This window comes from Oncorhynchus nerka, linkage group LG8 (genome assembly GCF_034236695.1).
Source record: "Oncorhynchus nerka isolate Pitt River linkage group LG8, Oner_Uvic_2.0, whole genome shotgun sequence".
Classification (NCBI taxonomy): Eukaryota; Metazoa; Chordata; class Actinopteri; order Salmoniformes; family Salmonidae; genus Oncorhynchus; species Oncorhynchus nerka.
Window position 1 is genome coordinate 43,805,899 of NC_088403.1, and position 72,089 is coordinate 43,877,987.

General features: G+C 42.5%; 1 protein-coding gene and 2 long non-coding RNA genes across 4 annotated transcripts; 2 read left to right on the forward strand and 1 right to left on the reverse strand.

The window, feature by feature from the left end:
• Nucleotides 1-4,728: 4,728 nt before the first annotated feature.
• Nucleotides 4,729-54,677, reverse strand: LOC115133356 (astrocytic phosphoprotein PEA-15). Its single transcript, XM_029666500.2, has 4 exons — nucleotides 54,255-54,677; nucleotides 6,117-6,291; nucleotides 4,973-5,128; nucleotides 4,729-4,852 (listed from the first exon to the last, which is right to left on the reverse strand). The coding sequence occupies exons 2-4, from the start codon at nucleotides 6,286-6,288 to the stop codon at nucleotides 4,788-4,790; spliced, it is 393 nt and encodes a 130-aa protein (XP_029522360.1). The 5' UTR covers nucleotides 6,289-6,291; nucleotides 54,255-54,677; the 3' UTR covers nucleotides 4,729-4,787.
• On the forward strand, nucleotides 14,445-19,854 carry LOC115133357 (uncharacterized). The gene is made up of 4 exons (XR_003864192.2): nucleotides 14,445-18,818; nucleotides 18,924-19,005; nucleotides 19,119-19,225; nucleotides 19,315-19,854. It is a non-coding gene; the product is annotated as an uncharacterized LOC115133357 (long non-coding RNA).
• On the forward strand, nucleotides 30,043-33,505 carry LOC135572928 (uncharacterized). Of its 2 annotated transcripts, XR_010464556.1 has the most exons (3): nucleotides 30,072-31,956; nucleotides 32,350-32,659; nucleotides 32,839-33,505. It is a non-coding gene; the product is annotated as an uncharacterized LOC135572928 (long non-coding RNA). The 2 variants fall into 2 exon arrangements; XR_010464555.1 differs by having other exon boundaries at nucleotides 30,043-32,659.
• Nucleotides 54,678-72,089: the final 17,412 nt, after the last annotated feature.

Consider the following 72,089-nt stretch of genomic DNA (forward strand, 5'->3'; position numbering starts at 1 on the left):
TTATTATTTTTCTAATACACATTTTTTTGCAGCATTCTTTTGTAACTTGATATGTAATTGGTACACGGGATTCCAAATTGACATCATTTGTGAGTGATATGTTGTTATTATTTGTGCCAATGGCCACATAAAAAGCACAGCGATGTCATACACGTGATTTCTAACCAATAAGAAATATATCAAATCCACACCGAGCGCCATGGGTTCGACCCTATTGAGAGTTTTACCATAGATATAGAACACTTGATAGGTAGGCTGATTCATGGGGGGGGAGTCTGAGGGAAGAGAGAAAAAGGGTATGGTGGAATGAAAAGGGGTTTTCATTCCACCTCTTCACAGGAAAAGGGGTTTGCATTCTTAGTAACGAATATGGCAACTTCCTCGTCGCTTGAATGATTTTTCTGGGTGTGAGTTGGAATATAGAAATATGTATATACAGTAGCTGCAACCAAACAAACATGGATAACCAAATACATATGTGTTTAGACATGAGAATCATTTGAATGTTGTAAAGTGAAGGTTGATCCTTATTGGTATCTGGCCATTGATTTGTATTATGAGTGTTTGTGTGTGTATGTGTGTAAGGTTTATCCATTTCTCTACTGATATTCTACCACACAAATGCTAACATGACACAGTCCATGACCTATAATGGAATTCTGACTTGAAAAAATTGTCACTTGTACACAAACACCGAGATTCACAATTCCCTACATACTGTAAGCATGAAAAAACAACAACAACACGCAAAACAAAAACAAGACAAAAACAAACAAGAAAACACCTCCCTTGTGATCCTCATAAGAATCTACACCAAATAATTGATTAAAAAAACAAAAACATTTCCCCCCCAAAGTTTTACAGTAAGTACAATTCCTATGTTTATCTCCAGAACTCTGTAAGTGGTTAGTGCGATAGTAGGCCTAAGAGGATCTACAATGGTCGTCTGACGCAAACTCCCCAGCAAGACGAGCACCTACCTACCCTGTCGACCAGCACCCACAGATCATAGCGGTTAAGTACAACTGAGTGCCGTTGCCTGCAATACTGTACTCCTTCTCCCTAGCAACAGATCCAGGATCAGGTTAACCGAACCCTGATTATAACCATACTTTAATGCTGCCCCTAGCAACATATCTCAGATCAAATAACACATTTCAGCACAGGGTTTGTTAGCAGCAGCCACCGCTTCACTATAAAGGGGTGCTGGCTTTGAAAGGGTGACTTGCTTGGCTGTTCACCTTAATACAAATGCTCTGAACATACTTACAATACTCTTTTTGACTTAGTTCGGTATGCATGAAGAGTCTTTGACTCGGAGTGCTGATCTAGGATCAGTTTTGCCTTTTAGATCATAATGAATACAATTATATAAACAGGGGGGCGACGACGACCTGACCTTAGATCAGGGCTCCTTCTCTGAGACGCTTTGTGAATACAGGTCCTGGTCTACATAATGCGGAGGCGTATATAACAAATAAAGTTAAATGCATAGGATAGAAATCAGTTCCAACACTACGATAAACAGCGAGCAATACAAAAACAGATCACAAAATCTGCGATCTAAATAAAAGGCTTGGTCATTGGCACTGGGGGGAGGGAAAGAGGGAATGGGGGGAGAGGTGAGGGTAGGGGTTATAGGAGAGAAAAGTGTTTTTTTGTTGTTGTTTTTTTTCAGAGAAAGTGGTGGCCATTTTGCTGTGACTATACAATGATAGAAAGGTCTGTGTGTAAGTCTTTCTGAGCTCTTAGGACATCAGAAAAGGTTCCATTCGGCTCAGGAAACCTCGGGAGCCTTAAGCTCACACACAGGTGATCACTGTCCCTGCCTAGACCCTTTAGTTTAGCAAGACATCTACACGGACCACTCGCGAAGTGCTCAGCAAACTTACAATATAGTCCCCTTCTTTACGCGTGAGACTGAACTTGATGTGTGCGCCAGTGGAGGTTGCTGAGGGGAATACGGCTCATGATGATGTCTGGAACGGAGTATAATGGAGTCAACGTCTTTGATGCCATTCCATTTACTCCAATCTGGCCATTTTTATGAGTCGTCCTCCCCTCAGCAAATCTCCACTCGTGTGCGGGTGCAACCACACTTCAACACATACATTTTCACATTTGACATTAGTTGTCCCATTAGTTGTCCCATACACCAATTCTGCTAAGGCTTCTTCGTAGGGATTGAAACACAGTGTAAATATACGTAAATGAGTAATTATTTCATTTGAATCAACAGTCTTGTTTTTTTTATTTTATTGATGTACAATGGCTGAGACAGCTCAAAATGCGTTAGGGATTTAGGGATGAGATTATTCGGAGTGTAGTTGACTGTTGTGTGTTTATTGATGACTCATGCAGTACTTGGGCATTTCACAAAGGAGATGAATGAACAATTGACTGTATATCATTGATTTATATATTCTACTTTGTTTTCATGATATTGAGCCTGTTTTTTTTCTTTCTGCCATTTTGTTCTTTCCTTACATTTCCTTTCAGAAGTAGTCGTCTTCCCTGCTCTGTGATTGGTCAGTTGTTTTACGCCCTGAAAAACTATTCGGCTGGAATTCCCGAGTGGCATTGTCTGAGCAGAAAGACAAATGTTTATATATTTTGAAGATTGGGACGACAAAACCGAAAGTTGCCCACGCCGACATTGCTTTCCTCTTACCGAAACATTTTGACTTACGTCGGTCCTTTTCTGTGATTTTGATACAGAACGTTCATGTAGATTGTTCTAAAACCATTATTGTGTCAACTGTAATAGCCTATACATTATGTTGATTCCTACTTAGGAAAGTATTTGTCCTGTCCCTGTTTCGTTTTCGGCTGCTGACTCTCACTCCATCTCCCCACTGTTTGCGCACAGAGGAGGAAGAAATGCATTCGGAGAAGCACAAGCATATGACTGTTGCTCAAAAGGCTATTGCGAGAAAAAACAAGCAACTACTGTTATTTTAGTTACAGAGAGGAGAGTCACAGCTTTCTGTGAGTATATCATGTACCTCTTAATATTGAGTTCACGGGCCCTACTTTACAACCGCAGTAGGCTGTAGTAAGTACGGTTTTGATGCACCCGCGTAGCGGAGCCGAGTGCGCCATTTGCAGTGAATAGGCTTTACATCAAGTAGCCTAGTCTAGCGCTGGAAAGGTTTTTGTAGAACATTAGCCTGCATTTATTGATATATTAATCAATTAGACTCCATGGTTAAGTGTTTTGAGTTCCCACTTCCTCAGGTGGTGAATAATAGTTTTATACGCCAATATGCACATAGATATCGGCAAATTCTCTGAAGAGCCAATACTCTATCGGATAATTCTGGATCCTATTTTGACAGGTTGCACATCAAAATATCCATCCTGCATTTCCTTGATATGTTAGATGAAATAGCTTGCTTTTTTAATCATAGGCTACCATCTCAGGTGTCTGACTTGGTACTGGAGAAAATTGTTTAGAGGCCCTGCCACTAAAGTAAAGTAACTGTCCAATAAACATTTTTGTTGCTGTTGTTGTCGAGTAAAATAGTTACATTTATAGGTAAACCTTATTGTAAAAATGAAATTGATCAACACCACATGAAGCACTATATTAGCTATATAAAAAAACATTTAAATATATTTTATAAGGATATAAAATATATTGTTGACTTTTTTTTATTTTTTATACTGCTTCATAAAGTGTTTTAAGTTGATCAATATAATAATTTTGTATACGTTTTTACAATAAGGTGTCTTTTTATAATAAGATTTCGCAGCAAAGGAGCATTGAATCTCTGTGTAAAATCACAATTAGGGTAAATACGCGTGACTGTTTAAGCGATAACATTTGATTAACGTTGAATTACCGAATACATAAACTTAATATCATAACATCTTCTTCTTCGATAATTCCATGCTATGGCTGGTCTAAAGGCAAATATTGGCTTCTTTTTTTTGAGACTATCTAACAAAATACTTTTAAAAATCCAATGATCTGATGTCATCTGAGTTTTGAATAAAGGGAACATGACACCTGTATTATAGGTGTCTTCTTGCTCAACTCTGATAAAGCGATGCATAATGCTAAGTTAAGTTAAGTGGAATTCTAACTTCCACTTAAGTCACATTTTCACTTAGTATTCCAATGCATGACTAAGTGAACATTGGACTGAAGTTAGGATTTGCCCCTTAGTGATATAGCAATTCAAGTGCACTGCAAGATTGACTGAATAATATGGTTGCACATCTACAGTATGTAACTAATGACAACAGGTTCATCCTAATGACCCAACACAGGAGATGTAACTACTGGATCTGATATAATGGTGCTTTTCCGGCAACATCTAGGTCGAACTGGAACGGTTCTCACTCACTCACTCACTCACTCACTCACTCACTCACTCACTCACTCACTCACACACACACACACACACACACACACACACACACACACACACACACACACACACGTCAAAACAGTGTTACAGGAACACAAACTAACCCAAACTAACCCACACTTCTTTTAACAAAGAGGGATAGGATTTTAGCTTTGGCTCTGTCTTTCTTTCTTTGTCTTTTTTGTTCTCTCCATCTTTCTCTCATCTTGAGCTCGTCTTCTCCTCCTCCTTCAGTCAGGGAAGAGGCGATCGCGGCAGACGTGGCAGCGAAGCATCGTGGCGATCTGATTGGTTAATTGGAGAGGGGCTGCTAGTCTCTGTGTCATGTGGTGTCTGTTAGTGGAACGGGGTGGGGGGGTCGAGATGGTTGGAGTGCCAGGGGCCAAAGTGCAAAGGTCAGGGGTGATGACCTCACACTTTTTTAGGGGGAGGGGCCAACTTGATGATCTCGTCTTCGGAGGGTTGGCGAATGATATCTGAGGAGAGAGAAAGAGAAAGAAAAAAGGGTCTCAGTAAAAGTTGAATGTTTTTTGGCAGAGGGAATGTGGTGTCACACACACGCGCACGCACGCACACACACACACACACACACACACCTTTGTATTTCTTGGCAGAGGGGATGCGTGTGAGCTTGGTGTCGATCTCGTCGTCCTCAGAGATCTTGAGTACGGTGGTGCGATACTCAATGACCCGGGTCAGCAGGTCTGGTCGTCGGGAGATCTCAAAGATGTGCTCGATGTACGACAGGTTATCTATAAGAAGGGCAACATCGGGTGATGTTTTTGAGGTGCAAAACAACAAAGACCTGTGCAAGAATACTAATTGTAATATGAAAGGGATTCAATTTGAAGCGTTATAAGATCTTCGCTCGTTTGCGCCATGAAACAACCCTCCATCCCTCCCTCTCCTCCGTCCCCTTCCTCTCTCTCTGCGTCTCTCACACTGTGCCAGTTTGTCATTCTTCTCCTGGTCACTCTCCACTCCTAGAGCCCTATGAAAATCGGTGTTGTAGAGAACGTTGACGGAATCCCATTGAAACGGAATTCAACCATGTTCCAAAATGTATTGACCTTAGTAGGAAATCAACTACATGTATTGAACTTGTTTGAAAATGTATGAATTCACCCAAGTAAATCATAAGACATGAACAAAATGCATCAGTGGTTCGTACTTTCCTGCAACTTCCTGAAAGGGCACAGGAACTCCGAAGTCTGTGTGCATGTGTGCGGTGCACTCATATACTTTGTGTAGCCGCTAGCGATGATGATGCTAATGATAACATCCTCTGGTAGAGATGAAAAGGTTTCCCAAAAAACCTTCTCAATTAAACTACAATTTAGCCTTATGCCTATCTGGCAGAATGATATCAGGATTATTTGCATCAATCCTGTGGCCATTTGTTTAGCAAACTCTGCAATCATGTGAACACTACAGAAGCTTTACGAACAAAACAACGGTCTCTGGCTGGCGTGCACATGAATTAAAGGGTAACTACACCCCAAAATCTAAATTCCTTCAATTTTTTCCCCCAGACCTCAAAAGTGGTCTCCTGGTGTGGTTTAAGCATTGTTGTGGAGTTAGGTAAAATGTTGGGGAAAAACTAAATGGAATCAGGCAAAAAATACAACAGATTTTATAGGGCCCTACACTCCCCTCCATTTCTCCCCCCCTCCCTTCCTCCTCCTCCCTTCCTTTCCCAAATGTTGATCTGGGAAACCTGGAAAATTCTCCCTCTCTCACCCTGTGCCAGCTTTTCGTTTTTCTCCAGGTAGTTGAACCACTCCTTGGAGGAGGTGATTGTGTTGCTCTGGTCCTCTGTGATGTCCTCCTTGCAGGCTGACTTGAGTTGGTCCAAGTCCTCGTTGGTGATGTTCTCAGACAGGTCACTGAGCAAAGAGCTGTACTCCGACATGGTCTGAGGGAGAGAAGAGAAGGGAGGGCAGGAAGGGAAAGAGAGAAGAGAGAGAGCTGTTAGCTAATTTTGAAACGGTGAACCTTAAACACATACTTTGCATCAAAGTATGAGTGTGTGGCTACATTTCTTTAGTGTGTAAATCTTCTTTTCTCTAGACATTACCATTAACCACTGTCCTACAGCCAGTTCTATTTCCAACTCCCTAATGGTTAAGGTTTGGTTTGTGTAATCTGATCCTACATCTGTGGTTCGGGGAAACATCTCTCTAGAGAGGGAGTGAGAGAGAAAAAGAGAGAAAGAGAGTGAGATAGATAGAGAGAGAGAGAAAGAGAGAGAGGGAAAGAGAGAGCGAGATAGATATGTAGATAGAGAGAGAGAGAGAAATAGAAATATGAGAGTGTATTTGATGTGGGTGATCGAGTTTTGAGTAACAGTAACTGAGTGTTTTTCAAGTGTTTCCTGTGTGTGTGTGTGAGTGTGTGTACTGTATGTGTGTGTGTGTGCTCTTGTACAATGGCATCTACCTACAATAAAAATGAATGCACACTGCACACACATACAGCTGTCTTGCCTTGAAAAGGAGAATAATAATTATTGGTGGATCTCTCTGAACACGACTTGTGTGTGTGTGTGTGCATGTGTGTATCAGAGGAGGCTGGTGAGCGGAGCTATAGGAGGACGGGCCCATTGTAATGGCTGGACTGGAATTGATGGAACGATATCAAACATATGGAAACCAGAGGTTTGATTCCGTTCCATCAATTCCATTCCAGCCATTACAATGAGCCCTTCCTCCTACTGCTCCTCCCACCAGCTCCACTGATGTGTATGTATGATTAACAAGGCTCAGGCATGACCTAAATACTAGAAGTGCCATACTCTCTTCTACCAGGAGAGGGCAGTGATCCATATACAGACCCAATGGTGTGTGTGTGCGCGCATCAGCGTCCTGACAGACACTGTTATGCGGTCAGTTTGTGTCATTTTCCCTTAAATGATGAAGGTTATGATAGGGTGTGGGTGAAATGAACCTAGATCTGTGACTAAGGGAGAGCAATATAACAACAGTGTGTTTTACTGGTCCTGCCCCCCCGCACCCCATCCCTCCAGCCACACATAGTCATTACCTTAAATGTCACGTTCATCTCCCCTCAATTCAAAGCAGTTTTTAGTCAATAAAGCGAGAGTGTTGCGTGGGAGAATACACTCCTAGCCCCGGGTGAATGGAAAATGGAATGCAGTGCAGGTGTGTGTGTGTTTGTTCAGATGAGTGTGAGTGCGTGCGTCAATCTGTCTGTCTGTCTGTCTGTCTGTCTGTCTGTCCTCTCTGCCTTTCCCTGTAACCCTAAAGGGTCTCTCTATTGCAACACAATAAACCAGCCCTGCTTTTGTGTGTGTGGAGAAATACAACACAAGACAGATTATCTATTCTATTACTTTCTAGTCTATTTCTCTCCCCCTTATCTCTCTCTTTTCTCCCCATCTCACTCGCTGTCTCTACTCTCCATCTCTCTTTCGCTCCATGCCTCCTACCTCCCTCTCCCTCTTTCTTAACCCCCCCTCCTCGTTCTCTAGGACGAGGCTGACACTGCTTCCACACATAGTAGGGCCACTGTCTCCCCTCACATTCTCATGAACACAAACATGCTTTTGTCTGCTGCTCTCTGTCTCTCTCCCCCCACCCCTCCCTCCCTCCCTCCCTCTATCCCAGTGTGTGGAGGGTGAAGGTGGGAGAGAACGTCTGCTGGTATCTTCTGTCTCTCTACCTCCCTCTCTCTCTCTCACTCCCTCCACCCCTCTATCCCAGTGTAAGGAGCGGGGACAAGAACGCCAGCCTAGCCCAGGCAGCCCCTCTCCCCCGTGAGTAAACTCCTAAATCTACCCCCTGGCAGCCATCTGGCCTAGCCCCAAGCAAAATGGGTTCCAACAGTATTCAAAGTAATTTCAAATACTTTATATGTGCTTCATTGAGCTTCACTGGCTTCATGGACCAAGAGAATAGTCTCAAATCTGTAATCCCCACCCATCTGACACTAGGCAGGCAAGAGCAAAGTTATTGGAGTTTTGGAAAATATTCTAAATAGTATTTGAACCCAGTTCTGGCTGCTCTAGAGCCGAGCACACCATATGGACTGTTCATTTGACGAGAGAGCAATGCCACTGTGCTATTATCCACCTCGCCAACAAGACCTACTGTTCTCACACATACAGTTGAAGTCGGATGTTTACATACACATTTAAACTCAGTTTTTCACAATTCCTGACATTTAATCCGAGTAACAATTCCCTGTCTTAGGTCAGTTAGGATCACCACTTTATTTTAAGAATGTGAAATGTCAGAATAATAGTAGAGAGAATGATTTATTTCAGCTTTTATTTCTTTCATTCACATTCTCAGTGGGTCAGATGTTTACATACACTCAATTAGTATTTGGTAGCATTGCCTTTAAATTGTTTAACTTTGGTCAAACGTTTCAGGTAGCCTTCCACCAGCTTCCCACAATAAATTGGGTGAATTTTGGCCCATTCCTCCTGACAGAGCTGGTGTAACTGTCAGGTTTGTAGGCCTCCTTGCTCGCACACACTTTTTCCAGTTCTGCCCACAAATTTTCTATAGGATTGAGGTCAGGGCTTTGTGACGGCCACTCCAATACCTTGACTTTGTTGTCCTTAAGCCACTTTGCCACAACTTTGGAAGTATGCTTGGGGTCATTGTCCATTTGGAAGACCCATTTGCGACCAAGCTTTAACTTCCTGACTGATGTCTTGAGATGTTGCTTCAATATATCCACATAATTTTTGTTCCTCATGATGGCATCTATTTTGTGAAGTGCACCAGTCCCTCCTGCAGCAAAGCACCCCCACAACATGATGCTGCCACCCCCGTGCTTCACGGTTGGGATGGTGTTCTTCGGCTTGCAAGCATCCCCCTTTTTCCTCCAAACATAACAATGGTCATTATGGCCGAACAGTTCTATTTTTGTTTCATCAGACCAGAGGACATTTCTCCAAAAAGTATGATCTTTGTCCCCATGTGCAGTTGCAAACCGTAGTCTGGCTTTTTTTATGGCGGTTTTGGAGCAGTGGCTTCTTCCTTGCGGCCTTTCAGATTATGTCGATATAGGACTCGTTTTACTGTGGATATAGATACGTTTGTACTGGTTTCCTCCAGCATCTTCACAAGGTCCTTTGCTGTTGTTCTGGGATTGATTTGCACATTTCGCACCAAAGTGTGGTTCACCTCTAGGAGACAGAACACGTCTCCTTCCTGAGCGGTATGACGGCTGCGTGGTCTCATGGTGTTTATACTTGCGTACTATTGTTTGTGCGTGGTACCTTCAGGCGTTTGGAAATTGCTCCCAAGGATGAACCAGACGTGTGGAGGTCTAGAATTTTTTTTCTGAGGTCTTGGCTGATTTCTTTTGATTTTCCCACCATGTCAAGCAAAGAGGCATTGAGTTTGAAGGTAGGCCTTGAAATACATCCACAGGTACACCTCCAATTGACTCAAATGATTAGCCTATCAGAAGCTTCTAAAGCCATGATATCATTTTCTGGAATTTTCCAAGCTGTTTAAAGGCACAATCAACTTAGTGTATGTAAACTTCTGATCCACTGGAATTGTGATACAGTGAATTATAAGTGAAATAATATGTCTGTAAACAGTTGTTGGAAAAATTACTTGTGTCATGTACAAAGTAGATGTCCTAACCGACTTGCCAAAACTATAGTTTGTTAACAAGACATTTTTGGAGTTGTTGAAAACTATTTTTAATGACTACAACCTAAGTGTATGTAAACTTCCGACTTCAACTGTACATGTGTGCAAACACACAGGCAGGCACGCAGACACACGCTGTCAAGCACGCACGCATGCATGCACATACACACACACACGCACACACACAGGCACACATACAATTGTCATCGAGCTGAAGGATGCAGCGGCCAAACTATAAGGGTAAAAACATGCCTCACACACCTGTTGAGCCATATTTCTCACTGTGAGCCATGCAAGAGGGGGTAAAGTGAGAGCCATTGAGTATTCTCCTCTCTCTCTCTCCCTCTCACGGTCCCCCGTTCTCTTTCTCTCTGACTCCCCTGCCCCCTCTCTCTCGCTTTCCCTTTCTTTCTCTCTCTCTCTCTCTCTCTCTAGCGCCATCACTCTATTCCAATAGCTACTCGACCTTTGGATGCCTATTCTCTATTGCTGGGTGAGTGAGGGGTGTGCTCGTCAAATAGAACTAAGGGACCTGTATGGTTCATTTGTGTGTGTGAATGTGTGTGTGTGTGTGTCTGAGTGGGGGGCCCGTCACTGTCTGGCTAAACAGGCGGCACCATACACACAGACACAGACACTACACTGTTGTAAGAATAATCACCAACCTCCCCTTTATTGCCCACACACACACCACTACTACTACCACCACTACCCAAACTCCATTCACTCTTCACACTGCTGAAGTTGCCATGGAGACCAGGCCCTGCTTTGTCTTCCAGCCCGGAGACTGTTACCTAGCGACCAGGGAAAGTTCCACTCTACCCCAGAAGCTCCTGGTGCGAGAGAAGGAAAAAGAGAGAGAAAGGGCTAGCGGGATAGAGAGACAGAGAAGGAGAGGGAGAGAAAGAGTAGAGTTTTTGAATGTGACAACATGGTGCCAATGTGACTATGGTGACAATGTCTGACTAATGTCAACACAGACTAACACACAGGCTCACTGTTTGACAGCTCCATGACGAATATATTTTTTTACTTAAACCGCACCTGCCAGGACCCGGTTACGAACCCGGGTCTCCGGTGTGAGAAACAGTCACTTGGCAAACTGAGCCACGAATAGGCGGCAGAGCCCAGAAGATGAGGCAGACACAGCAGTACTTGAGACGGTGTTTTAATAAAGTAAAAGGAATGTCCAGGCAAAAATAAAATCCACAACGTCAAAAGTAATTCCAAGAGAACGAAGGTAATCCTCCAAGTCAAAAAGGTAAATCCACAAGGTGGTAGGTACAGCAGAAAAAAGCCTCAAAAGCTAATCAAAAATAAATAAACAAGAACAAAAACAGAGTACCACAAGAGAGTCCAACTGGAGCAACAAATGTTCACAGCATCACTGGGGCTGGGTGCCAACATTCAAACACAGAGCAAAGAACTGAGGAAAACTAAGGGTTTAAATACAATCAAGGGAAACGAGGCACAGGTGCAAATAATAACTGGAACAAGGGAAAACAAAAGGGTCAAAAAGCACAATGGGGGCATCTAGTGACCAAAACAACCCTGGCCAAATCCTGACACCACCATTAAACTATCTCTGCTTTAACCATGGTGTGTGTGTGTGGGGGAGGGGCTTTGAACCATGTGCTTCAAAGCTTGACCAGGCTAAAATGCGATCTTTACATGTAACCATGACAACCACGTTACAGTGAGCTGCAAAAATCACAAATATGACAGGGATTTAGGAAGGGAATAAAATACCTCCATTTCTCTCTCTCGCTCTCTCTACCGCTATCTCTCCCTCTCAATCGACCTGTGTTATCTCCTTTTGTCTAATCTGCCTCTCTCTCTCACGCTCTCTTTACCCCTGCTTCCTCTGTTATGTGTTGCTCTCTGTCTGCCTCTCTCTCCCCCTTACACTATTTTGCCCCTATTTTGTTTCACAGGGCATGATGACATGGCTCCCTCCCTCCCTCCCTCGTCCCCTCTCACTTTCAGTATCTCTATGCCTGCTTTGTTGTCTCTCTATCAGTCGTTCTCTTGAATCTCTCACTCACTATTAAACCTCACTTCTCCGGTAACTTTTCGAAACTCAATCCCTCCATGCCAGCCCCACTTTTCCTCTCGACTACAGTGTTACAGTCACCTCGTAAAAATGATTGGCACCCTTGATAAAGATGAGTAAAAAATACTGTCTCAAATAGATAATATAAATTCTGAGCTATATTGTATGCTCAAAAAACCTGGACAGTTCTATTATGTTATACTAATCAAATTCTGTTGAACAAGTAATCCTTATCTCAAAATGACAGGTGTCAAAATGATTGGCACCGCTGGTTTCAATGCTTTGTGCAACCTCCCTTTGCTAGGATAATGGCACTTAGACTTTTGACAGTGTATAATGTTTTTGAGATTGGAGAACACACTGGGAGGAATCTTAGACCATTCCACCATACAGAATATTTCCAGATCCTTGATATCCTTCCGTGTACACATACGGACTGCCCTCTTCAATTCAAACCACAGGTTTTCAATGGGTTCAAGTCCGAAGACTGGCATGGCCATTTTCAAAATGTTGTTTTTGTTGTCAAATCACCATTTCTTTGTGGATTTTGATGTGTGCTTGGGGTCATTGTCTTGCTGGAAGATCCACTTGAGGCCAAGTTTCAGCCTTCCAAGCAGAGGCAACCAGGTTTTCGGCTGGTAATGTCCTGGTAATGGGTAAAGTTCATGATGCCATTGACCTTCAACAAGTGCCCCAGGACCAATGCAAGCAAAACAGCCCCATAACATCAATGATTCATCACCATATGTTATAGTAGTTATGAGGTCCTTTTCTGCATATGCATTGTTCTTTAAATGCCAAAACCCATCGCTGGTTTGTTTGGCCATAGAGCCCTATTTTTTGTCTCATCTGACCATAGCACCGATTCCAATCCAAGTGCCAATGCCGCTTCGCAAACTCCAGGTGTTTACATTTGTTGTTGTGCTTAACAGGCTTTTTTCCCCTAGCAACTCTTCCAAAGAGCCTATTGGCATGGGGGTGGCGTCTAATTGTAGTTTCGGAATCTTGGTGACCCCAAGATGCCACCAAGTTCTCTTATTCTCCAACTGTGGCCCTTGAATTTCTACTTGCCTCCCGATCCATCTTCCTCAGTATATGTGGGACAAGATACAAGTGCGTCCTTTACCAGGCAAGTGGTTTTAAACATCTTAATTACTGCCCTAATTGCGGTATTTTTGTTGTTGTTGACGTTTAAAAATATATTTTTTTTACCCATTGCCTGATTTATGAAAATCCACAACTATTTCTCTTTTCGTTTCCTTGCCTTTCACAATGGTGATGGTAGACAAATGGATTTTTACATGCGTATTACCTCATTTTATATCCCAGTGAAACAGGAAGCCATGGAAGGCAACAATACAGTTCCTTAAAGCGGCAATCAGAAATAGAAACAATAATTAAGCATCCTTCCCCACACGTTTCAGTAAAAAGCTGAGGGATGGGGCTGGAAAAATGTAACCACTCTCAAATAAATTTTACAGAGCTATGGGTGCAAAGGACTGACCATCCAGGATATTACAATTGTAGGTTTAACCATGTATATATATATTTATTTTTTATACACTTACTTTGTTTACAGACATTTTAGTAAAACAATCTTATACAGTGCATTTGGAAAGTATTCAGACCACTTGACTTTTTCCACATTTTGTTACGTTACAGCCTTATTCTAAAATGGATGAAATCCTTTTTCCCCCCTCAACAAATCTACACACAATATCCCAGAATGACAAAGCAAAAACAGTTTTGACATTTTGGCACATTTATTAAATATAGAAAACAGAAATACTTTATTTACAGACCCTTTGCTATGAGACTCGAAATTGAGCTGAGGTGCATCCTGTTTCTATTGATCATGTTGAGATGTTTCTACACATTTTTTGCAAATTTATAAAAAATTAAAAATGGAAATATCACATTTACATAAGTATTCAGATCCTTTACTCTGTCTTCTTGGGTAAAGACGCTACAAGCTTGGCACACCTGTATTTGGGGATTTTCTCCAATTCTTCTCTGTAGATCCTCTGCCAGGTTAGATTGGGATCGTCGCTGCACAGCTTTTTTCTAGGTCTCTCCTGAGATGTTCAAGTCCGGGCTCTGGCTGGGCCCCTCAAGGACATTCAGAGACCTGTTCCGAAGCCACTCCTGCGTTGTCTAGGATGTGTGCTTAGGGTCGTTGTCCTGTTGGAAGATGAAGCACTCTGGAGCAGGTTTCAATCAAGATTCTCTCTGTACTTTGCTCCGTTCAACTTCACTTTGATCCTGACTACTCTCCCATCCCCACAGCATGATGCTTGCCACCACCATGCTTCACCGTAGGGATGGTAATTGGCCAGATGATGAGCGGTGCCTTTTTTCCTCCAGACGTGACGCTTGGCATTCAGGCCAAATAGTTCAATCTTGGTTTCATCAGACCAGAAAATCTTGTGGTCTGAGAATCCTTTAGCTGCCTTTTGGCAAACTCCAAGCGAGCTGCCAAGCGGACTACAGGTGCCTTTTACTGATGAGTGGCTTCCGTCTGGCCAATCTACCATGAAGACCTGATTGGTGGAGTCCTGCAGAGATGGTTGTCTTCTGGAAGGTTCTACCACCTCCACAGAGGAACACTTGAGCTCTGTCAGAGTGATCATCAGGTTCTTGGTCGCCTCCCTGACCAAGGCCCTTCTCCCTCGATTGCTCAGTTTGGCCAGGTGGCCAGCTCAAGGAAGAGTCTTGGTGGTTCCAGATGTCTTCCATTTAAGAATGATGGAGGCCACTGTGTTCTTGGGGACCTTCAATGCTGCAGAAATGTACCCTTCCCCAGATCTGTGCCTCGACACAATCTTGTCTAGGAGCTCTACGGACAATTCCTTCAACCTCATGGCTTGGTTTTTGCTCTGACATGCACTGTCAACTGTCGGACCTTATATAGACAGGTGTGTTCCTTTCCAAATCATGTCCAATCAATTTAATTTACCACAGGTGGACTCCAATCAAGTTGTAGAAACAGCTCAAGGATGATCAATGGAAACAGGATGCACCTGAGCTCAATTTCGAGTCTCATAGCAAAGGGTCTGAATACTAAAAATCTGTTTTAGTTTTGCCATTATTCGGGTATTGTGTGTAGATTTATGAGGAAAAAACATGTATTTAATCAATTTTAGAATAAGGTTGTAATGTAACAAAATGTCGAAAAAGTCCAGGGCTTAATACTTTCCAAATGCTCTGTATTTTGGGTTCTGATGGGGTACGACAGTTGAACTAAACTCATGAGGAATTTATAAGTTATATTCTTCAAGAATCATTGGGTACATATAATCAATTTATACGTCCAAAGATCGATGTAGCAACTGCTGATTGCCCCTTTAAGCTGAGATGAAAAAGTTAACCGTTAATGCAGATTGGATTTTGTTTGATTTTATCGATAAGAATCTTTAGAGGTTCCAATCATTTTGACACCTATCTTTTTAAGATACAAAATGATGACTTGTTAAACAAAATCTCTTTCTCTGGCCAATTATATTTGTATAAAATGATATCATTTTCTATATTGTCTGAGCATACAATATAGCTCAGTATTTGTATGATTTATTTTATACAGTCATGTTCGCTGATCCTTATCAAGGGTGTCAATCATTTTGTAGGTGACTGTAAACTGTCCCATCTTGTGACGCTACCCAAAACAAACATAAACAAACACCCACCCCAAAACAATGACAGGACACAGGAAATGACAGGGGACATCAAGCCTCTCTGCACGGTGTCACAGCACATATCTGTTCTGTGTTGATGCACCCTGGTGATCCCTGCTGGGCTAACGTCTAAAAACAGACCTACTCCGTCCAAACTACTATGCACCGGACTTGTGGTCAGCTTAAATGAAAATAAGACTATTATTTGGTTACACTACTGTATATTTGGTGTTGGTTTCTGTCAAATCTGATGAATGATTCTTGATTCATTTTTATTTTTATTCATGAGCAATTCCTAACTTAAGCTCGGTGTCTAATTCAAATTCATCAGCGGTTTGAGTTGACTTGGGAATCAATTGGGCCATTGCATCCAACTTGGAATTTAAAAAATAACAATACTTTATGTCTGAAACTAACAGCGATGCACTATTTCAATGGCTAAGTCTGTCTGCTCTCTGTTCTACAACAATACGGTGTAGCTCTTTCATGCAGTCAAAATACCTAGTGGCCTCATGGGTGGAATGTTATTCATATTTTTCATCATTTCATAATTATTTATTTGTTTACGCTGTTTTTTTTTATGTCAAAACAGTTTTGTTATACTGGTAGTGTTATACCCAAGAAGGTTTGAGGCTGTAATCGCTGCCAAAGGTGCTTCAACAAAGTACTGAGTAAAGGGTCTGAATACTTATGTAAATGTGATATCAGTTTGTGTGTAGATTGATGAGGTGGGAAAAAACAAGTTAATCCATTTTAGAATAAGCATGTAACGTAACAAATTGTGGAAAATATCATGTGGTCTAAATACTTTCCGAAAGCACTGTACACAGTCATGTAACACTGGTCATTTTAATAATGTTTACATACCTTTTAACACTTTATTGGTTACTACATGATTCCATATGTGTTATTTCATAGTTTTGATGTATTCACTATTATCCTACAAGGTAGAAAATAGTAAAAATAAAGAAAAACCCTGGAATGAGTAGGTGTCCAAACTTTTGACAAGTACTTTATTTAGTGTAGTACATAGGATAGAATGGTATATGTACAGCAATAGTTAAATAGGATAGGCCTTGACTAGAATACATTATATACATATAAAGTGGGTTAAGAAAATCTAAATATAATTTATATTTGAGATTCTTCAAAGTAGCCACCCTTTGCCTTGAGGACAGCATTGCACACTATTGGCATTCTCTCAGCTTCACCTGGAAAGCTTCTGATGAAGGTGATGCTAAGCTACAGGACTGTTTCGCTAGCACAGACTGAAATGTTCAGGGATTCATTGGATAACATTGAGGAGTTTACCACATCAGTCACCGGCTTCATTAATAAGTGCATCAATGATGTTGTCCCCACAGTGACCGTACGTACATATCCCAACCAGAAGGCATGGATTGCAATATCCGCACTGAGTTAAAGGGTCGTGTCATACTGCGGCACACCTTGCGTGCTGCCGCAGCATTCTGTGGCACGTCATTTAATTGTCAGCTATTTTTTCTGTTACTTCAAGTTATTACTAGTTTGACCACCAGAGGGCATCCTTGAGAAGCATTTGATAGTATTCCGTATTGGCATTACCAGAGAATTTAAAACCTTTTTTGTAATAACATAGTATTTGGGAGTGATTTTAAGAAATTTGGCTTAATTCATTTGATTAATATTATGGTGTTTCTATTCAGAGAAAAACTCAACCCTCTGGGTTTCCGTTACGATGGAATGGAAAATATGGCGCTGTACAACGTGACGTTGGGAGTAGGCTACAGGATTGGAGGATTCTAAATGGTTTGCCTTCATTAGACAACTTTGTTACAATATTTCTGTAAATCAGTGATATTTCTTCCCACAGTAATTCGTTATGGATCCATAACTAAATCAACATCTGCATTTTGAGTATTTTTATCATTATTTTATCAACAAAATGTTTTTATTTGTTTTATTAGGCTACTGTGCAGTCTACAATACATACTGTAGTAAAACAGGTGGCGGTGGAGTTCCAGAGCTCACAGGTGTGCCTGCCATGGATTGGGACTCCATCTCGTTCCTCGCCCTTTTCAATGCGTCATTCTACACTTGACTCTCCGCCAATGCCGCCTGACTCTCCGCTAATGAGTAGTGACTCTTCGCCAAAACCGCCTGGCTCTGGACCAATGCATCAGCTGTCGCCCGTATCTTTGCCCTCAGAGAATGTTTCTCTTCCTGATGGTTTGCCTTCAAATGACTCGATCTCGGTCTTCAAAGTTTGAATCTCACCCATGAGCACCTTCATCAGATGAGCAGAATGGTACCGCCCTGAGCCCTCTTCGATTACAGTGGCCTACGACGAAAACGGTAGACCAATTAAGAATTAAAAGTGACTCCAACACACAAATGCTGTGTATACATTTTAAGAATTTAGCTTAACTAATCGCTTTCATGGCAACCATCCATTTTTTTTTTCCGGTGTGGCCCGTTGTCCAGCCCTTTGTCCACTGAACTCCACGTATGGTTTTCAAGTCCTCTGGTGGTTACAGTCCTAACCCTGGAATGGGTAGCACCATAGAAAGAAGCTGGCTTGATGAAAACGATGTCCATTTCGTCTCTTTGGTCGCAATGTCATTTCTTTTAGAATAATAGCTCGTTTGTGAATGGTAACTGGTTTAAGGGTTTTGGGCGGGGTGAAGAAAGGAGGAAACATCACTCTAATTACAGTCAGAAGACAGTTGAAGAAACTTGCGTGGACTTATGGAAAGGCAAGGTAAGACATGTTTTATATATTTATCTCTTTTTTTTTTAATGATCAGAACATTAACCATGTGTGTTCGCTTTTTTTGTACTGTTCTGTAGTTTCGACCCAATGATTTGTCTGACAAAACAAAGAACTTTGCGTCCTGCAAGCCAGGGCATGGATCAAAGCTGGCGAGACATTCGATAATGTCATCTTCACAGACTAATCAACCGTGGCCGTTGAGCAATTTGCTCCAAATTGCTACTGAAAAAAAAGGAAGATCAAGGAAGCCGAGTCCCAGGCATCAGCTCAAACTCAATGTGTGGGTGGCAATTTCTCGCCAGGGACCAGGCCCATATTTGATTTTTGATGGTACGTTTGGCTATTTACAAAGCAAAAGGTACATCAAATATTGTAGCCTACACCTCACGGACTGTTATGTGTTCCACAATAATTCACTCTTGCCTCCTTTTTCAGGTATCATGGGTCGAGATTTCTTTGTAATCAACAAGAGATATGCTGGACCCTATGTCAGAGAGGTGTTTCTGGGTACATATCGGTAGGATTTTAGCAATATTTTGTTAGGTTTAGGCCTATTTACATGTATATTTATATTATTTTACCTAATTTTGGTTGTTAGGCTAAATGTATTTTTCTCGTCTCCAATTGCAGACAATGACCCAAAACACACTAACCGCCCGGGTTTACATTGCAAATGAGGGCATAAACTGGGTCAAGACGCCAGCGGAGTTTGTAGACCTTTATGCAGTAAAATAAAGGTTAAATTAAATAAATAAATAAAAGACCTACAACACCTTTGGTAGGCCTACAGTATATCTAAACATATTTTTTTCATCTCTACATGTAGGTCTCCTGATTTAAACCAGATCAAACTTCTTTGGCATCAACAGAAAACATTCATCAGTAACTGCCAATACGACAAGCACAGGTGAACTGGTCAAGGCCATCAAGATGTTTTGGCTAGAGAAATGAACGAAACAACAAATGCATTGATCATCTCAGCAAGGTTTTACCTGTGGTCGTGGAGCTGGCTGGAAGTGCGGCTAAAATGTAGTTCATATAAACATCCGCATTTGAATGTCTTTTTTCTCATTATTTTATTAACAAAAGCATAAAGATTTGTCACGACGTCCGCCGAAGTCGGTCCCTCTCCTTGTTCGGGCGGCGTTCGACGTCACCGGCCTTCTAGCCACCGCCGATCCACTTTTCATTTTCCATTTGTTCTGTCTTTGTCTTACACACCTGGCTTCACTCAACCAATGACTTGTTTATTATTTAACCCTCTGTTCTCCATGTTGTGTTTGTGAGTGATTGTTTATTGTAATTCGGTCCGTCTTTGTGGGCTCGTGATGTTACTTTGTAAATGTGTCTTTTTGAGTAAAGTACGTTGATTACTCTTATCTGCTGTCCTGCGCCTGACTCTCTACACCAGCTACACACAGGACCATTACAAGATATTGATGAAGAAATACTGTACTGCTGTTTTGAGGTATAAATGTAACACTTCGGAGTACTTAAGCATCAAATTCATTTCAAGTTGAGGGATTTTCCCAACAGTAGCCAGGATATAAAAAGTATATTGTCCTGCTAATAGGAAACATTTACATGATGGGCAACACCTGATACAGTTGTGAAAAACAATTGTTTGAAAACCTGTTTTCAAAACGCCTCCAGTTGTCCATCACTTCTGTAAATGAAAACACAGCATCTTGTTTACATTTTTTTTATTGTGTCACACATAATTTGTATCTACCTTTCCAATTACTTTTAGAGTTTGGGATTTACAAATGTGCACTTTTAATTATCAGTTACATCGTTTTATTTCGAACGTGCAGACTTTTTTTCTTTAAATGATTGTTTTATGTAGAATGCTATATTTTGGACCAGTTGTAATTGTAAGTAGGCCTAATAACAAAAAACCTACTTCTATTAGGCGCTTAAGCCTCATGGCCTACCTCACTCAGTTAAGTTATTTTATATAGGTCTAGACTCCGAAGAAATAGACTCCAATTAAGCCCTCTTGTTGTTTGTAAAGTCCAATTATAATGAAGATTATTGTTGAAATGAATTGGTGTAGGTTTGTTGGTGTGCAACACTTGCATAACAAGTTATCTATATTTTCAGCACCAGCCCCTGTTCACCTCCTATTGATTGCGCTGCAGTAGCCAGCAGTTTTTTTTATTTTTAAATTGAACCTTTATTTAACTAGGCAAGTCAGGGAAGAACAAATTCTTATTTACAATGAAGGCCTACCCTGGCCAAACCCGGATGACGATGGGCCACTTGAGCGCCGCCCTATGGCTCACAGTCCGATGTGATACAGCCTGAATTCGACTGTACTAAAGCCTCTTGCACCGAGATGCAGTATATATATATATTTTTGTTGTTGTTGAGAACATTAACCGTGTGTAGGTAGATACGTGTGTAGGTAGATGTGGAAAGATAGATACAAATGATTTGTTGCAAGTTGGGGAGGAGAGGGTGGGTTCACACCTAGCTCAAGTTGGGGAGGGGGGTTCACACCTAGCTCATTTATTAGAAAATTCTTTAGTAAAGGTTGAATAGTCTATTGTTCAGCTAATAGCCCATCCTGCTAGCTTGTGAAAAACTAATAATAATACCCCCCCTTTCCACATTAAAGATTCCAATTGATAAAGTGTTTTTAGCCACAATCGTCCCCAACCCCAATTAATACATTTGGGCACAGTCGATAGCGTGCTGGATTTCGGGCTAGAATGTTGAGGGTTCAAAACCTGCTCCCTGCTTGTTTCATTACATTATTATGCCGGTCTCAAAGCATTAGCCTGGATTGTTACTCCCATCTCCTTCTTCTCTCTCTTCCACGTGTCATTCAGCACGCTTGTGGGCGTACTGGCAGGATGTACTGTTTTTTAATCTGTATATATGAATTACAAATCAGCCTTTACTTAAATCATGTTTCTAGTCTGTTGAATAGTTACAATGTGTAGTCATTGATGTCCCAGGAGCAGGAGTGGTAAACACTGTTGAAGTGTATAATTGTAATACATACATGCAGACACAGCATCATTCAAAGAATGGAGTTTGATACACCTGGTATTGGATATGACTGAAAAAAAAACCTTGCTAAATAGCGATTTTCGTAAATTAACTTTATGACAAAAAATATGCACAATCGTTTGTCTCTACATTAACTAACATATTCCTCTCAATTGTAAATGTTTTGCTTGACTCGTTATGATGCTATAATTACTTACATTAGCTTCCCCCGTAATGTTTTGTCAGCCATCATTGCTGAAGAAAGTCACACCAATCGATATGATTGGTCATATAAAAACCTTGGGACCCAAATGCATAGTGAGGGCTCTAACTCCCCCTTGTGGTGGTCTGGAGCAATGAAGCCGTGACGCTGGGTACATCAAAGTCCCGCGGTTTAAGCTCACAACTTTTAAAGGAGGAACCACTGTACCAGACAAGCTAAATTCCTTCTATACTGGCTTTTAGGCAAGCAACACTGAAACATGCATGAGAGTACCAGCTGTTCTGGACGACTGTGTGATCTTGCACCCGATAGCCTATGTGAGTGAGACCATTAAACAGGTTAACATTCACACGGCCGCGGGGCCAGACGGATTACCAGGACATGTACTCAGAGCAAGCGCTGACCAGCTGGCAAGAGTCTTCACTGACATTTTCAACCTCTCCCTGACCCAGTCTGTAATACATACATGTTTCAAGCTGAACACCATAGTCCCTGTGTCCAAGAACGCCAAGGTATCCTGTCTAAATGACTATCTGTGGCCTTGAAATGCTTTGAAAGGCTGGTCATGGCTCACATCAACACCATCATCCTAGACACACTGGAGCAGCTCCAATTCACATACTGCCCCAACAGATCCACAGATGATGCAATATCTATTGCACTACATACAGCCCTCTGCCACCTGGGCAAGAGAAACACCTATGTGAGAATGCTGTTTATTGACTATAGCTTAGCGTTCAACACCATAGTTCCCTCCAAGCTCATCACTAAGCTCAGGACCGTGGGACTGAACACCTCCCTCTGCAGTTGGATTCTGGACATCCTGACAGGCCACCCCCAGGTGGTGAGGGTAGGCAACAACACATCTGCCATGCTGACCCTCAACACGGGGGTCCCTCAGGGGTGTGTGCTTAGTACCCGCCTGTACTCCCTGTTAACTAACAACTTTGTGGTCTCGCACAACGCCAACATCATCATTAAGTTTGCTGACGACATGACGTGCTTGGCCTGATCACAGACGACATTGGGAGTTAAATAAAGGTTAAATACAAATGATTTAAAAAGGTTTGGCATGGGCCCTCAGATCCTCAAAAAGTTCTACAGCTGCACCATTGAGAGAATCTGGCTTCATCACCGCTTAGTATGGCAACTGCTCGGCATCCGACCGCAAGGCCCTACAGAGGGTAGTATGTGCGGCCCAGTACATCTCTGGGGCCGAACTCCCTGTCATTCAGGACTTCTTTAGCAGGCAGTGTCAGAGGGAGGCCCTAAAATTGCCAAAGATTACAGCCACCCAATTCATAGACTGTTTTCTCTGCTACCGCACGGCAAGCGGTACCGATGCACCAAGTCTGGAACCAACAGGACGCTGAACACCCCTAAGCTATAAGGCTGCTAAATAGTGATTCCGGTGGCTATTGGTTAACTATTTAACTATCTTCATTGACCATTTTTGCACAAACTATTTTGACTCATCTCATACGCTGCTGCTGTTGATTATCTATCTTGTTGCCTAGTCACGTTATACTTACATATCTACCTCAATTACTTCGTCGTACCCTTGCACATCGACTCGGTACTGGTACCCCGAGTATATAGCTAAATTATTGTTACTCATTGTGTATTTATTCCCTGTGTTATTATTTTTATATAAATTCTCCTAAGTCTACACCTGTTGTTTACAAAGCATGTGACAAATACAATTTGATTTGAATTAAGCATAGCATTGTCATATGAATGCATGCATGCGCCCACCCGCACACCAAATTAAGATGCGATCTCACCACAGGTGAAACACCACCCTTCAGGGCACGCCATCCCCCTCTCCTCTCCTCCTTTCCTCTCTTTCTCCACACGTTTTATTTGATTTTTTAATCTCTCCCACATCTATAGCCCCTGGCACTCTCTACCTCCCTCACATTCTCCCTGCCTTCCAACCGCCTCTACTCTACTCCTCTCCTCCTTTCCTCCACTCCAACTCTGATCATCTCTCCCTCTCTCCCATCCATCCCTGCCTTTCAACTGCCTTCCTGCTCAGCGACAGGATTTAAAGCTCCATCCAACCAGTCTTTAAAAACAATATGTTCCCTTTCCCTCCAAACCCATTTCCCCTACAGTAGCACTGTGTTCGGGGAATAAAGAAGGCGTTAGGGAGAGAGAGAGAGAGAGAGAGAGAGTGTATTTGGCCATGCAAACTGCTGTGTAACCACTGAGCCAGTGTGTGTGCTGTCAGCTAGCATCAGTGTAAAAAGATTGTCGGCAGTAGGACGGGCATGCATGGAGAAAAGAGAGGGATGAGAGAGAGAAAGAGACAAAGAGAGAGAGGGAGGAGTGAGAGAGACGCACGGAGAGAGAGAAAGAGAGCGCGTGGGGAGGAAAAGGGAGAAGAGACAGATAACGAAAAGAGAGAGACTGCCCCCCTGAGCGTAAATACCGGCCAGCACATAGGCATGGGTAGAAGAGAGGAAGAGGGAGTTGAGGAGAAAGGGAGTGGCTGAAAGCAGAGAGAGTGAACACTAATCTGGAGAGAGACGAAGCATAGCAAAGTGCCCGGGAATGTAGGCCACTGGCCCATTTCCTCATTCAAGGGAAAGAATTGGCTATGTACAGTATGTATATTTGTATGTGTCTGTGTCTGTGTGTGTATAAATAGTTGTCTTATTTTTAATATGTACAGTACATCGTTATTGTAACTATGGTGGAGAAATGACAAGATTACGTTATAATGCTGTAATTGCATCAAATGGTTGTTTTATGCAACAGAATAAGGAGTTGTTAGAACCCTCATCTATGTGTGTTCTACTGAGGATGGGCCTTTGGAAGATTTACAATGTCTTTGGGGATACCGCATTCCAGAGCATGAGATAATGTTTCTGTTCTATACGGTACCAGGGAGAGATGACCCCAGGGCCAGACCTTGGTCTCTACACAAATAGAACTGTTTTTACAGCAGATAGTGTCTTACTGTGAATTATAAGTATCCTTCATACAATTCTTAACCTTGGGACCCATTCCATACATCTGTTGTTTGTCATGTAGCCCGAAGGGTGTGTATGTTGGCTATAAAAGACCTTTGTACTTTTGTCTCTGGGCTCTCAACGAATCATCTGAGTGTGATTCGTCGACCAGCCATCATTAACTTAGAGCACTCAATCGATTCACTTTATATGTGTGTGTTGTATTGACCTGCTCCCTTATTAATAAGTGAATAAAGATTTAGTTTAAGTATAACTCTGACTTGTGTGATAAGTTTGTCACTCCTCATTTGATAGTAAGGAAATTAACCACCACATAACAATTATGTTTTTCTCTCTCTACCTCCTGCTGTTCCCGCTTTTTCTCTCTCTACCCCTTCTGTCTAGGTATCTCTTCTCTCTCTATCTTTCTTTGTATCCTTTTCTCTCTCCCCCCTTTCTCTATCTCTGTCCTCTTCACTGTTTCCTTTCCTTGACCCTTTCTTCTTTCTTCCTTCCTCTCCCCTTCATAACATTGTCTGGTAATGTGATCTTTGTATCATACACACAACAAAAGGAAACATAAAGGATGTGTCCCAAATGGCACCCTATTCCCTTTGTCGACCAGGATCAAAAGTAGTGCCCTATGTAGGGGATGGGGTGCCACTTGAGACGCAGACAAAGACAGCTGGCCTTCTGATAGTCTAACCTCCCATAGGGCCATGACAATATCTAAATGTGCCTTTCCTCTCTGAACAGAATGATAGTGAGGGTACACGCACACACACACACACACACACACGCAGACACTTTGCAACAAAGTTGTAATCAACCGCTTCTCTACCATTCTCCCGAAGGAGAAGAGAAAAACGTGTGTGTCTGTATGCAGTGCTCCATTTGTGTGTGTGTCTGTGTGCGTGGGTGGGTGAGGTACATAAATTGGGAGGCCTCCACTGCTGCTCTTTGAAGAGTGAGTTTCTGGAGAACTATCCATCTGGTATTAGCTACTGCAGCTGCATTCCACACCACTGTCTCAGTGGAGAAACACACACACACACCAGTAAAGGCTGCTGAGGGGAGGATGACTTATAATAATGGCTGGAACAGACCAAATGGAATGGCAACAAACACATGGAAACCACGTGTTTGATGTACAGTCGTGGCCAAAAGTTTTGAGAATGACACAAATATTAATTTGAACAAAGTCTGCTGCCTCAGTTTGTATGATGGCAATTTGCATATACTCCAGAATGTTATGAAGAGTGATCAGATGAATTGCAATTAATTGCAAAGTCCTTCTTTGCCATGTACAGTAAATGAACTGAATCCCCCAAAAATATTTCCACTGCATTTCAGCCCTGCCACAAAAGGACCAGCTGACATCATGTCAGTGATTCTCTTGTTAACACATGTGTAAGTGTTGACGAGGACAAGGCTGGAGATCCCTCTGTCATGCTGATTGAGTTAAAATAACAGACTGGAAACTTCAAAAGGAGGGTGGTGCTTGGAATCATTGTTCTTCCTCTGTCAACTATGGTTACCTGCAAGGAAACACGTGCCGTCATCATTGCTTTGCACAAAAGGGCTTCACAGGCAAGGATATTGCTGCCAGTAAGATTGCACCTAAATCAACCATTTATCGGATCATCAAGAACTGTCACGCCCTGGCCATAGAGAGGCTTTTTATTCTCTATTTTGGTTAGGCCAGGGTGTGACTAGGGTGGGCATTCTATGTCCTTTTTTCTATGTTTTGTATTTCTATGTCTTGGCCTGGTATGGCCAATCAGGGACAGCTGTCTATCGTTGTCTCTGAATGAGAACCATACTTAGGTACCCTTTTCCCCCACCTGTTTGGTGGGAAGTTTTTTTGTTCTTCGTTTTGTCGGCGTCATTTTTAAATAAAGTTCAAATGTATGCTTACCATGCTACACCTTGGTCCAGTTCTTCAGCCAGCTGTGACAAGAACTTCAAGGAGAGCGGTACAATTGTTGTGAAAAAGGCTTCAGGGTGCCCAAGAAAGTCCAGCAAGCGCCAGGACTGTCTCCTAAAGTTGATTCAGCTGCGGGATCAGGGAACCATCAGTACAGAGCTTGCTCAGGAATGGCAGCAGGCAGGTGTGAGTGCATCTGCACGCACAGTGAGGCGAAGACTTTTGGAGGATGGCCTGGTGTCAAGAAGGGCAGCAAAGAAGCCACTTCTCTACAGGAACAACATCAGGGACAGACTGATATTCTGCAAAAGGTACAGGGATTGGACTGCTGAAGACTGGGATAAAGTCATTTTCTCTGATGAATCCTCTTTCCGATTGTTTGGGGAATCCGGAAAAAAGCTTGTCGGGAGAAGACAAAGTGAGCTCTACTATCAGTTCTGTGTCATGCCAACAGTAAAGCATCCTGAGACCATTCATGTCTGGGGTTGCTTCTCAGCCAAGGGAGTGGGCTCACTCACAATCTTGCCTAAGAACACAGCCATGAATAAAGAATGGTATCAACACATCCTCTGAGAACAACTTCTCCCAACAATCCAGGAACAGTTTGGTGGCAAACAATGCCTTTTCCAGCATGATGGAGCACCTTGCCATAAGGCCAAAGTGATAACTAAGTGGCTTGGGGAACAAAACATCGATATTTTGGTTCCATGTCCAGGAAACTCTCCAGACCGTAATCCCATTGAGAACTTGTGGTCAATCCTTAAGAGGTGGATGGACAAACAAAAACCCACAAATTCTGACAAACTCCAAGCATTAATTATGCAAGAATGGGCTTCCTTCAGTCAGGATGTTGGCCAGAAGTTAATTGACAGCATGCCAGGGCAGATTGCAGAGGTCTTGAAAAAGAAGGGTCAACACTGCAAATATTGACTCCACTGCACCAACCTCATGAAATTGTCAATAAAAGCCTTTGACACTTATGAAATGCTTATAATTATACTTCAGTATTCCATAGTAACACCTGACAAAAATATCTAAAGACACTGAAGCAGTAAACTTTGTGGAAATAAAATTTTGTGTCATTCTCAAAACTTTTGGCCACGACTGTATTTGATACCATTCCACCTATTCCACTCCAGCCATTACCGTGAGCCCGTCCTCCCCAATTCAGGTGCCACCAACCTTCTGTGACACACACACACACACACACACACACACACACACACACACACACACACACACACACACACACACACACACACACACACACACACACACACACACACAAATAAACACAAATGCACACACACATTATCGACCTCATTACTAACAGACACTTCAACCCAGTAGTCAGCACAGTATCTCTGAATCGCCAATCTCAATTCATGGTCTATCTACAGCACCAGTCAAAAGTGTGGACACACCTACTCATTCAAGGGTTTTACTTAATCTTTACTATTTTCGACATTGTAGAATAATAGTGAATACATAATACCACATATGTAATCATGTAGTAACCAAACACGTGATAAACAAATCAACATTTATTTTATATTTGAGATTCTTCAAAGTAGCCACCCTTTGCCTTGAGGACAGCTTTGCACACTCTTGGCATTCTCTCAACCAGCTTCATGAGGTAGACACCTGGAATGCATTTCAATTAACAGGTGCGCCTTGTTAAAATGTAATTTGTGGAATTTCTTTCCTTCTTAATGCATTTGAGCCAATCAGTTGTGTTGTGACAAGGTAGGGGTGGTATACAGAAGATGGCCCTATTTCATAAAAGTCCATATTATGGCAAGAACAGGTCAAATAAGCAAAGACTAATGACAGTCTGTCATTATTTTAAGACATGAAGGTCAGTCAGTCTGGAAAATGTCAAGAACTTTGAAAGTTTCTTCAAGTGCAGTCGCAAAAACCATCAAGCACTATGATGAAACTGGCTCTCATGAGGACCGCCACAGGAAAGGAAGACCCAGAGTTACCTCTACTGCAGAGGGTAAGTTCATTAGAGTTACCAGCCTCAGAAATCGGCAATTAGCTGCACCTCAGATTGCAGCCCAAATAAGTAACAGACACATCTCAAAATCAACTGTTCAGAGGAGACTGCGTGAATCAGGCCTTCATGATCGAAATGCTGCAAAGAAACCACCATTTAAGGACACCAATAAAAAGAAGAGACTTGCTTGGACCAAGAAACACGAGCAATGGACAATAGATCGGTGGAAATCGGTCCTTTCGTCTGATGAGTCCAAATTTGAGACCGCTGTGTCTTTGTGAAACCCAGAGTAGGTGAACGGATGATCTCCGCATGTGTGATTTCCACCGTGAAGCATGGAGGAGGAGGTGTGATGTGTGGGGATGCTTTGCTGTTGACACTGTCGGTGATATATTTAGAATTCAAGGCACACTTAACCAGCATGGCTACCACAGCATTCTGCAGCGATATGCCATCCCATCTGGTTTGCGCTTAGTGGGACTATCATTTGTTTTTCAACAAGACAATGACCCTCCAGGCTGTGTAGGGCTATTTTACCAAGAAGGAGAGTGATGGAGTGCTGCATCAGATGACCTGCCCTCAGCAATCATCCGACCTCAACCCAATTGAGATGGTTTGGGATGAGTTGGACCGCAGAATGAAGAAAAAGCAGCCAACAAGTGCTCAGCATATGTGGGAACTCCTTCAAACCTGTTGGAAAAGCACTCGAGGTGACTACCTCCTAAAGCTGGTTGAGAGAATGCAAAGAGTGTGCAATGCTGTCATCAAGGCAAAGGGTGGCTACTTCGAAGAATCTAAAATCTAAAATAGATTTGAATTTGTTTAACACTTTTTTGGTTACTACATGATTCCATATGTGTTATTTCATAGTTTTGATGTCTTCACTATTATTCTACAATGTAGAAAATAGTAAAAATAATGAAAAACCCTTGAATGAGTAGGTGTGTCCAAACTTTTGACTGGTACTGTATATTTCTGAATCCATACAGGGTATCCACAGCAGGATGTGTAAGACTTTGAGCAAAGTGTCTGTGTGTGTCTGTGGGTGGGTGGGTGTGTGGGTGTGTCGGGCATACTGATGCCCACGGCCGGCTGGCACAGCAGAGCGGTAGCTGTTGTATAAGACAAGGGATCAAAGGTCAAACAGAAACCATGGGAGAAATCCAACAAACAGACCAACTAGCTTTCTCCTCACACACGCACACACAGAGATGGGAGGGAGTAAGAGGGAGAGAGAAAGAGAGAGAGGAAGGGAGAGAGAGAGGATGAGAGAACAATTTAAATCAGAGGAGGCTGGTGGGAGGAGCTATAGGAGGACAGGCTCATTGTATTGGCTGCAATGGATTATTTGGAACGGAGTCAAACGTGGTTTCCATATGTGTGATGTGTTTGATACTATTCCATTCATCCCATTCCAGTCTTTACAATGAGCCCGTCCTCCAATAGCTCCTCCCACCAGCCCCCTCTGAGTACAACAATGAGATCCTTGTCATCCCTCTCTTTCCTTCCTCATTTCCTTCCTTTAGCCCGCCTGTCCCCTCCCCCTACCCCCTTCCTTTCCTTACTCCTATAACCTCTTTGTAACTCCCACCACCTTTCCCTTCTTCCTCCGCCCTCTCTTTCTCTCTCACCCTCTCTCCACTTCTCTCTCTCTCTCTCTCTCTCTCTCACCCTCTCTCCAGTTCTCTCTCTCTCTCCACCTTCCCTTCCTTATGTTTACTACCTTTCCAAAGGTTTCATTGGGCTTACGGTGTCATGCACGGTTGTCGTGGTAACCCAGCTGTGAGTGACCAACACTTCCTGGCCGGTCGTCGGGAGCAGAGGAGGGAAAAAACAGCAGCTGGATTCACCATCGGTATTAAGAAGCAAATTTTCAGTTCACGAGTCTCTATCTCTCTCTCTCTCTCTCTGTCTGTCTGTCTCTCCCTCTCTCTGTCTACATGCCTCCCTTTCTCTCTTTCTCCCCCTCTCTCCTCTACCCCTCCTCTCTCTCTCTATTTCTTTCTCCCTCTCTCTCATCTACCTCCTCACCTCTCTCGGTGGGCATGTGTGTCTTTTGTATGTGTTGAATATGAATAAACTGTATTTACATGTATTTACGTATATGCATATGCACAGTGCATAAGAGCTTGCAGCCTCATACCCACGAAGGCTGTAATCGCTGCCAAAGGTGCTTCAACAAAGTACTGAGTAAAGGGTCTGAAAACTTATGTAAATGTGATATTTCCGGTTTTTATTTGTAATACATTTGCTAAAAAAATTTAAAAAACTGTTTTTACTTTGTCATTATGGGGTAATGTGTGTAGATTGATGAGGAAAAACAACAATTGTATCCATTTTAGAATACGGCTGTAACTTAACAAAATGTGGAAAAAGTCAAGTGGTCTGAATACTTTCTGAATGCAATGTATATGTTAAAGTATGAATATGTATAATGTCTTACTGATATGTGTACGTGTGCCTGAAAGTATCCAATAATCTACTGGTTCTGTGTGTATTCATCGGTGAGCTTGTCTGTGAATGTGTACTGTGTTGTATTTGTGTACTTCTCTTTTGCGGGCTCCGCCTGGTTTAATATAAATGGCAATCGCCTTACTGTAAAGGGAATGGGGTGCTATTTGGGATGCACTCTCAGCCTCCAGACCAGACCAGACGGTCAGATTCGAGAGAGAGAGAGAGAGAGAGAGAGAGAGAGAGAGAGAGAGAGAGAAGAAGAGAGAGATAACTAGAGTGAGAAATAGAAAGAGTGATAGACAGGGGGAGAGAAAGAGAGACAGAGGGGGGGAGAGAGAGAGAACACTGCCAAATATCAGTATCAGAGGGCAGAAGGGGAGCGTACATTTGAGATTGAAAGAGAGAGGGAGGGATAGAATGACAGAGAGATGGAGGGATGGGGTAAATAGGTTAGTGGAAAACGGCCAAGGGGTGAACAGTTCACTCTGACAATACAGGGGCCATTTCGCCGAATCGGTGCCTTTTCCGGTCTCCAGGACATTACATGTATAAATATGCATGAAAAGTATCTGTATAATACATTATATAAGTGTCCTGCACTTTGTCCTAATTGCAATTTGAAGACGCATCATGTAAAACCTTAATAAAAACTACCCAGAACACTGATAAAATAGGATTTTAACCCGTCCCGTCTCACTACACTTAACCATGAAATATAATGATTAGAATCCTTCAGAAATTCACAAGATAGTTAGTTAAAATACACATTTTAGTCGTTGTCCCCAGGTTTTCACTCAGTCCTGTTAACCTGACACATTCCCCCCTCTAAAAATGTGGGACATTCCACTAGTCACATGATCAACAGGAAGTAGCATCATTTGAGTCTCCTGAAGGCCATGGGAAGACCAAAAGTAAGTTCTCTCACTCTGCTTCTGTATTCGTTTTTATCATATTGTAAGTATGACCGAGAAGTCCTGTTACCTAAATTATTTCATATAATTTTGTTTTTTTAAAGATAGTTTTGGTAAACCACTTGAAGGTGCTAAATGTTCTCATGCTATTAGCATTGATGCCACGTGGCTACATTTCATGCATTTGCTAATGCTACGCTGAAAACTCAGGCTAAATATGAAGGGTAACAGGACTGAATACGAGTAACAGGAGTGAGAGGTTTGAATGAAATAGCCATTTGAAATGTGTATCTGGTATATACATTGATTAATACTATTCTCTTGATTTGAAGTTTTACAGTTGGAATTACTGAAGGTGCTTTCTGTTTTACAACCTGAACACATTACTTACAGGGAGCCAACCCGACTAAGCGCTGCAGAGAAGCGGCGGCGCTCTCGCGTTCGACGCGATGCCGTGCCCAGAGAGGAGAGAGAGATACTTCAAAAAGGAACAGCAGAAATACTGGGAGGACATAGCATCAGGCAGGAAGTGGAGAGAGACTTACGACAGGATCAAGTCCAGGAAAGTAGCCCTAAAGCACTTCACCACACCTCCAGAGAGCCCCCGGCTTTCACCAGACAGAGCTGATAATCCAGAGCCAAGCACTTCCGGGTCAGGATGAGAGTTAGCTCTAGTGCCAAACTAGAGACTTTCTAAGAAAAGGCAAGTTTTTTGTTCATTTATTTTTTTTGCAATTCTATATGAAATGCAATTGTATGTCGTGCTTGCAAGTGAATGTTGTGTTTTATATGCAGAAGAATAGTATTTTCAGGTTAATATTAGGTACTACAATGTGGAGATGATCAGCTTTTTGTATTTGTTGTCTGTCTTGCCTTTTGTAGAGGAAGATGGAGAACCCATACTGTGCAGAGGCAGGAGCCAGACACACATGCTGCAGGGGGAGGAGCGATACTCACACCTTCTCTCTCTTTCTCTCTCTCTCTCTCTCCACCGCCCACCCTACCCCGCACACACACACAAGCACGCACTCACATACATGCACACACACTCATGCAAAAGCACGCACACACACTCATGCGAAAGCACTCACACACACTCATGCAAAAGCACGCACACACACTCATGCGAAAGCACTCACACACACTCATGCAAAAGCACGCACACACTCATGCAAAAGCACGCACACACACTCATGCAAAAGCACGCACACACACTCATGCAAAAGCACGCACACACACTCATGCAAAAGCACGCACACACACTCATGCGAAAGCACTCACACACACTCATGCAAAAGCACGCACACACTCATGCAAAAGCACGCACACACACTCATGCAAAAGCACGCACACACACTCTTTCGAAAGCACTCACACACACTCATGCAAAAGCACGCACACACACTCATGCGAAAGCACTCACACACACACAATCGTTACTGCTTTGATGTTGCTATTTAGACTAAGATCTTTTTTTTTGCCAAATATAATGACCTCTGTTTTATCTTTGTTTAATTTAAGGAAATTCTGTGACATCCAGTTATTCTCACACACACCAGCACTCATTCCTGTTACTCAGTGCTCATTCCTGTTACTCAGCACTCATTCCTGTTACTCAGTGCTCATTCCTGTTACTCAGTGCTCATTCCTGTTACTCAGTGCTCATTCCTGTTACTCAGCGCACATTCCTGTTACTCAGTGCTCATTCCTGTTACTCAGGGCTCATTCCTGTTACTCAGTGCTCATTCCTGTTACTCAGTCAGCAGCTCATTCATTCCTGTTACTCAGCACTCATTCCTGTTACTCAGTGCTCATTCCTGTTACTCAGTGCTCATTCCTGTTACTCAGTGCTCATTCCTGTTACTCAGCGCACATTCCTGTTACTCAGTGCTCATTCCTGTTACTCAGTGCTCATTCCTGTTACTCAGTGCTCATTCCTGTTACTCAGTGCTCATTCCTGTTACTCAGCACTCATTCCTGTTACTCAGTGCTCATTCCTGTTACTCAGCACTCATTCCTGTTACTCAGTGCTCATTCCTGTTACTCAGTGCTCATTCCTGTGACCCAATGTTCATACTTGTTATTTAATAGTTTTTTACTTAAAAAAATAAAGATAAACCACTTATTTTTCAATTATGTTTGGTCCATCATTTAAACAATTGTTTGATAAATCACATGATAGATTTTTGATCCAATTTAGGTAAAAAAAAATGACTTTGTGTTTTAAAAAGAAATACATTTCACCTGCATATGTTGACTTTTTAGCTACAGATATATACTTTTTGAACATGTAACCAATTATTACCTTTAAAATAACCACTTTATTGAGGGAAAAACAAATTAACTAGTTGGCATGACTTTTAATTGATATTTAAACAGTTGTAAGAGTTTTGGTAACAGGACTGAGAATAGTTAAACATGTGTGCTATTAGATACAGTGCTGAAAAAAAGATAAAGAATGAAGTTTAATATTGAAAAGTTACAACATGCAAATGGCACCGATTCGGCGGAATGACCCACAGACACACAGTCTCCATGTGTCCCAAATTGCATCCTATTCCCTATGTAGTGCACTACTTTTGACCAGGACCCATAGTAGTACCTTATATAGGGATTACAAACACACACACATTTTAAGGAGACGAATAGCCAGGTCTTCAGTCATTCTTTAACCCTCTAAATAATCCCGTGTTCGGAGGGCTAAACAACAACATAAGTAGTCTTCCGCACCTGGTAAACACTCAAATTAGAAGTCATTAAGAACTGCTTACAAGCTGTAAGCCACTAATGTTTACGGTAGCATTAGCGGCTAACACGAGTAGCATCAGGAGGATTATGAATAGTTGCAAATTAGAAGCAAAAAGTGCAGGTTAGTATTAGCTAGCGTCATAAACTGCATGAATCCCTAGCATTTAGACTGAAGGCATAGCATATATACTGTACGGTGGAATTTGTTTAAATGATTGTGTTTTGTGTAGTGCATTCACAATAGCCTCCTTCTAACAAAGAATCATGCTGACGTTCACTTGCATTGTGAGGGACTAGCATTGAGCTATAGCATCACTGCCAAATCAAAAGCACCTATTGAATACACAATTATCTAGTAATTATCTTATTGTTTTCTCATGATTTGGTTGGGTCTAATTGTGTTGCTGTCCTGGGGCTCTGTGGGGTCTTTCTCTCTCCTCTCTCACTCTCACTTTCTCCCCCTTCTCTCTCTCTCTCTCTCTCTCTCTCCTTGTCTCTCTCTCCCCCATGTCTCTGTCTCTCTCTCCCCCTCTTGCCTCTGTCTCTCTCTCCCCCTCTTGCCTCTGTCTCTCTCTCCCCCTCTTGCCTCTGTCTCCCCCTTGCCTCTGTCTCTCTCTCCCCCTCTTGCCTCTGTCTCTCTCTCCCCCTCTTGCCTCTGTCTCTCTCTCCCCCTCTTGCCTCTGTCTCTCTCTCCCCCTCTTTCCTCTGTCTCTCTCTCCCCCTCTTGCCTCTGTCTCTCTCTCTCCCCCTCTTCCCTCTCTCTCTCTCCCCCTCTTGCCTCGTGTCTCGCTCTCCCCCTCTTGCCTCTGTCTCTCTCTCTCTCCCCCTCTTCCCTCTCTCTCTCTCTTCCCTCTCTCTCTCCCCCTCTTCCCTCTCTCTCTCTCTCCCTGTTTCTCTCTCCCCCTCTTGCCTGTCTCTCTCTCCCCCTCTTTCCTCTGTCTCTCTCTCCCCCTCTTGCCTCTGTCTCGCTCTCCCCCTCTTGCCTCTGTCTCTCTCTCTCCCCCTCTTCCCTCTCTCTCTCTCCCCCTCTTGCCTCTGTCTCGCTCTCCCCCTCTTGCCTCTGTCTCTCTCTCTCCCCCTCTTCCCTCTCTCTCTCTTCCCCCCCTCTCTCTCCCTGTCTCTACCTCTCTCCCTCTCCCCCACCCCTCTCTGTTTATCTGTCCTAGATGACAATGTATTGCATCAGGCATACACTGTCTGGAGGAAGAAAAAAACAAAACACCATGCACATCACTTCTATCCCAAAATTCACTGCAACAAATGTAACTTTTTTTGTGACCAACTTTTTATTTATACTGAACAAAAATATGGACGCAACATGCAACAATTTCATTGCTTTACTGAGTTACAGTTCATATGAGGAAATCAGTCAATTGAAATAAATAAATGAGGCCCTAATCTATGGATTTCACATGACTGGAAATACAGATATGTATCTGTTGGTCACAGATACCTTAAAAAAATGATGGGCATCAGGATCTCATCACGGTATTTTTGTGCATTCAAATTGACATTGATAAAATGCAATTGTGTTTGTTGTCCGTAGTTTATACCAGCCCACACCATAATCCCACCGCATGGCAGAATATGTGTGATGGAAGATTAGTATTTTTATCATTATAATCTTTATGTGAAGTATGTGTGTGTATGTGTCTGTGACTGTGAATGTTGGTTGACATACATGGAATGGAGTACTATAGTGCTGTAGTATGAAATCTAATCCAAATGTATTTCAGTATTATAATGCCTTATTAGTGGCTCTGCGTTACGCTAGATAAAAATATCCTTCTGCCTCTGGGTGCAGGGAAAGGGAGAGAGACTAACAGAGAGAGAGAGGGAGGTGGAAGAGAACGAGAGAGAAAGAGGTAGAAGTGGAGAGAGAAACGTAGAAGGATACATGCGTTGGTAAAAGGAAGTGTGTGTGTGTGTCTCTCTCTCTCTCTGTGTGTGTGAGTGGGAGAGAGAGAAGTGTAAGCGTTTGCCCCACTTAATCATTCGTGAGTTTTCACTGCCGCGTGAGTGTGTGTGTGAATCATGTGTTTATGACGTCATTCTCAAGACATCCTGTTGTGAACCAAATGTCAAAAAATATATCTTTACTCCCGTCTTTCCTTCTATCGCTTCCTTTCCTCCTTTATTTTCTCCTCTCACCCTCTGTCTCCACTATGAGTCAACACATAACAGCAACGTTTTCTCCTCTCACCCTCTGTCTCCACTATGAGTCAACACATAACAGCAACGTTTTCTCCTCTCCTCTCACCCTCTGTCTCCACTATGAGTCAACACATAACAGCAACGTTTTCTCCTCTCCTCTCACCCTCTGTCTCCACTATGAGTCAACACATAACAGCAACGTTTTCTTCTCTCACCCTCTGTCTCCACTATGAGTCAACACATAACAGCAACGTTTTCTCCTCTCACCCTCTGTCTCCACGATGAGTCAACACATAACAGCAACGTTTTCTCCTCTCACCCTCTGTCTCCATGATGAGTCAACACATATAACAGCAACGTTTTCTTCTCTCACCCTCTGTCTCCACTATGAGTCAACACATAACAGCAACGTTTTCTCCTCTCACCCTCTGTCTCCACTATGAGTCAACACATAACAGCAACGTTTTCTTCTATCAACAGAGAATAAAATAACTGACAACTACTGCACTAATTAGGGATAGACAGAGCTAGATCCAGAGCCACCCAAGTGACAATGTGACACCTTAGACTACTGCTGCTAATGAGAGCTAGATGGAGAGAGAGATGGAGATTGAGAGAGAGAGATTGAGAGAGCGAGAGAAGACAGACACACACACACTGACAGACACACAGACACAGACATTTTGAGGACATCTTGCCCTTAAGCCTGCTCAGATAGACATGTTGATAGGTCTTTTATAATCAAGTAAACCAGACAAGTCTGGGGTTATGTCTGGTAGCTCCTAGGCTGCATACCAAATGGCACCCTATTCCCTTTATAGTGCACTACTTTTGACCAGAGCTCTATTCAAAGGTAGTGCAATATGTAGGGAAAAGGGTGCCATTTGGGATGCCACCTAATGGGGTGTGGGAGTAGGAGATGAACACACAGGAATCAAGGAGACAAGAGGAGAGATGCCCGGAGGGTAAGAGAGATATACACTACCGTTCAAAAGTTTGGGGTCACGTAGAAATGTCCTTGTTTTTGAAAGAAATGCATTTCTTTGGTCCATTAAAATAACATCAAATTGATCAGAAATACAGTGTAGACATTGTTAATGTTGTAAATGACTATTGTAGCTGGAAACGGCTGATTTTTTAATGGAATATCTACATAGGCGTACAGAGGCCCATTTACAGCAACCATCACTCCTGTGTTCCAATGGCACATTGTGTTAGCTAATCCAAGTTTATCATTTAAAAAGGCTAAATGGTCATTAGAAAACCCTTTTGTAATTATGTTAGCACAGCTGAAAACTGTTGTCCTGATTAAAGAAGCAATAAAACTGTCCTTCTTTAGATTAGTTTAGTATCTGGAGCGTCAGCATTTGTGGGTTCGATTACAGGCTCAAAATGGCCGTTACAGCCGTATCCTAAAATTGATTAAATTGTTTTTTTTTCTTCTCATCAATCTAAAACAACTCAAACAAAACAGAAATACACAACAGAAAAAGAAGGGACAGCTCATCAGAAATCAGCTGGATATAACTGAAGTATCCATTGACCCTAACCACTTCTGGGAAAATTGGAAAACACTGAACAATCAACAGCACAAAGAGTTTTCTAATCCAAAATGGAGATGTGTGGAACAAACAGAAAAAACATATACATGATCAAATACAAATCTTAGAATCAACTATTAAAGACGAACAGAACCCACTGGATTCTCCAATTACATTGAATGAACTACAGCTGGTCCTGGGTCTCTGTTCACAAACACAAACACACCCCACAGAGCCCAAGGACAGCAACACAACAATTAGACTCAACCAAATTATGAGAAAACAAAAAGATAATTACTTGACACATTGGAAAGTATTAACAAAAAAACAGAGCAAACTAGAATGCTATTTGGCCCTAAACAGAGAGTACACAGTGGCAGAATACCTTACCACTGTGACTGACCCAAACTTAAGGAAAGCTTTGACTATGTACAGACTCAGTGAGCATAGCCTTGCTATTGAGAAAGGCCACCATAGGCAGACAGGCTATGTGCACACTGCCCACAAAATGAGATGGAAACTGAGCTGTACTTCCTAACCTCCTGCCAAATGTATGACCATATTAGAGACACATATTTCCCTCAGATTACACAGACCCACAAAGAATTCGAAAACAATCCCATATCAGCAGCAAGATTTGTGACCTGTTGCCACAAGAAAAGGGTGTCCTCCAGACAGATTTTGACAGCAATGCTTTAAAAAAATGAGAGGCTACAAAACTCTCGATGCTGCAATGATGTAAATATCAAAAAAATCAAGAGAGGAATTACTTCAAACTCAACCAAAGAAAAACAACGCAACCGTCTTCTGCACTCAGACACTCTTGACACCCATTGGGTTAAATCCGGAAGAGACGTCTCAGTTGAATGCATTCAGATGTACAATTGACTTAGGTATCCCTCCTTTCCCTTTCCAAATGGGAACTACAAATGTGGCTCATGCGCAAAGTGCAGTAGCACTATAAAAACATCCTTCTTCAGACACCCACGTGCAGGTCGGGAAAAATCCCTGTTAGGGGTGTCATCCCATGCAAGACCAAGGGAGTAATGTATCTCATCACCTGCTCATGTGGAAAAGCCTACGTAGGACAAACGAAAAGACAATTAAAACAACGCATAGCTGAACACCGCAGCTCAATCAGGTGTAAGAACATTGACTATCCAGTAGCAGCTCACTATGTTGACACTGACCATCCCATCTCCTCCCTCAAATAAACAGGCATTGAGCATGTTGCTCTACCAAGGAGAGGAGGTAACATCGAGATCCTAATACTACAAAGGGAGGCTTATTGGAGATCCGATCTAAAAACATTGACCCCGAGTGGTCTGAATATTGACTTTGATCACAGGCCCTTTTTATGTACAATTCTCTCTTTTATGAACTTTTTTAAAAGTCTTATGAATATATATATTCTTTCTACAGCTTATCGGCTTACACCTAATATGTTCACCCTATAGAGATTCTGGGAACATCAGTAGGTGGGGGGAAATAAACTATATTCTGGTAATGCGTATTATGCATTAGGGTTGAACCAAAAGATGACATGTAACAAATATGAAATGAAATAGGAAACAGTTAAATATGTGAAATTGAATTAAACAATAAAGTATGTTGATGCTAATATTATGTACAACATTAAATTACGTTTCCACATGATAACAATAGCCTAATATATTTAATATGCCATAAACTATTTTTTTTTTAAACAGTTTCACTCAATTCATTCTAATTAACTTAATCATTATGACACACCCCTCACTACTGTCATTGGTTGCACTAATTGCACTGTGTGTCTACACAACCTCTTTCGAGTATTCATGACGTTACCCTGAGGAAGTCACAGTGATGCCGAAACGTTGGTGATTTACCCAATAAATGACTGGGAGTTGATATATGGAGTGTGTGGCTCTCTTTATTTGATGTTGTTTATAGTTTATTCGCCGTTAGTCAGCTCCTCCACACAAAATGATTGTTCTGGGTGTGTGCCAGCTCATGTTCTTTATTGTAATGTTTACTGTATTTGTAAACATTACAAACAATGTTCGTATTGTTTATTTCACTTTTGTTTATCATCTACCTCACTTGCTTTGGCAATGTTAATAATGTTTCCCATGCCAATAAAGCCCTTAGATTGAATTGAGAGAAGGAGAGAGAGAGAGAGAGAGAGAGAGAGAGAGAGAGAGAGAGAGAGAGAAAGGAAGGAAGAAAGAGTGCTATAGCTTGGCTGACAACCTCTCACAGGGTGAAAATCAACAGCATAACATTCACACTGCTGTCAACAGCCTAACACACAACCAATATTGCAGCCTCCTACACATTCAAATACACACACTGCAATATGCAAACAGGTGCACAAATCCGCTCACACAGTTAAGCACGAATGCTTAATGAAGAAAATGAAGAACACTTAGACTGGAAAAATGCTGTGTGTGTGTGTGTGTGTGTGTGTTGACCCTGTCCAGGTCGAATGGTTGTGCTAGCTCTTGCATCATATGAGGTACCGTTTGTAACATGCTACAATTTTGTCCAAAAGATGTATCCCATGCCAAAACATATTAAAGGGATACTATAGGATTTTGTTATTGAAGCCCTTTATCTACTACCCCGGAGTCGGATGAACTCACAGATGCCATTTTTATGTATCTGCATCCAGGATGATGGAAGTTATTGTTAGTTTTGCAAGCCAATGCTTGCAGTTACCATAGACTTTGAGTCACTGTGCTAACGCTACTTAGCAGTTGCGCTAATGCTAGTTAGCAACTTCCTTCAAACTGCATGCAGAGACAAACATTTTATCCACAAGTTCATCTGACTCTGGGGAGGTAGATATAAATGGATTCATTGCCAAAATCCTGAAGTATCCCTTTACTTCTCTCCATTGGTTGGTTTAGCGTGAGAGTGTACAACATGGCCATTACTGTTACATTCACACCCCATAGGGCACTGTATCTTCACTAGACCAAGTGCCCCTTAATAGGCAAAATTGCCTCTGGTAATGTCCTCCAATCTTGCTCCAGGAATCCAGTTCACACACACACACACAGGAAGATGAGGATTGGATGATTGACTGAGTGTAATTTTCTCTGAATCATATTGCTTCTTCCTCCTCCTCACTGCTGCTGGTTCCGCTAATGGAAAATAGCAAAGTGTGCACAGGCAACACACACACACACACACACACACACACACACACACACACACACACACACACACACACACACACACACACACACACACACACACACACACACACACACACACTCATGTGAATCATGCTGTAAAGTGTAGAATCACACAGTGATGCTGCTTGGGAGTGAAGTCATTCTCTAATTGATTGTTTATCTCCGCAACATACTGCTTATATACACACAGACTGAAACGCTAAGTGTGGGTTTGAGCTATTAAAATATAGATGTAGATGAACTAGAAGGGCATGGGAGGGGTGGTCAGTGGCTCAAATACAGCTATTATAGTATAAATACACTGCTCAAAAAAATTAAGGGAACACTAAAATAACACATCCTAGATCTGAATGAATGAAATATTCTTATTAAATACTTTTTTCTTTACATAGTTGAATGTGCTGACAACAAAATGACACAAAAAATGATCAATGGAAATCAAATTTATCAACCCACGGAGGTCTGGATTTGGAGTCACACTCAAAATTAAAGTGGAAAACCACACTACAGGCTGATCCAACTTTGATGTAATGCCCTTAAAACAAGTCAAAATGAGGCTCAGTAATGTGTGTGGCCTCCACGTGCCTGTATGACCTCCCTACAATGCCTGGGCATGCTCCTGATGAGGTGGCGGATGGTCTCCTGAGGGATCTCCTCCCAGACCTGGACTAAAGCATCCGCCAACTCCTGTGGTGCAACGTGGCGTTGGTGGATGGAGCGAGACATGATGTCCCAGATGTGCTCAATTGGATTCAGGTCTGGAGAACGGGCGGGCCAGTCCATAGCATCGATGCCTTCCTCTTGCAGGAACTGCTGACACACTCCAGCCACACAAGGTTTAGCATTGTCTTGCATTAGGAGGAACCCAGGGCCAACCACACCAGCATATGGTCTCACAAGGGGTCTGAGGATCTCATCTCGGTACCTAATGGCAGTCAGGCTACCTCTGACGAGCACATGGAGGGCTGTGCGGCCCCTCAAAGAAATGCCACCCCACACCATGACTGACCCCCCGCCAAACTGGTCATGCTGGAGGATGTTGCAGGCAGCAGAACGTTCTCCACGGCGTCTCCAGACTGTCACGTCTGTCACATGTGCTCAGTGTGAACCTGCTTTCATCTGTGAAGAGCACAGGGCGCCAGTGGCGAATTTGCCAATCTTGGTGTTCTCTGGCAAATGCCAAATGTCCTGCACGGTGTTGGGCTGTAAGCACAACCCCCACCTGTGGACGTCGGGCCCTCATACCACCCTCATGGAGTCTGTTTCTGACCGTTTGAGCAGACACATGCAGATTTGTGGCCTGCTGGAGGTCATTTTGCAGGGCTCTGGCAGTGCTCCTCCTGCTCCTCCTTGCACAAAGGTGGAGGTAGCGGTCCTGCTGCTGGGTTGTTGCCCTCCTGCGGCCTCCTCCACGTCTCCTGATGTACTGGCCTATCTCCTGGTAGCGCCTCCATCCTCTGGACACTACGCTGAAAGACACAGCACACCTTCTTGCCACATCTTGCATTGATGTACCATCCTGGATGAGCTGCACTACCTGAGCCAGTTGTGTGGGTTGTAGACTCCTTCTCATGCTACCACTAGAGTGAAAGCACCGCCAGCATTCAAAAATGACCAAAACATCAGCCAGGAAGCATAGGAACTGAGAAGTGGTCTGTGGTCCCACCTGCAGAACCACTCCTTTATTGGGGGTGTCTTGCTAAATGCCTATAATTTCCACCTGTTGTCTATTCCATTTGCACAACAGCATGTGAAATGTATTGTCAATCAGTGTTGCTTCCTAAATGGACAGTTTGATTTCACAGAAGTGTGATTGACTTGGAGTTACATTGTGTTGTTTAACTGTTCTTTATTTTTTTTGAGAAGTGTATATACCACAAAGAAGGGAAGATCAGGTGAGGTCACCTATCTTTCCCCACATTGACATCATCAGATCTGAGTGACACTATCCCCTTTAAGCCAATGGGTAAGAGTGACTGCCATGACTTGAATGATAACTTCCTCCTCTCTAGGCTTGGGCAGTATCCAGATTGTCATATCGTCATACTGTACTTTTCCATTTCCCAGGATTTACGGTATTACCGGCATAGCACACAAGAGGGCGCTAAAAACCTCAAGAAAAGCCCATTGGGCCTCTATTACCAGAACACAAACAAATTTAGCACAAACTAATAGCAAAATCACCGTTACCTCAATTCTAACCAGCGAAAATAAACAAACTAATTGCAAAGACAGGAAAATCCAGCCCATAAAGTTATACAAGCATAGCTAGTAGCTAACGAATGCCATTGTTGGTGAGCGTGGACATTGCCAAGTGAAAGTGAACGAGAGAAATTACGCAAATGAACAAAGATGTGATGCATGCTTTTCCCGAAGGAAGAGCACCATGTGTACACGGAGCCGATGTGAGAAGAAGAAGAAACATGCTTAGTAGGAAGCAGAGGGGAAAAATGGCAGCTGTACAGATAACTCATCCAGAACTCTGTGACTTCAGGCAGAAAGCAATTATAAGATATCTGATGGCAAACATTTAGTAGTGAATTGCATACAAGTGTAACTTCATCACCTTATGTGCACCGCACAACAGAGACTTGCCGATAGATATCGAATGCTGTGGACTCACCAGCTCCCGCTTTCTCCCATTGTGCTACTTACAAACAAACATGTGACTGGCTCAACTGTTTTGGGGAACTACGGTACACTTCATAATGTATTCCTAACGTATTGCACAAGTTCACTGCAGGTAATAACTTAAAAAGTAGCGACAAATATTTTATTTTATTGTAAAACCTCAAAGAAATAGTTTCAACGGTATTGACGGTATTTTCCAAATACCCCGATATATGGTATATGGTGTATACTGCCCAAGCCTCCTGCTCTCCTCTCGTTTGGTCTCTCCCTCTCTTTTCCGAGGATGTCTGTAACTGTAGATGACTCAGACGCGCTCCTCCTTTTCCCTCCTTCCCTCCTTCCCCGCCTCTTCTGAAAAGATGCACTCCTTTCCCTCCCTCCTTCCCCTATCCCTCCTTTCTTCCCTCCTTCCCCTCTGAAAGAAAAGTAAAGCAGTGTAACACGCCTGGCTGTAGTGGGCCGACTTGTCCCATAACAAATGGAGAGCAGCACACTCTAGGAGCTCAGACGCAATCATTTTATAACCAACGCGTCAACAGCCAAAACTGTCTTCATTAAGGTATAACGACAAACACTAGTCACTAGTTTATATCGTTTGAAAGGACACACACACACACACACACAGGTGTCTGCAATCCTGGCTTGACTTCATTGGTTGATTTACAGACATAAATAGAAGATGTAAAAAAAGCATGAATGGATAACATACGATCATAGATACAATTTGGCTATATAGGCCTACAAAATATTATTTGCAATGGATAGCAAAAATACAACAATCACAAGAATGGCTTCAGATCAAACTCTACGTTGAGACCGAAGGGAGCAAGAGCCTTTCAATTGAAGATCCAGGCGGCCTCTCGTTTTAAGAATAAATGATTGTCAAGGAACCACACCCGCTTGCCCCTAACCATACAGACCTACAGGATCAGGTTACCCATTAGGAGCCGAGAATCAAAAGCGACCCTGGATTTGTTGGGTATAGAACATACAGGATGTCATGACATAACCACCAGCTGACACCTGAAACCTTGACGTCTGCTGAACTGGGATCAGGTCTTGCAGCAAATAGCCCATTATCCCTTGTTTCGCAACACGTTACGGCTGACTCAGAATCAATGGAAAACAGCCTGAAATAAAGACACAAACAGGTGTCTTCCCCCTGCCCACACACACTCATCTGGCCCAGCCCTCGTTCAGGAACCATTTGGGGACCTCGCAAAGTGCTTGAACCCTCACCATCACTCTTCAGCTTCCCCTTTTCTCCCCCTTTTTTCCTGCAGTGTCTTTCCCTCTCTTTTTCCCACTGTTTTCATCTCTACGGTACTGAAAGTAGGAGGCTTTTGTTATTCTCGTCAAAACAAACAGGAGATAATACAATGTCAAAGTCAAAGCCACTGTCCTTTCCTGTCCTGTCCTGTCCTCCCTCTGATTTATTTAATTAGCCAAATAAATCCCCAATACAAAATGTCGGCCATTTTCCTTCCATCCTGTCGCTGGGTTATTTTCAGACAGCAGAGCTGTGCAGGGTGACTATAATCAGGACTTTGGCCCACATTCAATGGGAAGTAAACTGTGTGTGTGTGTATGTCTCTCTCTGTGTGTATGTGTGTATGTGTGTGTGTGCGCGCGCGTGTGTGTGCGTGTGTGTATTTCCAGTGTAACAGACAAACGGCAGCTGTTGATAAGCTGACAGGGACTGAGCTCGTGGTATATACACTAATCCTTCTGCACATGTGTTTTATTAACCAATATTATTAACTGGCTTTAGAGAATAAAAACACTTGTCCAAACACATGACATAACACACAGTCAACACAATGTAACATGTCTGAGAAAGTGCCTCAGATGTAGGATCTTAAATTGATCACTCATTTGGTGCTGCAAATGTTCCTGCACAGAAAATGCAGTACCTATAGGATAAGGAAAGAGACAACACAACAGTGGTAGGCCTGATTACCGGGAGGAGGTGAGGACCCTGGCGGAGTGATGCCAGGAAAATAACCTCTCCCTCAACGTCAACAAAACAAAGGAGCTGATTCTGGACTTCAGGAGACAGCTGAAGGAGCACGACCCCATCCACATCGACGGGGCCACAGTGGAGACGGTGAAATGCTGCAGGTTCCTCGGCATACACATCACTGACAATCTGAAATGGTCCACCCACACAGACAGTGTTGTGAAGAAGGCGCAACAGCGCCTCTTCAACCTCAGGAGGCTGAACAAATTTGGCTTGGCCCTCACAAACTTTTACAGATGCACCATTGAGAGCATCCTGTCGGGCTGTATCACCGCCTGGCACGGCAGCTGCACCATCCATGACCGCAGGGCTCTCCAGATGGTGGTGTGGTCTGCCCAACATATTACAGAGGGCACGCTGTCTGCCCTCCAGGACATCTACAGCATCTGGTGTCACAGAAAGGCCAAGACGATCTTCAAGGACCTCACCCAGCCGAGCCATGGCCTGTTCACCCAGCTACCATCCAGAAGGTGAGGTCAGTAGAGAGAGACTGAAAAACAGCTTCTATCTCAAGGCCATCAGACTGCTAAATAGTCACCACTAGACGGCCCCCACCCAGTACCCTGCCCTGAATTTAAGTCACTGTCACAAGACAGCTACCACCCGGTTACTCTACCATGCAACTTACAGAGGCTGCTGCCCTATGTACATTGTCATGGAACACTGGTCACTTTAAATAATGTTTACATACTGTTATACCCACTTCATGTGTATATACTGTGCTCTAGTCAAGTCCATGCTACTTAACTATTGCTGTACATATGCTATTCTTCAGATATACTACATATTCTATCCATATACTCTCCATATTGCCTATAAATCCCATATATATATCTTCAATCCATTCTATTACTTTTTAGATTTGTGTGTATTGTTGTGTATAGGGCTGTTGCGGTGACCATATTAACGTCACACCGGCGGCCACGAGTCATGAAGGCAGTTCAATTCCACGTGACCGTTTAGTCACGGTAATTACAGAGCTGCTGATGGTCATTGGTAGCCTACCAAACTTGCTAACTGCCTGGTACTCAGCAATCTATTGTCCCTTTAATCACTCTGGCATCAATGCAAATGTATTCGAAAATCTAATCAAACACTTCACGAGAGCCCATGAGCTCATGTTGCCCAACACTTCAATAGGCTATGCAACTGGGCGAGAAAACAGAGTGATGGCCTCTATATTTATTTCTCAACTTTCCTAATATTAAGCACATTGCTTATATTTACAACAGCTCACCTGGCTGGCATGATAATAAACCACAGGGAAAAGCGTCCTCCATTTGCTATTTAAGTGCATAGATGACATGTATGTTTTCCACTGCCCCTGTTTTGATACAGGTGCATGATAAAGGTACATTCTAAATCAAAACACATTTCACACATATATTAGTTAGTATATGTAAAGGCAAGATTAAACCAAGAATCGTCTGATGGGTGGCAATATTAACCTGTCACTTGTGAATTATATATTACCACTTGTGAACGATGCCCGGCATAAGAAACAAATGCCTTTTTTTGACAACTTTTTCAAATCATATTCGCACACCTCATGTAGCCTCTATGTTTTAATAAGATTTGTATCGGAACTAAACTGGCAAATAACTTCTTAAAATTAAGCATATTAATCCGGTTTTACAAGGGGTGTAGAGCCTAACTGGCATATATAAGCAGCGCCTGAGTTTCAAGTTGGGGAAGATCATTTTCACCATAGAAATGCACCTTTATAATAAAAGCATTACATGTATAATTGCATTTGCAGTCACTTTTGATATTGGTGTTTTCCTTTAATGGAACATTTGCTCTTATAACCTACTATACCATGTGCGCATTGCTGCGCTTATAATGTGAAAAAATAGCTTAATAGTTTATCAACATTTTAAGCTAAATATTCTGATCTGTTGCATCAGCCACATTGCGTAAAAAATGTTTTGATGTTAGTGGTTCAATTAATTTGGGATCTATCGCATCCCACAATTGTCCCAGACTATGTTTGGAATATTTAATTTCTTGCACAGGATAGAATAGGTCGACCTTTGTACTACGGGGATAGTAGCTTGACATAGACTAGTGCTTTTGTTGTTCGTTTGGCCTCCTCATCTTGTTGGCTGATGAACAGTTCTTACAATATCTTTAATATGTACCTTGGAATTGGATAAGGGTGCACGCAGCTGCGTCCCGATGTGTCTGTCTTCACTTGTAGCCTGCGAGAAAGACCCAATCACATGAAGGAGCGCGCAGCACAACGGCCCCTGGCTGCAAAAGGCATGGATTTTTTTGGGGGGGATGCATTACGGCCACACAAAGGGGATGCCGCCGTGAAATTCTAGGCATTATCAAGTGCTTGTCAAATTGTGAATGAGTGATTGATGTAGTGTGTACAGCCTGTGCAAAAAAACAAAAACAAAGCAGGGCTCATGCCTTTTAAGGAATTTTTTCAAATCATCATTAGAGTCGCATCATGCAGCCTTACAATGTATTAAAAATGGAAACATACAGCGCAACGTTTGTAGAACAACTAAAGTTACATGAATAGCTCTAGGAATATTTCTTTGTCAACTTCTCAACACATATCATATCCCGCATCTTTTGACCTGTCTTTAATAAATGATGGATTTATTGTGAAGGTGTAGGCTATATTACATGGATTTTATTCATCTTTTTTTTAAATGTAGATGTTCCAAAGGTCAGCATCCGTGTCTTGTAGGCTATGTGTGGAAGCCAGGAGATGCTAAATGTGTTTATGCTAATTAACGGTCAATTACCGTGAGACCGACAGTTATTTGCTTGTCAATCAACGGTCGATGAGATCTCGTGACCGCAACAGCACCTAGTTGTGTATTGTTAGATATTACTGCACGGTTGGAGCTAGGAACACAAGCGTTTCACTACACCTGGAATAACATCTGCAAAATTGGTGTGTGCGACCAATAACATTTGGTTTGATTAGGTATCTTCATGTGGATTACATAAGCAACAGCACAGCACAAGGTCACACCCATATGCATGCACAGACTGACACACACACACACACACACACACGGACGTGCGTATGGACACACGCGCACCGACCGAGCGTGTCTCTGCCTGTCTTTTCATTGTGTTATAGCCGGGGGAATCAAGTTAACATTGTTATCTGGCACTGAGCTTCACAACAAGCCACAAAGTAATGGAAGTCTTTTTTCACCTTAGCTTTATAGAAGGGAAACTGATGAAATATGAAGCTTGTGTGTCTGTGCAAACCTTAACTGATGGAGAGACCCTGCCTGGCCAAGACCCAAATGGCTGGATGGATGGCTAGATTCATGTCTTACTGAGCAAAAATAATGGCGAGAAAGACAAGGGATAGAAAGGATTGAAAACAAAAGACTTTGGGATTTTGTTTGTGTGTGTGTGTGTGTGTGTGTGTGTGTGTGTGCTCTTTTGGGGAATACAAATCTCTTAACAGCACCCAGGTTTGGAGATATCTACAGTGCCATGGTAACATTCACCCACTTCCATCCATCCATCCATCCATCCATCCACCTCTCTTTCTTTCCATCTGACAAGCACACACACTGGCTCCTTGGTTACCTAGTGGTTGGCATGGGCAAACTCTCTCTCGTTCTCACTCTCTCTCGCTCTCTCTCACACTTGCTCTCTCTATCTCTCCCCCTCTCTCTGTTTCTGTGTCGCACTGTCTCACTCCCTCTCTCTACCCCTTCTATCCCACTTGATCATCTCAACAGCAGATGAAGAGGCAGAGCAACAGGCACAGACCAGACTCACTGCCTAGAGATGCAGACTTTATCTCTCTCTTTAAATTTCAACTCAATTATATTTGCTTTATTGGCATGACGTAACAATGTACATATTGCCAAAGCTTACTTTGGAGATTTACAATATTAACATAATTAAAATAAGAATCAATATTGTTAATGGGACAACAGTAACAACAATAATCAAGGGTCAAAATAACCATTCATTTAACAATGGCATAAAGGACATGTGCACGTTGTTCGGTCTGTCAGACACGGCCCCTCATTTTATGTCAGGCAGCAATGTCATGCGAGGCCAACCCACCGCTCTCTGCATCCTCCCCCAACAGGATGGGAAATATATTCTCATCAGAGAGATCTTTGAAACCTTGAATAAGAGTTTCAAATTTGGGGAAGTGACACTCTAATTGTTTCATATTCTTGACATTTTGTCAGGAAATGCAGCTCTGTCTCGGGTTCTGCTGTGGTGCAGTGGTTGCATAGCCTTTCCTCTATAGGGAGCCAGGTTTTTCCTGTGTCTACCCTTCTCAATGGTAAGGCTGTGCTCACTGTACCTTGTCAAGGTTTTTCTAAGGTTTTGATTAGTAACCATGGTCAAATAATTTGCCACGGTGTACTGTCAATTTAGGGCCAGATAACACTGCATTTTGCTTTATGCTTGTGTTTCCCAATAAGTAATGTTGTTTTATTTTGACTGTCTTGTAATTTGGTTTATTCTGATTGATTGGATGTGTGTAGTAAGATACAGAACAATTGACTGCTGGTACTGAATGACACACACAGGCCACCATACCCACCACAGGAGAGGCAGAGAAAACCAACACATACACAGCTGGACTGATCAGACTGAAGGTACAGATGTAGGATCTTAATTTGAGCCAGTATTCTACCGCAGGACAATAATCCTGCAGCAACAGGAAATGTGAATTATTATGTGGATTATAATTAATGGAAAATGTTGTAAGGGTTGATACATTTTTCATTATGGAAAATCAAGTCTGACATTTTAAAGTGGAAATTACAAACTTTAAAAGCCTTTCTAACCTTTGAATACACTACAAGTTTGTGTTTGCTGCTGTGCAGGAACATTCTCTGCAACAAAAGAGTGATCAAATGAAGATCTTACATCTGTATGAGGAATCTACCAAAAATGTAGTGGGTAGAATGAGAAATTAATAGGGAGGACAGACAGACAAACATGATAGAGATAGACAGAGATGGTGAGCGAGAGAGAGAGAGGGAGACAGGCAGACAGAAAGAGAGGCAGACAAAAAGAGAGACAGGCAGACGGACATGCTAGCATCTACAGTAAAGAGTGAGACAGAAAGAGAAAAACAAAGATGAAGAGTTAGAGGTGCCTCTTTCTGTGGCACACAATGATATCACTACACACACACACACACACACACACACACACACACACACACACACACACACACACACACACACAATACCTCCATCTGTGCACTCAATCATCCTTCTCCAAACACAGCAGTCCAATCGAATCAAGTCATATCAAATCAAATCACGGCTATTGAGACTTTTCATTTGGAAGCAGAGAGTGGATTACATATAGGAGGGGGGATTGGGGGCTGCTGGATGTGTGTGTGTGTGTGTGTGTGTGTGAGCGCACAAGCGATTCCAGGAAGATTCCATAATCCATAACGAACCAGGAATAGTGTAGCCTACATATGGGCCTGTGTCCCAAATGGCACCCTATTTCCTATACTGTATAGTCCACTACTTTTTACCAGGGCGTTGACTGCATGGAAGCACTGCAGCATAGCAACTGTTGGGATGGGTTAATCAGGTTTTTGTGCCGACCCAGCTTAGAGCTGGGTGAGGCTTAAGCCCTCCTCTCCACCACACTACTGGACTGCCAGACAGTGGATGGTTGACCTTGTGAAAGAGACAGCGAGAGAGAGAGAGAGAGAGAGGGGGGGGATTTGTGTGCGTGTGTGCGTGTGTGTGCATTCGTGTGTGTGTGTGTGTGTGTGTGTGTGTGCATTCGTGACATAATGTTCCAGAACCATGGTTTGAAAGATTTTTGGGAGGCGTTCCAATTCCAAACTCCCAAAGTTACCTACAGGGTTCAACTTCAACACAACACACCACCGACAGCTCAATGATGCAACACAGCACCCACCCTCGAAGGCATAGTTTCCTCTACATCTGGAACTGAGTGAGAAGAACGTGTAAATATTCTGGAGATTTTCACAAGCACATCCCGACTCCCTTACTGTCGTTTCCAAAATACGTGATGAGACAGCAGACCTCAACACAGAAACACTGCTTAAATGACATGTCGTACATCGTAACATGACAAAGCATTTCATGCGATAGTTTCCTTTGCTTCAGGTACAGAGCGAGACATTCCTGGTTCCACAATTGACTCAGTCAGAAAATGCTCAACGGTCACAGTAAAGAAAGTTCTGCTCTGATAAGGAGTCAAGAGAACAGCGTGTGTCTCGGACGTGGGCGGTAGAGGACATTGAGACAGCCTGCTTTTTTGGTTTAATGACCCCCCCCCCCCCCGGAATGGCTCTCCCATTTGATATATCGATTTTGTTTTTTTGCTCGGCGGACAAAACTGTTCAGCACAGCAGAAATGTGCTTCCCCCTTGACTACGTCCTGTCTGTGTCTGTGGGAATGTATGCGGTCGAGTGTTTCGCCAGTCTCTGAGTCAACACAAAGGGGTTTTCGGGAAGACAAACTATTTCAAAACCTCCAGCACAAAAACAACGGGTCCTTTTTTTAATAGCACAAAGCAGAGTAGCTTTCTTAGTGTGACAGTTGTAGTCGTTGTATCTTCCTACAGAATGACTTGAAACAATGTAAATATTGTCTGGTGCCGAATCGGTGTTTTTAGCCAACTCCTCTGACTATTGTTGGACTAGTACACACTCCGTTTGTACAACAGATGTACAACGCGTTTAATACATCGACTGACATACAACCAATATTTTTTGATGGGTTTGGTTGTTTAAAAAAGTTTACACAACCATTGTGTGCGCACTGCACACAGATCAGGAGACTTGTGGAAGTGGTCCTTGGTATGTTTGGAATGTAACTTGTGAGAGAAAAGGCAATGACAGGAAATGCATGCAGTGGCAGCTGTCACCCTGTGCCTAACACAGTTTACACTGTTTAAAAGGCTAAAATGATTTTAGATCCGATCCTCCTCTGAGACGCTTGATACAGCTCCAGCTCTGTAGCCTAGTAGTGCAAGGGTTATTGTACACCAAATCACTGACAAAAATGACAAGGAAATAGACTAAAAACAATATTTTGATGACAATATATTAGTAATGCATTAGTAATTAACCAATATTAATTATTACCATTATTATTATTATTTCATTATAGTACTGTCACTAATAACACCATTGTTGTCTCAATCATCAACCTGATTCATTACAGTACAGCCTAACAGTAGTTTTCAGCAAGCAGTCTATATGGTCGTTCGCTTTCCCCCAATTGCTCACTCGTGCACACATTCGTGCATGGTGATGCTGGGCTCGGCGCAGCGGTCGGGATTAAGGATGATATGTGCTCAACATTTTCCTCATGTCCATTATTCACAGTCATGATTGAGGCACGACAAAAACACCGACACATTAGCTAGGTCACAGGTTGTTTAACAGCATTGATTATTAAGCTATTGTTGAACCACTCTCCGATATTGAACGCCACAGAACATTCCAGATAAAGTGGTTAGGGGATGTCAATGTAAAAAAAAAAAACCCGAATGGGATTAGGCTACACAGCAACATTGAGAAAGCAGGAGTGACAGTTTACACAATATCATCATAACGATGAATCAATACATCGAGTAAATGAAATGGTCCTTGGAGGATAAGGCATTCGCCTATAATGCAAATTCACGGGTTAAGGCAGTTCATTCAAGTCGGGTTCTCTTCATGAGCAACGTCCCATCATTCATTGCCGGCATCGTTCACTTGTTGGGAAGTGGGTTATCATCCAAGACAAAAGACAACCCAACAACCAAACGAAAGTCATATCAAGTGTTTTGAAACACAAAACTATACATGTTATGGAAGTAGGGTTTATGGTTCATCATGTAACGGAATTCTCTGATGATGGTGCCAAAATAATGATAAATCAAGTAGTAGCATACAACCATTATTATATCATTGAATAATGACAAATTCAAAAAGCAAAAACTGAAAAAACACACGCCAACCTTATAACCTCCCATACAAATAGTGAGTGACGCCAGGATATTAAAAACATGTGTTGGCTTACCCCGGGCTTTGTGTAGGCTATGAGTCCGCGAAGAGAGATGCCCTGTTCTGTGGGTGAGATAGTGTTCACTTCTCTACCAGTTATCAAAATGTGATTTGTATTCGATTGACGCACAATCTCGCTGCAAAATCGGCTTCTTCAGTCAGCTCCTCTATCCAGAATGTAGGCTAGTTGGTTTAGGATGTTGTCAGCTCTGGGACGCCGTCTAGTGATGGATTTTATTTTATAAACATATAAAAGCGATTACAAAAGCAATTGTTATGGCGAAATTCTATTGGCTAGGGTGGATAAGTGCTTTGTTTTTGTTCCAGGCAAGTTCTATCCGTCCGTCCGGTTGTCTGGATACACAGTTTTGCCGGTTCGTTGATGGAAACGCCTTTTTCTTTCTCTCTCTCTCTCTCTCTCTCTCTCTCTCTCTCTCTCTCTCGGTTGTCGTCCCCGGTCACACGCGCTGTCTGATACCGTTGTTTCGCAGACACTCGCGCACACACATTTTTCCAAGATGATGTCACCGCGCTATCCGGTTTGCAAATCCCACCTCCTTTTCCATCCCTCCGTCCCTCCTGATCCCGCTGCTCTCCATCACTGTCACACCCCCCGACACGTTATTGTCCTCCAACTCTTTTTCTCTTGTTTCCTCCGATGTAACATCCAGTGTGGCATCGGAATCGCGAGCATCACAATCATTGGCATCTCTCTAGCCAGGAGCGCGGAGGTAGATGACATTGAATTCTCTAAACTGAGGGAATAGGTTTTACTTGTCACAGTAAAAACAAGCCCAATTTTTTTATAATTTCCTCTCCACTCTGATGCAGTTGTGTATTCAACGATGGGCCTACTATATTAGGTTAGCCTACTATATTAAATTGACATGTTGTGGTTGGATGTTAGTGGGTCGGAGAATAAAAAATAGTGCTCACAGGGGCGCAACTTTGGTTTAAGAAGTGTGTGTGTGTGTGGGGGGGGGGGGGGGGGGGGATTATAAATGATAAACTGGATAGTTCTATCCCTGAATGCCGATTGGCTGACGGCCGTGGTATATCGTATAACACGGGTATGACAAAACATTTATTTTTACTGCTCTAATTACATTGGTAACCAGTTTATAATAGCAATGAGGCACCTTATTGTTCTTAGGCGTCACGCCTAAGAACAGCCTTTAGCCTTGGTATATTGGCCATGTACTCTATCACACACCCTCATGCCTTGTTGCTTTTTTTTCTTTTTTTTTTATCCTGTCGGATAAACACTCCAAACAGCCTGCCCGACCGCTCGGAGGTGTCAGCGTGGTCCTAAAGAACACCTTTGCTTTGTTTTGTATCACATTCCAATGATAAAACTGGTGGGGACAAAAATGCAATTTCAGACTGTGGGGGGACAAAGTGAAAGCAGAAGTGACAGTTTACACAATATCATCATAATGATTGATCAATAAATCAGGTAAATTAAATGGTCATTGAAGGATAATTAATTAGCCTATAATGCAAATTCATGGGTTAAGCAGTTCATTCAAGCCAGGTTCTTTTAGAAGTTTACATACACTAAGTTGACTGTGCCTTTAAACAGCTTGGAAAATTCCAGAAAATTATGTCATGGCTTTAGAAGCTTCTGATAGGCTAATTGACATCATTTGAGTCAATTGGCGGTGTACCTGTGGATGTACAGTTGAAGTCGGAAGTTTACATACACCTTAGCCAACTACATTTAATATCCTTTTTTCACAATTCCTGACATTTAATCAGAGTAAAAATTCCCTGTCTTAGGTCAGTTAGGATCACCATTTTATTTTAAGAATGTGAAATGTCAGAATAATAGAAGAGCTAATTATTTATTTCAGATTTTTTTTCTTTCTTCATATTCTCAGTGGGTCAGAAGTTTACATACACTCAATTAGTATTTGGAAGCATTGCCTTTATATAGTTTAACTTGGGTCAAACGTTTCGAATAGCCTTCCACAAGCTTCCCACAATAAGTTGGGTGAATTTTGTCCCATTCCTCCTGACAGAGCTGGTGTAACTGAGTCAGGTTTGTAGGCCTCCTTGCTCTCACACGCTTTTTCAGTTCTGCCCACACATTTTCTATAGGATTGAGGTCAGGGCTCTGCGATGGCCACTCCAATACCTTGACTTTGTTGTCCTTAAGCCATTTTGCCACAACTTTGAAAGTATGCTTGGGGACATTGTCCATTTGGAAGACCCATTTGCGACCAAGCTTTAACTTCCTGACTGATGTCTTGAGATGTTGCTTCAATATATCCACATAATTTTCGTTCCTCATGCAGCCATCTATTTTGTGAAGTGCACCAGTCCCTCCTGCAGCAAAGCACTCCCACAACATGATGCTGCCACCCCCGTGCTTCACGGTTGGGATGGTGTTCTTCGGCTTCCAAGCCTCCCCCTTTTTCCTCCAAACATAACGATGGTCATTATGGCCAAACAGTTCTATTTTTGTTTCATCAGACCAGAGGACATTTCTCCAAAAAGTACAATCTTTGTCCTCATGTGCAGTTGCAAACCATAGTCTGGCTTTTTTTTATGGTGGTTTTGGAGCAGTGGCTTCTTCCTTTCTGAGCGGCCTTTCAGGTTATGTCGATATAGGACTCGTTTTACTGTGGATATAGATACTTTTGTACCTGTTTCCTCCAGAATCTTCACAAGGTCCTTTGCTATTGTTCTGGGATTGATTTGTACTTTTCACACCAAAGTACGTTCATCTCTAGGAGACAGAACGCGTCTACTTCCTGAGCGGTATGACGGCTGCGTGGTTACATTGTGTTTATACTTGCGTACTATTGTTTGTACAGATGAACGTGGTACCTTCGGGCGTTTGGAAATTGCTCCCAAGGATGAACCAGACTTGTGGAGGTCTACAATTGTTTTTCTGAAGTTTTGGCGGATTTCTTTTGATTTTTCCCATGATGTCAAGCAAAGTTTTCTTGAGTAAGGCAGCTCCAAAATGCAGGTATTTCAGCTTAGCTCAGTGCCTTCTGTGGTGGTGGGGCGAGCCAGCAGAAAATATGGGCATTGTGCTGTGATTGGCTCAGTGTTCTGTCAATCATGGGGACAGTATGTCATTGCCAAGTTGAAGTCCTTAGTAAGGGTAGACATCCAACATTTCAGCACTTTGGGGCCTGCCGTAGAGTTATATTACAAGTGCTCTTCCACGAAGGCTCAATTTCATTGGCCACAGATAAAATTACATCAAATCACGTTATATGTACAGGAGCTTTGACTGGACTGATCATGTCAACATCTTACTTTCAAAGTCTTAGCTAGCAGTCATCATCATGAATTAAGTCGACAATCTACTGGCAAATCCTTTTTAATCCTTGTTATATGAAGAGAAATAATGAAGAAAAATTATAGATAAAACGTATCGATGCTCATCGGTCATTGGACATAAAGATTACACAACAAGTTGGAAATCTCAACTTCAACAATGAGTCATTTGGAAGGAATCAGTGGCTAACTGCAAGCATTGCAAAGCAACCACTAACGTTATCCTGATATTCAATGTAGTGGCCGTGTGTTTTTTCTCGAGTTCCCACAATACATCCAGAGAATGACAGACTTTGATGACAAAATTTGCCCACAAAGGACCGCTGCTCCACCTTCACAATGTGAGTCCAAAAATGTCTTGTATGCTGCTACATAAATTATGTAATATGCAAGGGAGATATGTATACTGTAGCTAAGAAAGTAATACTAGGCCTCCCGGGTGGCGCAGTGGTCCTTTGTGACCAGGAGGTCTGTGGGGCGACGCACAATTGGCCTAGCGTCGTCCGGGTTAGGGAGGGCTTGGCCGGTAGGGATATCCTTGTCTCATTGCGCACCAGTGACTCCTGTGGTGGGCCGAGCGCAGTGCTCGCTAACCAAGTTTGCCAGGTGCACAGTGTTTCCTCTGACACATTGGTGCAGCTTGCTTCCGGGTTGGATGCGCGCTGTGTTAAGAAGCAGTGCGGCTTGGTTGGGTTGTGTATCGGAGGACGCATGACGCATGACTTTCGACCTTCGTCTCTCCCGAGCCCGAACGGGAGTTGTAGCGATGAGACAAGATAGTAGCTACTAACAATTGGATACCACGAAATTGGGGAGAAAAACGGGGTAAAATAAAAAAATAAAAAATAAAGTAATAAGTGTATGTTGTGTAGTAAACTGCTAGTAGCCCATGTGTCTCACCCTAATAATTTGGTCTATTTTCACCAACGCGGTATTGTGAACACATCATTCGTGGCCCAGTGTGTGCTTGTTTGCCAACTTTTTTTTACAGCTTTGACAGTGCTACTGGTAGTAATGGTAGTGCTTGGCTTGCATGTGCAAATTCAGCACAGACAACATTCTATAATAGAATTGTGTTACTTGACGTGTCAAATTAAAAGCTTGTTTAACACATCAAATAGTGTTATATGATGTGTATCGTTTTTGACACGCAAAGAGCCAAACGGCGTTCAATGTGCCTCACCCTAATAATTTGGTCTATTTTCACCTCTTAATTTTGCCTACTGTTCTAACTTGGTGGTGCACATGTGGCCTATAACCAGTTTTAGAGAAATGCAATCATCGAATATTGTAAGAGATTTCATTGTCTGCTTATGTGCCCCCTTTATTTATCCTACGATTCTGACTTGTTGTACAGGGAGTACACTGTAAGAACTACCCATGTTTTGAATTCTGTCACTGTACATATCAAAAGTGCTGAACAAATAGGTATATTGACTACGTCCGTTGTCGCTCACTCATTAATGTCTTAATCGAAATTACGGATTGCCTCTTATCCGCTTGTTGTCCCCTTATGCCATAGTTTGTACATCTCAATTGTCAGTAGAAACCACATTTGTTTAAGCAGGTCAGCTATATCAGCTATGTTTTTTTTAAAGGCAGTAAATGAGGCTGAATGAACTGTTTCGCTGCCAGAAATGGCTCCGCTGAAAGCCAGGTGTAGCAGTGGTAAGGTGTTGGGACTCTGCTGTTGGCCCCAACAGTTTGTGGGCACCGTTTGTCACCGTTATAGTTCGATTAATGTATTGTTTAGTGTTGTGTTGTGCAGTGGCTTTGCTGGCATGCATCCCACTTTTTTTTTGCCCCACCAAGATTTACATGCTAAAATCGCCACTGGCAATAAGTACAAATGTTTTATCCTAAAGATATATCTCAAGTTGAGGGAATAATAGTCCCGTTGTGGGTGTGTATTTGGCAATACCATACAAGATGAGGAGAGGACTCCTTTGTGTTTGTGTGTGTGTGTGTGTGTGGGGAGGGGGGATTACTCTGCATTGCACTGATAATCATTATTGTATGAATAAAAATGACAATACTACATGTTAAATCGACTCCACAAGATGGGATGCAGATCCATTACTTTATAATTACATATCGCCATTACATTAATATTGGATGTGGCATAATTCCGAAAACGAGTCTTGAAAAAACAATTTAGTCAACTGAAATAAAATAATTAACAAACCTGTTTGAAAAACAAAAATTGTACTGAAACTAGTATCTTTGACTCCAAAACAAATAAAATAAAATAAAAAAACATCATGAATGATGTTCAGTTTTAGTTTTTTCTATTTTAAATCTTGGCCTTTATTTGTAATGGGGTTTTAATTTTCAAGTTTCTGAATCTGGCAAGTACATGCTGCCAGGAGAAGGTGATGTTTCAAATAGGCCTGCCTTATTTAGCATCACTATCTCTAGCTATCAAGTCACTCTCGATCAGGGCTGCCCAACCTTCTTCCTGGAGATCTACTGTCCTGTGGGTTTTCAGAACAACCCTAATTTAACACACCTGATTCTACTCATTAACTGCTCAACAAGATCTTAGCTAGCTTAATCAGATATGCTAAATTAGGGTTGGACTGAAAAGCTACAGGACAGTAGATCTCCAGGAAGAGGGTTGGGCAGCCCTGCTCTAGACAGACAGTTTGCCTCCCACAATGTACCTATATTCCAACATACACATCCTTACAAGTACCTGGACAGAGAGGAGGAGTCAGCACAGGGAAGACTGTCACTGCCTTGTCCGGTGACGTCACCGCTTATCCGATTGTTGCCCTAGTGTGAACATCCCTGCCGGACATAAAGTAGTAGCTAGCTAGCGATATGGTTATTTTTAACGAGTGCATTTCGCAAGTGGCTAGTTTGCATAATCTACCTTCACTAAAACCACGGAAAAGGTTTTGCCCGAAAACTTTGGTTTCCAATCATTCGGAGATGTCTGCCTCATTGACCGTACAGTATATGAATGGACCAAGCCATCAATGACGTCACACTATTCATTCTTATGTGAAGACTCAATGGCTCATTTGAAGCTCGGGAAGTCGGTTTTAGCTTGGTAAAATGGCGTCTCATGGGGGGGATTCTCAAGACATGTCATAACGGTAGCAACTAAATTATCCTTGTAACTCCTTCTGTGTGCGATTTTAAAATAATCGGCCCAAGGACATACATCTGGTGTAATAGAATAAATGATTGGTACCATGATTGTCTTCGATTTGTTTATTATTTACAAGAATATTGAAGACAAAGATTGCCATTTTCCCACTGACTATAATGGGGGATCCTTCTTTCTGGATACAACAGCCTGCAGTACCCCGGTCAGCCTTGTACTTCATGGAGGGGGCAGTCATTCTCCTCTGGACTGGCTATAGGCTTCGGGAAGAGTTCGATTTTTCAGGCTTGGCCCGATCTACCCAAACTTGTGTTCTGTTGGGAGAGTTGTCTGTCTGAAGAGGACCATCCCCAGAACAGAAAATGTCCAAGAGAATCTGACATCCTCCCCAGACCTAGTGCTGTTGCTCTAGGTCAGGGATTTCCGAGATGGCTAGCTATCACTAGCTAACAGGAAGGAATAGAACCTACAACACATACATGCCTCCTAGCCTCCCATGCATAGGGTACTTTCTGTCCCTAACACTAAAACTGAAACAAAAATAATATAAAAGCGAAACAATTTTTTTCTTCATCAAACTTAAACTGAATCAAAACTAGTAAATCAAGTCAGAAAACAAACTAAGACCAAACTGAATTTCACATAAGAATCCTAAAATTAATAGAAATACAAACTAATATAAAAACACAAAACCATTATAACCTTGGTGTGTGTGTTTGTCTGTGTGTTTGTATTTTTATGTATTTGTTTTGCATAGTGCACGGATGGGTGTCCGTGTGTGTGTGTGTGTGTGTATGTGTGTGTCCGTGTGTGTCCATGTGTGTGTGTGTGTGTGTTTGTATGTATGTGTGTGTGTGTGTGTGTGTGTGTAGTTGTTCGTCCCCAGGATAGAGTCTAATCGGGAAGTTCTCGTTTCCCATCACAAGATCAGCTTGATTAGGAAAAATAACAAAAAAGGCTCTCAGAGACAAACACAGACAGACAGACAGACAGACAGACAGACAGACAGACAGACAGACAGAGGACCTCTTCAAAGCAACCCTCCCTGAGGGGCCATGCTCATCAAGGCTGGCTGAGAAAGAAAGAAAATAAAAATATATAAATATATTTGATACAAAGAAAAGAAAATGTAAGAGAGATAGCGGAGAGGAAGATTAAATGGTTTTAGGGTAAACTAGATTATGAATCATATGTACAGATTGCTGTTGTAGATACAAAAGTATTTTTGTTGTTGTGGATGCTGAAAGCTACTGTACAATATAGCCTAAACAAATTTCTTCTAGTCATCTGATGGCCAGAGAACGATAGAGAGAGAGAGGGGGACTGTGTGCCTGAGTGTGTGCTTCTGTGTGTGTTCTATCCCTGGGCACTGGCTGTGATGTCGCTGAAAGGAACGCTTGTTGTAAGAGAAGGGGGAGGGGGAAGAGTAGACAGAAAAGAGAAACAATGAAAATGCAGAGTCATTCTGCCCCTCTCTTTTTCTCCTTTTAAACCCCCTGTCGCTTTCTCTGGCTGACACTGATCTGACAGCACTGAGTAGGAACTGGACAGTAGTTTGTGTGTGTGTGTGTGTGTGTGTGTGTGTGTGTGTGTGTTACTGTCTAAGTACCTAGACTGGTCTTTTTTAGATAACACACATCACTAAGTACTAATTGGACATCAATAACAAGCATAAGGAAGTAAGGACTGCATGCTTAATATTGACATGTAATTAGTACTTAGAGATGTGTGTTCCGGTGGTAGGCATGGCAACCCCTGCTCCTGAATTGCCTTCTGAGGTACTTCAGCTTTTTGAGTTGACCTTTTTTGCTTTAAACCCTGGTAGGCCATGTTCAATAGGTGGAATATATCCAGTCTGTCCGTTTCAGGGAGAATGTGTTGTTCAGGATGTGCCGTTGCAAAACGTAGCAAAATGTTTTAGCCAACTGAGCGGAACCCATGCAGGTCTGAGCTGTGGTTCTTTAGTTACCGCCATCCATCCACATCCATTTGTGTCCTCCCTAGTGCTGTGTGAGAGTCGATAAGGCCTGGGCCTTTATCCACGAAGCATCTCAGAGTAGAACATTAGTCGTATTAAAGTGTGGAGAATAAAGATGTTGTACTCCTATTAGAGGTAAACCGATTAATCAGAATGGCCGATTAATTAGGGCCGATTTCAAGTTTTCATAACAATCGGAAATCGGAGTTTTTGGACACCGATTTGGCCAATTTTTTTTTTTTACACCTTTATTTAACGAGGCAAGTCAGTTTAAGAACACATTCTTATTTTCAATGATGCCCTAGGAATGGTGGGTTAACTGCCTTGTTCAGGGGCAGAACGACAGATTTTTACCTTGTCAGCTCGGGGATTCGTTTTTGCAACCTTCCGGTTACTAGTACAACACTCTAACCACCTGCCTTACATTGCACTCCACGAGGAGCCTGCGTGGCAGGCTGACTACCTGTTACGCGAGGGCAGCAAGAAGCCAAGGTAAGTTGCTAGCTAGCATTAAACTTATAAAAAAACTATCAATCTTCACATAATCACTAGTTAACTACACATGGTTGATGATATTACTAGTTTATCTAGCGTGTCCTGCGTTGCATATAATCGATGCGGTGCCTGTTAATTTCTCATCGAATCACAGCCTACTTCGCCAAACGGGTGATGATTTAGCACTGTTGTTGCACCAAACCTAACCATAAATATCAATGCCTTTCTTTAAAATCAATACACAAGTATATATTTTTAAACCTGCATATTTAGTTAATATTGCCTGCTAACATGAATTTCTTATAATTAGGGAAATTGTGTGACTTCTCTTGCGTTCCGCGCAAGCAGTCAGGGTATATGCAGCAGTTTGGGCCGCCTGGCTCGTTGCAAACTGTGTGAAGTCCATTTATTCCTAACAAAGACCGTAATTTATTTGCCAGAATTGTACATACTTATGACATAACATTGAAGGTTGTACAATGTAACAGCAATATTTAGACTTAGGGATGCCCCCCATTAGATAAGATACGGAACGGTTCCGTATTTCACTGAAGGAATAAACGTTTTGTTTTCGAAATGATAGTTTCCCGATTCGACCATATTAATGACCAAAGGCTCGTATTTCTGTGTGTTATTATGTTATAGTTAAGTCTATGATTTGATATTTGATAGAGCAGTCTGACTGAGCGATGGTAGGGAGCAGCAGGCTCGTGCTTGTACGCATTCATTCAAACAAGCACTTTTGTGCGTTTTTGCCAGCAGCTCTTCGCTGTGCTTCAAGCATTGAGCTGTTTATGACTTCAAGCCTATCAACTCCCGAGGTTAGGCTGGTGTAACTGGTGTGAAATGGCTAGCTAGTTAGTGGGGTGCGCGCTAATAGCGTTTCAATTGGTGATGTCACTTGCTCTGAGACTTGGAGTAGTTGTTCCCCTTGCTCTGCAAGGGCCACGGCTTTTGTGGAGCGATGGGTAACATTTGAATGTTATTTATTTGAGGCTAAATTGATTTTATTGATGTATTATATTAAGTTAAAATAAGTGTTCATTCAGTATTGTTGTAATTGTCATTATTACAAGTAAAATGTTTTTAAAATCGGCCGACTAATCGGTATAGGCTTTTTTTGTTTGGTCCTCCAATAATCGGTATCGGCGTTGAAAAACGGTTGACCTCTAACTGCTCTAACTCCTACACTTAGATCCATAACTGATCTAGACCTACATCCAACAGTATCTCTTATGCCTTTGACAATTATTTCACGAGGACTATTTCACATGATATGCCTAAATACTTATAACAAAAAGGCTAATAAAATAAACATGTTTTTCTTTTTATTATTTAATTAGCTATGAGGGATACCTGGAGAAATTCGGACCTCTCTGAAATGAAAATGGATTGCCCTCCCTTCAGTAAAATATATTTTTATCTGAACACTTGGGGAAAAAACTAGTGTTTATGTTGAAACATAAAGTGGATAGCAGAGAACATGACTACTGTTTACCCTCAGTCCAGGGACAGACCAGAGCCTTTAGACATGCAGTTTTTGTAACTGTTCTGTGTTTTGTAAGCATTAGGCTTACAAAGCTAAAGGTTGTGGATTCACATTCCACCGCAGACAAGGGTAGGGGTAAAAATATATCCATTATAATAAAAGCGCTGCTTGAATCTATCATCTTATTTGTGGTCTGATAAAAATAAAATCATTTTTTATAAATGTGCGTTTAATGCAATTCTACATCATTTGACATGTCAATATTAAGCATGCAGTCTTGTTATTGATGTCCAATTAGTACTTGTGATGTGTGTTACTAAAGAAGACCAGCCTAGGTACTTAGTCAGTAAGACACACACACACACACACACACACACACACACACACACACACACACACACACACACACACACACACACACACACACACACACACACACACACAAACTACTGTCCAGTCCCTAATCAGTGCTGTCAGATCAGTGTCAGCCAGAGAAAGCGACAGGGGGTTTAAAAGGAGAGAAAGAGAGGGGCAGAATGACTCTGCATTTTCATTGTTTCTCTTTTCTGTCTACTCTTCCCCCTCCCCCTTCTCTTACAACAAGCGTTCCTTTCAGCGACACCACAGCCAGTGTCCAGGGATAGAACAGAATAGTTTTTATTTAAATTTTTTACATGTACCCCTTTTTCTTGATATCCAATTGGTAGTTACAGTCTTGTCCCAGCGCTGCAACTCCCCTAGACTCGGGAGAGGCGAGAGCAATACATCCTCCAAAACATGACCCTGCCAAGCCGCTTCTTGACACACTGCTCGCTTAACCCGGAAGCCAGTCGCACCAATGTGTCGGAGGAAACACCCTCCAGCTGGCGACCAGAGTCAGCTTGCACCACAAGGAGTTGCTAGGGTGCGGTGGGCCAAGGAAATCCCAACCGGCCAAACCCTACCCTAACCCAGACGATGCTGGGCCAATTGTGCACCACCTCATGGGTTTCCTGATCATGGTCAGCTATGACAGCCTGGAATCAAACCCAGGTCTGTAGTGCGACACTCGGGAGGCCCTAATAAGAATCTTGAAATACCACAACAGAGCATGACAACGAATGAGTGCATGTTGATTTCTATATTGGCTATTGTTAAAATAGAGGATAGTCTGGAACAGTGCTGAAGTTGTCTATCAACAGTAAAACATGTAGTGCAACAGAACCAGTACAACTGAAGTATCTAATCATCAATGAAATAGTGAAAAATACATTTTTTTTTTTAACACAGCAGCTGCATAACATCAGGTAGGCATATATGCCCTTTGAACTATTTTTAATTCCTGGAAACTATCCTTTTCTAATGTATTATATTTTATTCAATGATATTGTTGTTAGAAAATAGATTTGCGTTTAGGGCATGGAAATATAAGCGCATCTCCTAGGCTAAATGAACAAACTAGGCATGCATAGCTCACCACATGATCTTCAAACCAAAGACTGGACAAACTCGTGTTTCTAAAACTGAATTCTAAGGCACTGTAGAATGACTGTATAGCCTAATAAGGAAGTTTTTGTTTCATTATTATTTCAATTTCATTTTATACAGCCTAAATGCAAAGTGTATAGGCATGTTGTTGAAGAGCTGGTGTTGATGTGTTGTTGAAAAGCTGAGCGCTCCTGCCAGCCTGCAGTGTGTCACAAAGGCTTCCCAATTAATTTCTGAAATGGCAGGGTATAGCCTGCTCCTGACTGATTTAGAGTTGGTACGTTGTTGAAATATTCAACGTCAATTGACAGTGACAGAATCACACATTACTTCCCAAGCAAAGTGCATTGTTTCGTCTCCTCGGCTATAGAAGGTTGTAGCGCAGCATTTGAATGTTAATAGCGTCAACCCAAATATATCCCATATCCATTGGAGTCACGTCTTTCCCCTGCATTTCAGAGCTTGTTTCGAGCATTGCAGCCTAAAGCATCGCTATAGATCACTTTATATAATCAGATCCATCCAAATAAATAAAAATCTTCACCTAACAAGTGGTAGGCCTATGCTTTTACCCATTTTCTTTAATAAAAGCAACAATACCCTCACACACCCCCTCAATTCAGAAAACGGTGAGCTGACATTCCCTTTTTATCTACAGTATGTGGAGTACAGAGATGAGGCAGTCATTCAAAAATCATGTTTAAACACCATTATTGCACACAGTGAGTCCATGCAACTTATTATGCGACTTGGTAAGCACATTTTCACTCCTGAACTTATTTAGGCTTGCCATAACGACGGGGTTGAACACTTATTGATGCAAGACATTTCAGCATTTCATTTTTCATTCATTTGTAAAAATGTCTGAAAACATAATTCCACTTTGACATTATGGGGATTGAGGGATTGGTGTGTAGATTGATGAGGAAAAAACTCAATTGAATCCTTTTTTAATAAGGCTGTAACTAAGTCAGGAATACTTTCCGAAGGTACTGTATCTATTGTAGGCTAGCCTATATTATTTTAGCCATGCTTTGGAGGTGTGTAAAACCCCCTCCATATGGTGTAGACTACACGTGTCCATGCCCATCATGATACGAGAGATGAGAACATCGCTGAATACCGGTAAACCTCGTATTTAGAAGTTATTTTCCTGTAACAATTGCTTGTTTCCAGTATCACATTTTTAAAACCCAAATCCCTCCTTAGGCTACCCGTATCCTCGGCCTACTATAATGAAGGCTGGTTCAACAGCAAGGCGTCGTCTTTTTTCTTTTCTTGCCTATTTTATGATATTATACAATTTTACGTACATTTACTGTTGTTGTTGAAAAAAACTAACAGATTGCTTGTTTTTCATCGAATTCCATTCAAACAAAACTTAGAATGATTCACGCTATCCTGGTTTTATGGTGAGAACGTTCTTGGTGCGTATGCATTGTCACCTGATATATACAGTGGGCAAAAAAGTATTTAGTCAGCCACCAATTGTGCAAGTTCTCCCACTTAAAAAGATGAGAGAGGCCTGTAATTTTCATCATAGGTACACTTCAACTATGACAGACAAAATGAGAAAGAAAATCCAGAAAATCACATTGTAGGATTTTTAATTAATTAATTTGCAAATTATGGTGGAAAATAAGTATTTGGTCACCTACAAACAAACAAGATTTCTGGCTCTCACAGACCTGTAACTTCTTCTTTAAGAGGCTCCGCTGTCCTCCACTCGTTACCTGTATTAATGGCACGTGTTTGAACTTGTTATCAGTATAAAAGACACCTGTCCACAACCTCAAACAGTCACACTCCAAACTCCACTATGGCCAAGACCAAATAGCTGTCAAAGGACACCAGAAACAAAATTGTAGACCTGCACCAGGCTGGGAAGAATGAATCTGCAATAGGTAAGCAGCTTGGTTTGAAGAAATCAACTGTGGGAGCAATTATTAGGAAATGGAAGACATACAAGACCACTGATACCACTGGATTTTTTTCTCATTTTGTCTGTCATAGTTGAAGTGTACCTATGATGAAAATTACAGGCCTCTCTCATCTTTTTAAGTGGGAGAACTTGCACAATTGGTGGCTGACTAAATACTTTTTTGCCCCACTGTACAGTATATAAAACATTCAATTTGGGAGCAACATAACTGTGAGTGGACAATCTCCCTTTCTCTTTATATTAGATATTATTCCAGCGATTGTGAAAAGTTTGGATGTCTTAAAACCCTGCATAGTCTATGTTGTTTTAATATTATATACCCACAGGGAGCAATTATGGTGCCTGCAAGTGTATTTAGACATAGCCTAGTTGTTGTTTTGTTTAGAAATTGATTTGAATTATCTCTTTTTAGGCCTGAATTGTATCTGGCTTATTGACAATGTTTGGCATGTCCATGCTCAGCCATAATGACATTTACAGAAGGCCTAGCCCCAATATCAGTGTGAATGCTTTGTATATATTTCCACATTAAAGCGATGCAAGTAATTAGACCAATTTTAGGTTTGTTAATCGATTACAAATTACATGACCCTCCCCTGGACTAAATAAAAAAAATAGTAAACCCTCCCCCTGACTGAAATTGAAACATAATGACCCTACTCCATTTTCCTCTGGGTAACAATTGTGTACATTTTGACCACTCCCTTATTGCAATTGGTTATTCCCCATAATTTGCAACAATAGCTACAGTTGAAGTCGGAAGTTCACATACTGTCACGGCCATTAAAAGAAGAGGACCAAGGTGCAGCGTGGTGAGCGTACATACTTTTAATAGTAGATGTCACCAACAAAACAATAAACAATACCAAAACAAACCGTGAAGCTTAAGGCTCTCTAAGGTCAGGGCGTGACAGTACCAACCCTCTGGACTGGAGGCCGTCTCTGGAGGCTCCGGACTGGAGGCCGTCGCTGGAGGCTCTGGACTGGAGGGCGTCGCTGGAGGCTCCGGACTGGAGGCCCTCGTTGGAGGCTTCGTGCCATGGATCATTACTGGGGGTTTCTTGCCATGGATCATCACTGGAGGCTTCGTGCCATGGATCATCACTGGAGGCTTCTTGCCATGGATCATCACTGGAGGCTTCGTGCCATGGATCATCAACGGAGGCTTCGTGCCATGGATCATCACTGGAGGATCATCACTGGAGGCTTCTTGCCATGGATCATCACTGGAGGCTTCATGCCATGGATCATCACTGGAGGCTTCGTGCCATGGATCATCACTGGAGGCTTTGTGCCATGGATCATCACTGGAGGCTTTGTGCCATGGATCATCACTGGAGGCTTTGTGCTATGGATCATCCCTGGAGGCTTCTTGCCATGGATCATCCCTGGAGGCTTCGTGCATGGATCATCACTGGAGGCTTCGTGCCATGGATCATCACTGGAGTGGAGAGACACACAGGAGGCCTGGCTCTGGGAGGAGACACAGGACTCACCAGGCTGGGGAGACATATCGGAGGCCTTGTCTTTGGCCGAGGCACCGGATACACTGGGCCGTGGAGGCGCACTGGAGGTCTCGAGCTAAGAGCCTGCACAACCCGTCCTGGCTGGATGGTGACTTTGGCCCGGCACGTGCGGAGCGCAGGCACAGGACGCACCGGGCTGTGCAGACACACTGGAGACAGTGCGCAGAGCCGGCGCAGGATATCCTGGGCTGTAGAGACGTACTGGAGGTCTGGAGAGCAGGGCTGGCACAATCCTTCCTGGCTGGATCCTCACCCTAGCCCGGCAGATGCGGGGAACTGGGATGTAGCGCACCGGGCTAAGAACGGGTACTGGAGACACCGTGCGCTCCACCGCATAACACGGTGCCTGACCAGTACGACGCCCGCCATGGTAAGCACGGGGAGTTGGCTCAGGTCTCCAACCTGACTCTGCCACACTCCCAGTGTCCACCCCCCCTCAATTGTTTTGGGGGGCTGCCTCCCGGGCTTCCTTGCCAGCCATGTTCCCTCATAACATCGCCTCTCAGCTTTAGCAGCTTATAGTTCCTCCCGTGGACGGCGATACTCCCCTAGCCTGCCTCCAGGGTCCTTTCCTGTCCAGAATCTCTTCCTATGTCCAGGAGTCCTGAACACGCTGCTCCTCCTTACCACGCTGCTTGGTCCCTTGGTGGTGGGAAGTTCTGTCACAGCAGTTAAAAGAAGAGGACCAAGGTGCAGCGTGGTGATCGTACATTCTTTTAATAGTAGATGTCGCCAACAAAACAATAAACAATACCAAAACAAACCGTGAAGCTTAAGGCTATGTGCCATCAAACAAAGTTAACTTCCCACAAAGAAAGGAGGGAAAACGGGCTACCTAAGTATGGTTCCCAATCAGAGACAACGATAGACAGCTGTCCCTAATTGAGAACCATACCCGGCCAAAACATAGAAATACAAAAATCAACGATAACAAAACATAGAATGCCCACCCCAAATCACACCCTGACCAAACCAAAAAGAGAAATAAAAAGGCTCTCTAAGGTCAGGGCGTGACACATACACCCTTGCCAAATACATTTAAACTCAGTTTTTCACAATTCCTGACATTTAATCCTAGTAAGAATTCCCTGTTCCGGTCAGTTAGGATCAACACTTTATTTTAAGAATGTGAAATGTCAGAATAATAGTAGAGAGAATGATTTATTTCAGCTTTTATTTCTTTCATCACATTCCCAGTGGGTCAGAAGTTTACATTGCTTGCCTACGGAGCTGTGAGGGGAACGGCACCTCAGTACCTCCAGGCTCTGATCAGGCCCTACACCCAAACAAGGGCACTGCGTTCATCCACCTCTGGCCTGCTCGCCTCCCTACCACTGAGGAAGTACAGTTCCCGCGCAGCCCAGTCAAAACTGTTCGCTGCTCTGGCCCCCCAATGGTGGAACAAACTCCCTCACGACGCCAGGACAGCGGAGTCAATCACCACCTTCCGGAGACACCTGAAACCCCACCTCTTTCAGGAATACCTAGGATAGGATAAAGTAATCCTTCTCACCCCCCCCCCTTAAAAGATTTAGATGCACTATTGTAAAGTGGCTGTTCCACTGGATGTCTTAAGGTGAACGCACCAATTTGTAAGTCGCTCTGGATAAGAGCGTCTGCTAAATCACTTAAATGTAAATGTAAATGTACATACACTCACTTAGTATTTGGTAGCATTGTCTTTAAATTGTTTAACTTAGGTCAAACCTTTTGGATAGCCTTGCACAAGCTTCCCACAATAAGTTGAGTGAATTTTGGCTCACTCCTCCTGACAGAGCTGATGTAACTGAGTCAGGTTTGTGGTCCTCCTTGCTCGCACACGCTTTTTCAGTTCTGCCCACACATTTTCTATGGGATTGAGGTCAGGGCTTTGTGACGGCCACTCCAATACCTTGACTTTGTTGTCCTTAAGCCATTTTGCCACAACTTTGGAAGTATGCTTGGGGTCATTGTCCATTTGGAAGACCCATTTGCGACCAAGATTTAACTTCCTGTAATGGGTGTCATCATTGGATGAAGAGGAATCGGACCAAAGCGCAGCGTGGTAAGTGTTCATTACTTTTTATTTAAACTGAACACTAAACAAAAATAACAAGGTGAATAACCAAAACCGAAACAGTCCTGTCAGGTGCAAAACACTAAACAGAAAACAACTACATACAAAACCCATGTGGGAAAAAGCTACCTAAGTATGGTTCCCAATCCGAGACAATGATAGACAGCTGTCCCTGATTGAGAACCATACCCGGCCAAAACAAAGAAATACAAAAACATAGAAAAAAGAACATAGAATGCCCACCCAAATCACACCCTGACCAAACCAAAATAGAGACATAAAAAGCTCAGGGCGTGACACTTCCTGACTGATGTCTTGAGATGTTGCTTCAGTATATCCACCTAATTTTCCCTCCTCATGATGCCATCTATTTTGTGAAGTGCACCAGTCCCTCTTGCAGCAAAGTACCGCCACAACATGATGCTGCCACCCCTGTGCTTCACGGATGGGATGGTGCTCTTTGGCTTGCAAGTGTTGGCTCCACTTTTCTGG

What these genes read in the sequence shown, in the direction of transcription:
- LOC115133356 (XM_029666500.2), bottom strand. Translation starts at nt 6,288, where the DNA reads ATGTCGGAGTACAGCTCTTTGCTCAGTGACCTGTCTGAGAACATCACC. An exon ending in AAACGAAAAGCTGGCACAGG is followed by an intron (nt 5,129 to 6,116) that starts GTGAGAGAGGGA and finishes CCCTTCTTATAG; the next exon opens with ATAACCTGTCGTACATCGAG. An exon ending in CTCTGCCAAGAAATACAAAG is followed by an intron (nt 4,853 to 4,972) that starts GTGTGTGTGTGT and finishes CTCTCTCCTCAG; the next exon opens with ATATCATTCGCCAACCCTCC.